The sequence below is a fragment of the Pelodiscus sinensis genome, chromosome 1 (assembly GCF_052426305.1).
Source record: "Pelodiscus sinensis isolate ZL-2025 chromosome 1, ASM5242630v1, whole genome shotgun sequence".
Classification (NCBI taxonomy): domain Eukaryota; kingdom Metazoa; phylum Chordata; order Testudines; family Trionychidae; genus Pelodiscus; species Pelodiscus sinensis.
The window spans coordinates 99,151,580-99,223,668 of NC_143052.1; the positions used below are offsets into that span (position 1 = coordinate 99,151,580).

Sequence of the window (72,089 nt, forward strand, 5' to 3'; positions counted from 1 at the left end):
TGAGAAGGACCCCAACAGTGGACTTCCCCACACCAAACTGGTAGCTCACCGACCGGCAGGGGATGGCAGGCTGCAGATGGATGTTGTTTCTCCAGAGGCCAGGGGCGAGCCAGGCAGACAGCTCCAAGAAGGTGGGGAAGTTGTGGAGCCACTGCTGGTTGCTCCATCACCAGCTGGTCCCTCCATTCGGAACTGGTGTCCAGCCTCCAGAATCGTCTCTTGACCGTGGGGTGTGGTTGCAAGGGCATTGCTCCCGCACCCAAGGAGAGGGACTCACAGATGAGCTCTGAGTCGAGCCAGAGCAGGATCGTCAAGATGATCTGCTGAAACTGCTGCATAACCTACAGCATGGCTGTGGGGGCCATCGCACGCCCAGGGGCAGCTCTGGCTCCATAGCAAAAAAAAAAAAAAAAAAAAAATCTGTGGCATCCAACAAAGCTGGGCAATGAGAGCATGCACTGCAAAAGCTTTGCTGTCCTTCAAAGAGGTAGAAAAACCCGCAGCAGAACCTGAGAAATGGCTGTCCAGGGGGGTTCCTTTAAGCACACGTCTCAGATAACCTTAGGCAACAGCACCTGGAAGCAAATGCTGACTTAATTCCCTGCCTGAAGTGGTTCCAGGTGGCCTTTTATGTGAGAGAGTGTCCAATCAGTGTGGATGCTTTCTTTCGAAAAAGCAGATCACTTTTTCGATGCGCTTGTGCTTTGTGGATGCTCTCTTTTGAAAGAAGCTTGTAGTCTAGACATATCCTGAGATTCCTGCAGAGGCTGCCTTGTTAATTATCTGCCTATACAAAGGAAAGTTTGTGTTAAGTATTCCCGATAGTGGCTTCTGCTATAGCAAACTTGCCACACACAGCCAACCAAATAGTCACATGTGACTAGTGACTAGTGTGTCAGACATCATGGCTCTATAGGTATCTCCTTTGATTTGTAATAGCCCAAATATGGGGAATAACAGAGCACATTGCAAAGCTCATCCATTTTCACCAGGAATTTGAAACGGGGGAATTGGAGAGAGAGCGCACACACGTTCTCCGCTCTATTCTAAAATCCACTTGAGAGACAAAGTCTCAAATAATATGTCTTTGCAAGAGCAAAAACAACCAGAATTGAGGCAATTATCCTCAAAGCTCTGGTTAGATGGACAGGTCACATTATTGGAACAGGCAGTAGTTTTCTGTGGTGAGCTCAAACTGGGAATATTTAGGAGGCATAGTCCACGTAAATGCTTCAAAGATTCTCCTTAAGCAGAATCTTGCCTTATGCAGCATAAATGTTGATCACTTTGAAGACCTAGCCAAGGACAGATTTTAATGGAGAGCAATTACCAATAAAAGGTGTAAGCTCTTTGAAGAAGACAGAAACAAAACACGGATCAAAAAGCATCATGCTAAGTCTTCAGTGGCAGCCAGAATATCCCTTTGTGATATGTTGGCAATTTTGCTCTGCACCCATTGAAATATACAGCTCTTTGAGAACACGTCTGATGCTATGACATCATTACTAGATTATGATGGACAGCCCTTCAAGGGAGGGATTTAAGCTGTTGAATTGTCTGGTTTACTGGTGGTGTTTTATTGCATCATGCTACTGTATTTTGGTTACTTTTGGGTATCCATGCTGTTGTATTTTTAAGATATGTCAGAGGGCCCTAGATCTCATGTTATTTGAGTAGTTTGTGTAAATCCAAAGAAAGCAATTCAAGAAAAATAACTAGTTTGGAATTAATCTAAAAGAATGATGATTCATATTAGCCATTGTGCTATACATACATATTCTTCAGACAGAAAAGGCCATTACAACTTAGCAAAGAGAGGTAAAGAGTCTGTTTAAGAAGGGATATTAAAAACATTTAGTCCTAAAATATATAAACAATAAACCAGGGATGGAGTTGGCACATGCAATCTGACATGAAACAAATGGAAAACACTTAGCTTGAAAATAGACGTTTAAATGTACATCTAGGGCTCGAATAGGTTTTAAGTTTAATTACATGTCTAAATACAATTTATAAGAGATTCACTTATTACTTACAGTATGTAGTTAATGGTGACTTTATAGAAAAATGTAAGCTGTTCTGGAGAGTCAGAAAACAACTCATTTATTATATGGCCACCATTGCATTAACAGTTCACTTGATGAAAAGCCTCTAATGATATTCATGTAGTCGTATGGTAACTGTTTTTGAACTTACTTGAGGTGACTGAATTTCCTTTACTGAACAGTAAAAAGTGATACATATTCCACATTTTGTGGTAGTACATTAACAATGGTTGAAAGGGTTTTTAGGTAGGTTGGCCCGTCAACCATATCTTCCTTCTGGACACAGACTTCAAATGTAGCAAATTAAAATAAATTATCAAATAAGATGTATCTCTATCATAGGTATGTCTATGGCCCTTATTACTATAGAACACTTCACAATCTTTTAGTGTATTTATCACCACAATACCCAAGGCAACAATGCTAATACCCTTATTTTCAGGTGGGAAGCTGAGGCAGAGGAAGGCAAATTGACTTGCCCAAGGTCACACAGGAAGGCTGTGTGCAGAGTAATGACTTGATCCCAGATCTCCCTAGGCTTAGGCTGGTTCTCCCACCACTGGGTCATCCTTCTTCCCCATTGGTTATCCACAGATATCAGAACTACCCCCATTGGAAAGAAATCTGCATTTACTTGCCAGGGAGGTATGTTCTAGAGATACAGCATTCAGCATAGCATTTGAAATCCTTTTTCTAATTTTAATCCTCTAACTGGAGACAGGACTAAATGAAAAAATACTTAGAGGCCTGTCCTGCCTGCCAGATCTCTCTGTGCAACTTGAACATGTGAAAAGATTGATGGGCTACATGGCTATGAAAACTGGAGCTCGTAACTCTTCGTTATTGTTGGATATTGATCTGAGGAATAGCTTAAGAATTGCTTGATATGTTCACCTTGATAAAAGCCTCAGTATAAATCTATAAATGCTGGCTTCTCTTTATCCAGCCTTTTGGTGTTCAGACTGTAGATAAGAAGGTTTTCTGTCTTGGTTCAGTTTTTTACAAAACTCTTGGTATTTGAAGTGTACAAAGTGTCCGATATCCTGATGGTATATTAGGATAATTAGTTTATTTCTCCTTTTTCTCTCAAAAGTCCAAGGTGATACTCTATTAGTGAAAGAAAACAAGCACGGAACCCTTCAAATTACCTTTCAGAGCTCAGAAATGTAGCCATATAGGGACAAATGAGAGGTTCTTAACATTTGTTGTATAAGCGGAGTATGTATTTAACATAATTAATGCAGAACTAGTCCAAAACCTACCATAATTGCAGAACCATAAGTAGAATTACTAAACAGGACATGTGGTTAAAAGCTCAAACATTTTGGCAGCCAGTTTGGTACCACAAAAAAATAAGCAGATAGCCTGTAGATCCTGCTCCTTCAATATTATTATGCTATTCAGCTGGCACAGCTCTGCACTCCAGTTCTAACCAATCGGATCAGATCCAAAATACTATAATTTTACTTAAAGTAAAACCTTGAGCAAAACAATATTGAATATTACAGGGCTCACTACTGAAACCCTTACACGGTCAACACACTCATTGACGTCAATGGGAATTTTGCCCAAATAATCCAATAAACCCAAAGGATTGGGCCCAGAAGGATTAGCTGTGCGCATATAAAAGGGTAATCATTAAGAAAATCCTAGACTACTTCTTGATGTGTGTAAAACTGCATAGATGGATGATGGGGGCTTGCTCTTATAAAGCACAACTAGAGATTTGAATGGGATTCTTACAGCATTTATGTAGATTTTCCACACATGCCGTCATTTGGGATTATTTTACAGCTACATATAAAATTACTCTTTTTAAGTGTAAGCACAGAACATCTGTGATATGGTTATGATGAGTAGATTAGTGAAGCTATCTCTAGGAGGTTGATTTTTTCACCTGTTTGGGTTTTTTTTTTTAGTAAGGAGTCAGCCACCACCATCACTTATGCTGATACAGGTTGAATGTCTCTAATCTGGCACTCTCGGGTGCTGAACCAGAGAATTTGCTGAACCACGGGAGGTCAATATTGTCTAGCAGCATTATCAATACTTCCACTGCTTACTGGGCTCTCAGAAGACATTTAGGGGTAAACTAGAGCAAAAATAACAGAACACTGAGAGTCAGAACTGGTTCCTGTAAACACACTTTATGGGACTGCGGGAAACTGGGACACACCCATAATGAGTGGACATCCGGCTAACTAAAATCATGCCGGATCACAGATGTTGCTGTGCCAGACTAGAGAGGATCAACTTGTTACATTAAAGAGCAGAAATAAGTATTTTGAGTGGAAAGGGGTAGGCCCAGTTTAAACAACTTAACTCAAAGGCTAACCAGAATCTTGGTGTTCCTTCAGTTTTACAGTGTTCACAGGAGTATAGAAATTGTCCTACTGGACCAGACCCAGGGTCCTGCTATTCTTAAATCCTAAACACGCCCTTCTACCTGCAGGTTTCCAAACTAACTAATTTCATGGATTGATATTGGGAAATCTTACTGCTTCTAGCTGGCATTTGTTCTGCCTTCCCATATGATCCCTAGGCTGCTCAACAGCCAAATTGGGGCCATGATGGGGTTTCAAATCTCTCCAATCTCTGTCTAGTGGCAACAGATGCTCCATCTCCATCAGCCATTCTAGAAGAAGTGGTGGAGGAGTAAATCCAACATCACGCCCTTCTCTCTGCTCCACAGCACATGCTCAATTGTTTTGTTGGATGATGGACAGGGAGCTCAGCACATTGCAGAATTGAGCTCCAAGGGCACGAATAGAAAATGATCATTGAATTTCTTAAGCTGGTTGGCTTCCTAAATTCTTCAACCTGGATTGATAGTGTTTCCAGCTTGCTTCCTCACTAGTTCTAATAAACACACATACGACTCACCCCTCTGTCTCCTGCCAGTAATTTATCCTATAACTTCTACTTTGGCATCTAGAGGGAAAACACAAGAGAGAATCTAGATAAATGAATGTATTTCATATGGGCTGTGCTACTAAGTCCATTAATAAGTCTTCTGCTGCCATTACTGGCCTGCGCTGTGTCATTGACACCCTTTCTTCTAATGATTGGTTTTGCATATGCGGTGGTATAGTTTACAGAATACACTTGAGCTCTAGCATGCAGCCCGGGCCCATTTTGAAACACAAAAAGTGTGATCCTGTGGTGTGCCAAGTGTCTTTGTGTCACACCAAAGCTCGTGGGGATGGAGAGAGCACAGCATGGAGCAGCTCAGACCTTAATTAAATAATACACATTGCTTGATGAAGTGATGAGGTCACTTATGGCCCAATCCCACTTTAATGGGAGTTGGACTAGGCCCATGAAGAGCACCTTGATATTTAAAAGCTATTATTGGCAAATAGTATTTAAGTCATTTCCTGTCTTACGGGCTTTCTATAATCCATTTTTCGGCAGAGACTTGTTGATTGAAATTTGTGGACTGGTGGACTATGAGCTGGCCTAGGACACAAAAAACCTGGCTTCTATTCCTGGCTTGGCTAGTGACCTGAGCAAGACACTTCATCGTTCTATGCCTCTGTCACCGAGGTGTGGGGAGCCACCGGCCCCTGCACCCCCATCTGCAGCCAGGTGTGACTCAGCTAGCAGGTAGAACAGCAGGTTGATTAGTTCACAGGGATACAGTGTAAAATAGACTTGTTAGCACAGGGACCAGAAGTAGCCAGTCCAATCCACATTGTGGAGGGAGAGAGCCTGGGCCCCCTCCCTGGCTATGTCTATACTGGTGGCTTCTTGCTGATTATTTTCAGGAATAACGGCATTGCGCAAGAGGGTTTTTCTTGCGCAAGAAGGGGCAGTGTAGACAGCTCCTTCTGGTGCAAGTGCCTCTTCTGCAAAAATGGCGGCTCATTAGGTATGCAAATGAGTCTCGGCACTATTCCACGCTTAGCCTCATTTGCATATTTCTGGCTCAAGGAGCCACCAGTGTAGACATAGCCCCTGTGTCCTAATGTAACCCACACACCTACGCTATGTCTACACTGGCGCGATCTTGAGCCAGAGCTATACAAATGAGGCTAAGCATGGAATATCGCTGAGCCTCATTTGCATATCTAATGAGCCACCATTTTTGCAGAAGAGGCTCTTGAGCCAGAAGGAGCTGTCTACACTGCCCCTTCTTGCACAAGAAAAACCCTCTTGCGCAATGCCGTTATTCCTGAAAATAATCAGAGCCTCTTCTGCAAAAATGGTGGCTCATTAGATATGCAAATGAGGCTCGGCGATATTCCACGCTTCGCCTCATTTGCATAGCTCTGGCGCAAGATCACGCCAGTGTAGAAGTGTGGTTACTGAGCAATGCAAGTGGTACCTAGACCACAGTGACAGTTAAGCCCAAAAGACCTCTACAGCATGGGCTGGGAGGCAGCTGGCTTTTAGCTCAGAGGGTAGAGGCTCCTATAGTCTGCTTCAGAGTCTGCTTCAGAGGTCCCAGGTTCAAATCTGCCTGGGAGAAGTTACACTAAGACAGTTGTGATGAACTCACACATTCAGCAACTGGCCCTAGCCCTGCAGGCAGCCCAGTTTCCTCCTTTATCCAGCTTCCTGGGCAAAAGTTGTCACCTGTTTACACCCCCTTTTCCCAGGCTTATGTTACAGTGAGCCTGGGCCATTGCAAACATGCTGGGCTGAGGTAGCCTGGGGCATCCTCCCCTCTGTGAGAGTCACATCCAAAATTCCCAGCCCCATCCGGGCACCAGTGCAGTGCCTAGGGAAACTGAGGCGCATGTACATCCAAAGTTACTACAGTACAGGACAGTAGAAATCACATGCAACATAAGACACGAACAGAGCAAATACAATCCCCAGTTCATCACAGCCTCAGTTTACTCATCTGTAAAATGAGGCTCATGGTGCTTATCTGTCTGTAAAGAACTTTGATTCGAAAGCGCCACAGAGGTGCCTTTAATGAAAAGTTTTTCATTAAAACAAAACTACAAATCAGAATAACATCTGTTCACTGGCAAAACATTTTTTTTAGACAATTTGCTCCTTTATAAGGAGGCATTTCATTTTAAAAGGCTGAAAGTAAGCCTGACCTTGCTTATGTCCCAGTCAGTCAACATTTGAACTTCATTTGTTGTGTCATGAAAAAAAAAAACCCACCCCAAAACATTCTCAATGTCAAGCAAACATTTATTCAAAGGATTGGCTTGATTGTTTAAAACTTCTGTAAATCAATCACTGTCAGTTAACTTTTCCCCCGCCCCCTCCCCCACTTTATGAAAACACTGTAGCCATCAGAGCTCAGAGCAACACAGCTTTTCAGCACTGCACTGTCAGGAGAAATACTTAGCACAGATTTGGCAACGCAAATACTTTTCCACCCAATGCTCTGTGGAGCTCAAGGAGCTTGTGTGTTGCTGCGTTGCATCGTAAGTACATAAAAGATATAATTTCAGCTATAATCCATCTGGAAAAATACTGGGAATGTGAGACTATGGGTAGTTTAGAAGACATTTGTGTTCCCTGGCACATGGATATCAGCATACAGTTCAATTACACAGTTACAAGAATGCTTTCCTTTTAAATGACTCCGTGGAACAGATCTCTACATGTCATGCACAAGGTGTTTATGTTACAAACGGGGATTTGTGCTATGGTTCACCTAAAGGAGAAGAGAATCAAGTAGATATGGGAAAACATTTGCCAGGAATTCAAGCCGCGGCAAACAATGGCTGCTCTCCGCCCTGGAAGAGCAAATATTTTCATACCTGCAAAGTGCCGATTAACTTGGGTAAGCAGAAATGTTACCCAGCTTAATTGCACATTAAAAGGGAAATGTGAGACGAGCAAGAGCCTTGCCCACTGCAAGGCAGTGTTCTTTGTCTAACTCATTTTATGTTCTAGGGGATCTGGATGGACATTTCACTTCATCTGCACATCCAAGCAAAAGCATGGCCTAGAGTGAGGCAAGGGAAAACACTTGGGCAGATGCACAAGGGAAAAGCCTTTACAATGTAAAAATATGTCAAGGCTATTTTTGGCAGGTGAGTAGATGACACTCAGGGCTGTCCTTACGATTTATGGGGCCTATGCAGAATTATTAAACTGGTGCCTCCAGATGGCAGCCCCAGGGGCCTGGAGGGATGACAATGTTTTAGAGATGTGATTTTATGATCTTCAGTAAAGAAATATTTTAACCAAGGTCCTATAGACTAACACAGTTAATTCAGAAACTGATAGCATGTACCTGGGGTTGGTGCATGACTATTAAATGACTTCATTGCCACTGGAATGGTTCTTTCTCAGGTTAAATATTCTGATAATAGACCTGGGAAACTTTTTACTTTTAAGTTAACTAAATCTTCCCCAGAGAAGGAGAGGAGAGGTCCAGGTTGGATATTAGGAAAAACTATTTCACTAGGGCTACATCTACACTGGCCACAATTTCCGGAAAAGGGATGCAAATCAGGTAAGTCAGGATAGGGAAATCCGCAGGGGATTTAAATATCCCCCGCGGATTTAAATAAACATGTCCGCCGCTTTTTTTCCGGCTTGGGGAAAAGCCGGAAAAAAAGCATCTAGACTGGCGCGATCCTCCGGAATAAAGCCCTTTTCCGGAGGATCTCTTATTCCCATCTACTCACCTGCCAAAAATAGCCTTGACATATTCCTGAGGTAGGAATAAGAGATCAGCTGCACACTCATCCCACCATTCCCCATCTGCCACCCGGCTCCCGCGCACCGATCCACCTCCGCCCTGACGTTGGGTGGCGGTATTCGGCTCACCGCCGCTCGCGCCGGGCTCGCGCCCCTTACATCCACGCCCCACTCCCCTTGGTGGGGATAGTGGCAGGGTTGCCTCACCTTGCCACGGTCTCCCTCTATAAAATCTTAGCACTCTTCTTGTGGAGAAGACAGACAAACAATAATTGCAAAGCCTGTGCAGAGTATGTCTAGGCTCCTTTTCCCCACTGTCAGTTCTCCCAGGCTGCCCCTTCTCCTTAGAATTATCTCCCACTGTCAAACGTCCTCCCCATCCTCCCTCCTGTGATACGTTTCAACAATGGTGCTGTAAAAAAGGGCCTCAATATTTAAGGCTTGTACTATCATAGGATATGCTGCCTGTGTCTCCATTGAATATGTTTGTGTGGCAGAGATACAATGAGGAAGCATAGGAGCTCAGGCATAAGTCATCTAGGGACTTGGATCTTGATTCCCTACTGGCTTCAGAGATGCTAACTCCCAATATGCACTTGTGTGAGAGAAAAATCAATGTGGATTACTAAGGAAAATATGCCAGCTCTTGAAAACTTTACATCAAGACTGGTTGCCTTTCTGGAAGACTGGTTACTGGTTTCAGGATAGGGGTAACTAAGTGACATGCCAAAGCTTTTGTCCTACAGGAGAGCAGACTAGATGATCTAATGGCTCCTTCTGGCCTTAAAAACTATGAATGCTCCTTTGAAACACTGATCAGACACTAAAAGATGAGCCTTCCTTTAGTGTGTTATTTACAGTCTTTACAAAAGATGACCTGCAGTATTTCTGTGCACCTGTCTCTTTTTCCCACCATTGCCCACAATTCTTCATATCAGGTCGATTCATATGGGAACAATGTCTGAAATATTGCTTTCATTTAAGGAGATCCATTGAACTGTACCAGGTACAGTTAGAACACAAGAACAACCATACTGGGTCAGACCAATGGTCCAGCTAGCCCAGTATCCTGTCTTTGCCAGGTGCTCCAGGGGGAGTGAACAGAACAGGTCATCAGTGAGTGATCCATGCTCTGGCATCCACTCTCAGCTTCTGGCAAACATCAACTAGGCTCACTTCAGCACATGGGGTTGCATCCCTGCCCATCCTGGCTAATGGCTCCATGAATGTATTTAGTGCTTTTTAAACATTTGCTGCAGTTTTATAGTTAATTATGATTAAGTCTAAACATGGGAGGTCGTGTAGAGCCTGGGAACATCTCCTTCCTGATCTAGATGGACACGCAGAATTGCTGTGTCATTTGAGATGAGCACAGAATACGTGACACAGATTGTATCAGGTCAGGTCATTTTGCTGGGAGCTTAAGACATGTTTGTAGATTAAGCTACAGTCCCTCTAACTTTAAATTACCACCACGTTTGGATTGCTGAGTTACTGACCTCAGTATATCCCAGTCTCAGCTCCACCATGGGATGCAGTGAGCCTTCCTGAGACCCATGCCTGCAAGCCATTGCAGGTGATTATTAGTAGGACTCAAATGGTATCACAGCTGCCTTTAAACCAGTCAGAAAGACGTGGCTTCAAGTCCAAATGTCAAATTGTTTCAGGCTGTGTCTGGAAAAAACATCTATAAATGTGTGAGGACCCCTCTGTCTTGGATGATACAAAACAGATCCCCTAAGAATGTTCACTTGTAGAATTATTGGAGGACAGCATTAGGAGAGGCATGCCTGCAGGAATCATGAATTGGAAATATGAAGGTATTACTCTCCACATCAGCACTACTGTAAAAATCAGTGATTAGTTTAAAAAAAAAAAAAAGGCAGATACAGCTTCCAGTAGAGGTAGTGCAAAAATATTGCCCTGCAGTTACAACAACAATAATCATTTTTATTTATGATCTGAAACTCCTAAATTGCTTTACAAAAGTATTATCTCCATTTCTCAGATGGTGATTTCTTCACAAGGTGAAGGCAAGGCCACACAGTTAGGGTGTGTCTAGACTACAGGGTTTTGTCGACAAAAGTGGCCTTTTGTCGACAAAACTATACCTGCGTCTACACTGCCGCTGAGTTCTGTCGACATAACGTCGACAGAACTCAGCAGCTTTGTTGACGGCTATAAACCTCATTCTATGAGGAATAACGCCTTTTGTCAACAGTTCTGTCGACAGAAGGCATTATTGAATCTACACTGTCCTTTTTGTCTACACTGTCATGTTGACAAAGTGGCTTGCTTTGTCGACAGAACTGGATGTAGTCTAGATGCTCTTTGTTGACAGAAGCTTTGTCGACAGTATCTGTCGACAGAACTTCTGTCGACAAAAGCCTGTAGTCTAGACATACCCTTAGATGCTGGCAGAGCTACAACTAGAACCCAGTAATTTGACTTTCAGCTCTATGAAGACTAATAACAAGGCTCTCAGTAGGCAGCCATCAGAGGACCAAGTGACATTAGGACCAGAGATGTTTCAATAGTTTCCCTTTGGAATTTCTTTCCCACCAACCCTCCTGCTTCCTTTTCCCCAGAGGGAAATTAGGTTCAAAATTTGGCACTAAAATTTGGCATTGTCATTTTTTGGCTGGAAAATTTTTGACCAGTCCTAACCAGGATGCTTGGTAGACGTGGGCTGCATTTTGTGTCTTGAGTTTCCCGCTTGTGTTAGTCCAGGGATAATGCCTATCACTCTCTGGTAATCCACTCTAATGTGATCCATACATTCAGCCATTCTCAATCATCCCAGAAATCCTCTTGTGCCACATCCTTCCCACAGAACCTCTTTCTTCCCTAAAATTCATTCTGGAATGAACACCACCCATTCTAGAATGGGCAGCTGGGGTGAATGCTGACTCTCACAGCAGCTGCCTTTGCTGTTCATGCCTGTTTATCCTCCCTGTCATTTACATTATTTTCTGGTTCCAAACATCTATCAATCCAGAAAGCCATGCTGATGTTTAACAATCACTGTAGTTGTGTCACTCTACTTAAGGAGCTAGCATTCCTGGAGGTAAACCACTAACTGAAATAGATCATATTCAAAAGTATTGGTCAAGGCTCCACCCTACATAACCTTTGCTTGGCCTCTGGAAAGGCACTGGCCAATTTATGCAAGCTAACACACCCAAAGAAGAGGGATTTTGCTGTGTCAATGACTAGTGATGGAAGCCTTTAACTAGGGATTCCCTGGTTGCACTCTGCTATGTTAAGTCTTGCTTCCTGGCACTACCAGAGACCTGATGTGCTCTGCAAGCCTTCAGTGAGGAGAAATGTGCCATGTGCCCGGCTTTCTCTTTGGCAACAGAGACTGCAAGAAAGGATTTGGCCTTGAAGACATAGATTTCCTTTCGATCAACGAACATAATTTAGGTTAGTGCATTTGAAACTCCATAAGGGGAAACTGTATGAAAATGTTTCTTTTCTTCACCAGCTTGTAAAATCCCCATTTACACTCAGAACAACAGATAGTGTCCCCCATTGTCTTCTCAGTGCATCCACCCACTTGCAGGCAGCTAACCAGGATCTGCAGAAAAGGAGATAGTTCAGCATGAAAACACATCTGTTTGGAAGAAGTGACCAAGGAAACGGAGAGCACAGTAACCAAAATGCCAGCGCTTTGTGCTTGCAATTAGCAATAAAACATATGGAGAGTAGGAGGCCCTCCCTGCCTGCTCTGAGTGAAGCATTAATTATACAGGAGAAATACAGGTTTTCCAAACTGTAGGCACACTAAATGCCATGCATATTGTATGCACCATTGTGCAGCACGTTTGCAGGCACCATTTCTGTGGCTGCACAGAACCCATGCATACACATGGCTAATGAAGGGCAATCATCGTTACGAGACATTTTCATCATTTGCCCCTGGCAAGAAGGTTCTTTAAGATGCAAACCTTAATTTGTCTGCAGTCTCTCTCTAGGGATTTACCTAAGAACACAGGAATGACCATCCTGGGTCAGATCAAAGATTCATCTAGCTCTTCTCTAATTATTTTTTGAATCCTGTTAAAGTCCTGGTCTTCATGACATCCTCTGGCAAGGATTTCAAAGAATCATAGAATCCCAGGGTGGAAAAAACCTCAGGAGATCAAGTCCAGCTCCCTACCTAAAGCAGGGACTGCTTTGGTGCAGCTGCCCATCACTCTGGCATCAGAGCATCTGTAGAAGCGAAAAGCACATTAACTGCAGAAATTTATGCTCACGGAACCTTGCCTATTGCTTTTTTCAGCACCTCAGCTTTTATATGCTCTGAGACAGTGTTGCAGTAAGTAGCTCAGATGTAAAATGTCTGTGCCATTGTCCTACTGAGTCATGAGTTCTGGGCAGTTCATTTAAAATATTTTCCAGCTGTGAAATGACAAGGAAGAAATCTTAAATTACACAGTGGAGAGCAGACCTTTGAAACACTTTAGTCATGAAGAACCTGACCTGCTACTGTGTACCAAATGCCAAAACTTGGCAGTGTACCTTAAAGCACAGCAAACAGGCAGCCTTTTTTTTTTAATTGTGTGGCAAAAGGCCATCCCAGGTCTTAGAAACCAAATAATGTATCCTGCTGTCTGGAATAACTAGAGACAGGTGAAATCTAAAACGTTTCAGGAGATAAGAGCCCAGCATATGCTATTCTGTCACAGACAAGGAGGAGCAGTAATTGTCAGCCACCCCTTGCATCTTTCAAGGCAGCTAGCAGTTTGGCATGGTTGCTGTTACAAAGATCCAACGAGGCCTGGTTTCCCAGGGTGTAGAGCAGTTGAATAAAGTGTGCTACTAGCGAGCAATGCTCCTCGACCTAGGGATATATTGCCTTGCCACAAAGAGAGGCAATACAAAAGTCAGCATCTTGAACCCAGTATGCCTGTAACCAGCCCATAGTGGGCAGACGGATTAGCTGCCCTTCCAGGGGCTTTCTGTTGCTGCAGCTGTTCAGATCTGGGGCCTGTGATATTGTCACAGCTAAATAAACATACAGAGGGGCATGCACTCACACCCTCCTACAACTTGCCATGGCACTAGCTGCAGGAAATGGTAAATATTAATGTATCGTGAGCTCCTGGTGATCCCTGGACAGCACAAAGCGCTGCAAAATAGCACAAGGCAAAGTAGAAGCTGTCTGGATCTGAAATTATTAGGCTTTAATATTAAAGATTGGAAATGGGCCTAAACTGAAACTTCAGATCCAATTTCCACATCCTGATCCATCTGTACATTTCCACAGTGGTCAGCCCCAAAACAGTGCTTCCAAACTTTTAGACTTGGACAAAAGGAATCCAAAGGCAAGCTTTCCCAGAGTTCAGGGTGGTCAGATTCAATGTCCAAGTTTGGGCCCTTAGAGATGGAGATTTGAGCTGAAACTCAGATCCTGAATCCAGATTCAGGGTTTTGGTTCAGAACCAACTCTAAGTAAGGCTGATTCCTCCCTAAGCGTCCTCTCCCATTTTCAGTAACTAGCAGTCAGAGAGGTCGCTGCTGACGGCTCACTCATCAGGTTGAAGGAGGGGAAATTTAAAAAACATGAATATGTCAGCTGTTGATGCTTGCAACTAACAGAGCATATGGAGAGTAGGATCCAGTAGGAGTCATATCTTTTTTAAGTTAGGGCCACATGTCTATATGCAAGATGTGTGGGCAAAAGCATTTCAAATCTGCTCCCATAATTTAACTGATCAACAGTATAGAAAATATTGGATTATTGCATGCACAAATGTCTAATAAGGGACTCGTTGCATGAAGTTACTTGATTAGCACATGTAAGTGGTTCTTCTCTGAGAAGTAGCTGCTGTGGCAGGTAGAGGAGGATAGCTTCCAGGAACCTTTATGATAGTATCCACCCTCTGTCTCAGCATTGCCCTGAGTTAAGAGGGAGCGGAAGGAACTCAGCACCCTGCAGAATTGGGCCCAAGCAGGTAATTATGCTGAAGTGAAAATCTCCATTTTAATTCAAGATAATAAACTCAGCCACAGAACTGAACAATTAAATGATTCTGGGGAGACTTAGAAGTGGGGCAGTGACACAAAATTAAGGGATGTTGAGTCCAGCAGTGAATGGGCATAAATATCCCCATCTTATTTTCTCCACAGGCCCAATGGATTAACTGGAACTTGGTGAGATGCAGTGGGGTAGTTCTGAATGGGCCTCTATTTGAATGCCTCTGCCAATGTGACCTCAAATGCATTGTCACCATATAGAGGACTCCATTTTCAGAGCAAAATGGCATCTTCCATGCAGCAAAAGTGCCATTCCACTGTGATCTGGCCCTACGATAGCATGGGTCAGAGGGGCCAGCACTATTAGGGTATGTCTACGCTGTGGAGCTATTTCAGGATACCGGAAGTACCCCAAAATAGCTATTCCATGTTTATTGAAGCAGCCCATTATTTCAAAATAGATTTCGAAATAATGGGTGGCTTATTTCAAAGTCCCAGTAACCCTTGTTCCACGAGGGTTAAGGGGCATTTCAGATGAATGAGTTATTTTGAAATTTGGCGCTGCGTAGACAGTGCCAAATTACAAAATAAGCTAGTTCGAAATAGCTCAAAATAAGCTACGTAATTTGTGCTACTTTGCGTAGCTTATTTTGAGTGTAAGGGTGCTGTGTAGATGCACCATTACAGAATTCAAAAATATTGCCATTGGTTTCCAATTCCCCAATGCTTTGCTGTGTCCAGTTCTGAGCAATAAAGCATTCCTTTTGTTTCTCAGACCCTTCGTGATTTAGCAAATGAGTCTCAGGCCAGGCAAGGTCCAAATGTTAATGAGGATTTTACAAACATGTACAATTTAATGCAGTTTTACAGAAATTTGAGCTACAATTTTATTTAGAAATTTGAAGACCTGTAAACTATTGATGGAACAGCCTTACTAACGGAGTTCGCATGGATTTATAACACAGTACAGTATATGCTTTATCTGTTATTTTCCCTCAAGACTGAGAGCTTTGTGTAAAAGTATTATTTTTGCATTAGAACAGTATAATTTATTTATCATTGTATTTTAGAGGCACATTGAAGCTGCATTTGAGATTGAAGCCCCAGTGTGTGAGGCACTGTAAAAACACGTACTGACAGATGCAGCAGGCAGTAGATTGATTGCTTGCAGAACTGGGAAGCTTCCCATACATAGCACTGTAGAATTGGCTACACTCACCTGTATTATTATATCTATGTAGAAATGCCTGGAGGCCTTAGTCAGGTTTGGGCCCCATTGTGCTAGGCACCCTAAAAATAAAATTGCCAGAGTATTTGGAACTAGTCTGATCTCGTATAGTGATGCCTATGGTCATGTAGAAAAATTTAGTTCAGAAAATACTTTTTTTCCTGTTTGAAGAATCTTATAAACAGGATTTCATTGTGCTCAATGCACAGCACATCCAAGACAGAAATCGCTTGTCATTTCGTCATGTAAAATCTATTCCTTCAGCAATGAGAACTGAATCCCACGTACAACTGAGACCCAACCTGCAGCCTGAAACAGGCTCCAGGTTGCCGGTGGCAGCACAACAGCTGCCTTTTTCTTATGAAATTCCCACACATGTGAGATGCTTGAGCTCACCTACGCTTCACTACCCTGTCCTTCAGCACTTCATTTCCCCAGAATGAGTGAAAGTTTAAATAGGGCTCGGCTTCCAATAGCAATGGCAAATGCCATTTTGAATTACAAAGAGTGGAATAAAGGGCTCTCGCTGGGTAACTTGACACATGTTACAAACCCTTTTCTTTTAGGCATTGTCTCAGGTCTTCCTCTAGGGACGAAGAAACTGAAAGGTTGAAAATGCAAGAGCAACACAAAGAGCCCAGCTTAGAGAAAACTGAAGCAGGAGTGTGTTGAATTCTTCTAGTGCTGTGACACCTGTCATGTCAGCAGAGCGTTGGTAAGATTACTCAATATAAACTGGTCTGTTCTTTAGACAGACAGCAAGAAGAAAGGTGAGAAGAAACTCAGGCTAACCATACAGTTTTCAAATTCCATGCTACTAGGGGAAGCAGGAGGAACTAGGCCAGGAGTTGTCCCTTTGGGTGCATCTAGACTACAGGTTTTTTTCAGAAAAAAGGCTGACATTTTCTGACAATGGTAAGCCTCATTCTACGAGGAAGAAGCCTTTTCCAAAAGAGTTCTTTCGCAAAAAGGAGTGTGTGGATGGAAGAAGAGGGAGTTCTTTTGGAAGAAGAGGAAAGAGGAAAAAGCACAAGTGCCCTGGTGGCCACTCGGTCCGTAGTAATCACAGCTTACATGTGAAATAGCATCCATTCAGTGTGGACACTCTTTCAAAAAAGCAGATGGCTTTTTCAATGCGCTTTGGCAGTGTGGACGCTCTCTTTCGAAAGAAGTTTATTCAGAAGATCTCTTCCAGAAAAACTTCTTTCGAAAGAAGCTTGCAGTCTAGACATACCCTTTCTTGCCTGCTCTGAATAGAAGGGGAGATTGTGTAAGCTTGTAAGTTGTTTCTACCTAGTTTGGTCTCACTGCTGGAAGTGGAGCTAGGGCTGCCTGATGGCTTGCTGAGCTTGCCTGGGAATGCCTGGTCCCAAGCAGCTGCTTATTTTGCTTGTATTCCAAGCCAGCCCTGGAAAGAGTAGAGAAACACCTGGGTATTAGCATCGTCTGTCCACAGGAATGAAGATGTTATCATCAGCATAATCCTAGCATTGTTGGAGTGTGTGGGCATATGTAGGAGGGAGAGGGTTCGTATTCTGATATAAGGTCTTTTAGAAATAAAAACCACCCCCCCAAAATACAAAACAAACAAAAGAGAGAGAGAGAGAGAGAGAGAGAGAGAGAGAGAATTCTGTGACCCGGTAATTGTTAAAGCTGATCACTATAGGCCAAATAATACAGAATTAAAAGGAAATTTGAACTATCCTGTCCAACAAGCAGGAATATAAGCCCGGCCAGTAGTACAAAAATAGCATCTTTTTATAAAATGAAAAATCTATGCTAAACCACAATGCTCCAAAGTAGCATCTGGTTCTTCTGCTAAAGTATAATTCTTCCCTGCCAGATATCCCAGTGATATCCTCCGTTGTTCTTACTACTGTCCTTCCAAATGGAAAAAGAAGGTGTGCAACTTCTTCCTCCCACCATCCAACACGATAAAATAAAATTATTACACAGCTCTGTAGTAATTACTGATCAGGATTTGGAGAGGAATTTTCAGAGGGAACTTTCATGATGTTTGTGCCAAAATAATGATCTCTCTGTGTCTTGACATTTATTACACGTGAGAAGGGTTATCTTCAGAAGAGATTTGCTTTTCTAGTTCCAACCAAAGAGGGCTGTATGTGAGAGATGGGATAAATTGCTAAAGCTTTGAAGATACAGGTTAGTTTGGATAAGCAAACTGAAGTTCTGATGTTTAGCTGACCCTCTTAGGTTTGCAAAACTGGACCAGAAATACCATAATCCTTCTGAGTCCTCATGAAGCCACATGCAGTGAAGCTCATCAAAACTAGCCAGTTTTGTTTAGACTGTTAGATTTTCACCATACTGGGTTGGAACAAATCTATCACTTAAACCAACATTCAATAGATGAGAATTCTCACAAACCAAACCCCATGGAAAGAGTAGCTGAAACCCACATAAACCAAAACCAGGCAGTCTTGCACTGAACTACCTGGAAATCCTTTAAGCAGTCCCAAAACCATTCTCATTGTCAGGTCCTCATTATTTCGGACACAATGATGCTGCAGCATTCTTTTGGTTCTTTAAATCCAAAACAAGGAGTTGACTTTGAGACCATGCCTTCTGAAAGAAGGAGAGATTCAGGTAGAGCTGTGTGTAGAAGCTAATATTCATGTTGAGATTTTTGGTTCAAAATACAAAGAAAACCTTTCAGTTATTTCTCTTCTCTACGCCTGTCAGTTTTCTGACAAAAGGTTATTTATTAAAACAGACTCAAGAGCATAAAGAAATAGACAAGCACTTGAAATCATTGTTTCCTCCTATCCAGCCCATCATTTTGACACAGCTAGTAAATGAAACTGGGTCCAGCTCTGATCCTCAGTATTATCAATTCAGCGACTACTTCCTACTCAATTGTTCTTATTCTTCTGTAGTTTCCCCTTCCACACACCTTTATGACATCAATTCTAAGCCCATTGAAAGTGGACAACTGATGCTTTGTTTGCCTATAGACCTTTTGCTGTACACAATAAGCTTTGTCAGAGTTCTGTGCAGGATTGTTTTAAAAGTTTTTAAATGTCACTACTTTATTCCTGTTGGCTCTCAGGTTGTGCAATATAAGCACCCAACCTCTTAGCTCTCTGGATTTATGGCTTTATGAAAACACATGGCAAATTAATGATTGGACAACAGCATACCTAAGATAATATATTTATTCCTTGTGACCTTTGTGCTAGAGTCTAATATAAGCATTTTTTGTAAATTCATGCAATAATTCAAATATACCAAAATGAGACTCTGCCGTCTGGAGAGAGGTGTTCAGGCTTCTTAGTTGGTAAAAGCAGGGAGAACATTCTTTTCACAGTCCTAAAGTTACTGTAATCTTTTAACACACATTTCTTTCTTTTCAGCTCTGCTTCTGTGTCTTTGTATGAGAGAGAGAGAGAGAGAAAACAAAAGGGAAAGCGAGAGGGGGAGAGATCCATATTAATATAACATGCAATTTCCAGATGTTTGCTAATGAAAAAACCATGAAGGATCACATTAAGAAGGGAACTTACATAAAAATAATCTGAAACTAAGTCTAAATTCACCTAAAGATTTGCTGCAGTTTGGAAACCCTTTGCATGAACCTGGACTGATTTATGACTTCACACCAAAACCACACAAGCTTGCGGATTTTGCACGGTAAGGATGTGAGACCAGATGAATCTCTGTGCTTTTGAATCGGTTTCCCATTGAGTTTTGGGGTTTCCTCAAATCCCAGAACACAAAAATAAACCTTAAAGGGTGTGAACCTTCATGAACTGAAATCAAGAGGGAGACCTGCAGCCTCCTGAAGAGCACAACAGCCAAATTTTGTACAGCTTGTCTTGAGAAATTGGACTTCCACATGTTCTCTTTACACCTTGGAACCCTTTGAAACTGCACCCTCCTGCCACTGTGAGTTTAAGATCCTAAAGTTACACACACAGCCTTCTCAGCTCAACAGTACTCATACAGCTTGGTATGAGATCCTCAACTAGTGTAAATCTGCAAGGCCCCATTAAAACAATCTTTGGTTGACTATCTTTGACAATATTTCATCTCTTCATACCTTTCCTTTTGAAATTTCATCCTGCCTAGCAATTGATCTGCAATGGTTATACTGACTTTATTTGCACTGCTGAAATACCCATAAGCCTTGAATTTGTTCTAATCTAACTTGATCGTTGATTTCCACTTCACTGAGGATGCTTGCCCGCCTCTCACAAAGTAATATTTCTCTACTTAACTATGTAGGATTTACTCTCTTCTTATTGATTTACCTTTTAGACTGTAGGTTCACCTGTGGTATAGGTTCAGCTTTACTTCTGTGTGTGCCACAGAGCAGAGTTATTCAGGATAGTCTCTTAAATATCCCACCTAAATTGTTGTCATTTCCCCTTGAGGCTGCTGCTAACCATTTTCTTCCTTGAGGAATCGTCCTTTACAACATCAAACCTGACATGGCTGTGATAATAGTGACCCAGCTGCCATCCCTACACCTTCTCTCATCTACTGTCTCCTGAATGATTCATAAAGTGATGGCAAGGTAGGTGAAGGGGTAGGTAAAGGCAACCAGAAGTATTCTGCTAGCAGATTCTGCAATTTCCTTGATCATTTTTAACATATTAAGGCCCTTATCTTTCTTCTGAAATGGACATTCATATTATCTAGGGCCAGATTTTCAAATGTATTTAGACACCTGATGCCTAATAGGATTTTAAAAAATGTCTAATCAGGTTAGATGCCTAACCCCCACTGATTTCCAAGTTAAGCCCGTACCTACTTGCAATGGGAGTTAGACACCTAATTACTTAGGCACCTTTAGAAATCTCTTTAGTAGCCCTATTTCCTTTGAAAATCTGGTCTCCAGTCTGCAGACACATTAATATTTCTGTTACTTGGGATTTATAACCAAATAGAGCCTCTCCATCCTGGAGAGGCTGCCAATATGTGTAATGCAACGGCACTGTCATCTGTAATGCACCTATTTTTCCTGCATAGTTTCAAAAGACAGATCACTGATATTTAGAGATTATCTCCAGTAAAATGACATGATCCATTATCTGAATTAGGTTGCATGGTTTTTATGTTCCAATGTTTACTCAGCAGTAAAAAGCAAGGCAGTCTATCAACCCACAAAACAAAGGTTTAGTGTAAGTCACTAGGGCTACGTCTAGACTGGCCCCTAATTCCGGAAAAGTCATGCAAAGCAGGTAAGTCAGAATAGGGAAATCCGCGGGGGATTTAAATATCCCCCGCGGGATTTAAATAAACGTGTCCGCCGCTTTTTTCCCGGCTTGGGGAAAAGCCGGAAAAAAACGTCTAGACTGGCGCGATCCTCCGGAATAAAGCCCTTTTCCGGAGGATCTCTTATTCCTACTTTCAAGTAGGAATAAGAGATCCTCCGGAAAAGGGCTTTATTCCGGAGGATCGCGCCAGTCTAGACGCTTTTTTCCGGCTTTTCCCCAAGCCGGAAAAAAAGCGGCGGACACGTTTATTTAAATCCCGCGGGGGATATTTAAATCCCCCGCGGATTTCCCTATTCTGACTTACCTGCTTTGCATGACTTTTCCGGAATTAGGGGCCAGTCTAGACGTAGCCTAGGGGTATGGCTACACTAGCCCCCTAGTTCGAACTAGGGAGGCTAATGTAGGCATTCGAAGTTGCAAATGAAGCCCAGGATTTAAATATCCCGGGCTTCATTTGCAACTTCGAATGCCTACATTAGCCTCCCTAGTTCAAACTAGGGGGCTAGTACAGACATTCCCTAGGATACCTCTCAAACCAGCTTCTGAAAACCTACTCTAGATCCTCGTCACCACCAGACTCTACAGTTGTTGTTTCTTCCCTTTCTTAAACACTTTGCCAAAGGGTTGGCTTTAGCAATCATTCACCATTTGGTCAGTTCCCGTGTGGTCACAAGGACTTGATGGGTCAGAAGTCCAACATTGGAACAGTGTTGATACACCCATGTAACAGAGGGTCTGCCTCTGGGCCACCTCCATCCTTGGTTGGTGGAATTTTTATCGTGGATATTCTGAGTCACCCGGAGAACTATGTTCAGCAGAACATCCTTCAGGATTCTGGCAATATGTCCAAAAAGTGTAAGACTCCAGCTGCGGACAATGGCCCAAGTTGTCTGTGACCACAGAGACCATCACCTTCTGCACGACAAAGGCAGTCATTTCACTTTATGTCCAATATACAACATTGGCTTTGTAGATGGAACTCCTCCAACTTTGCCCAGTCTGGGCAGCATAGACTTCATGTTTTGCAACCAGACAGCAGCATGGAGAGGATACAGCTTGAACGGATCCCTGAGCTTGGCTGTCATGCTGAGATGATGTTGATTCCATATTTGTCATGAACGACCCATAGCAAACACTGCCAATCCAGTGAAGAACCTTTGTATGAGAGTTACAGAAACTGGTGTGCAGAGAGTCCAAATTGTTGAGACTTCTATATTACACTGAGAGACAGTTCCTCAGTGGGTATAAATCAGCTTAACTCCATTGAAGTAAATGGAGCTGTGCTGCTTTTCTTCAGCCAAGGAGCTGGCCGCTGGGGGCTTCATTTGCATTATAAAGTACATTAAACAGCAGAGCCTCTCAGCAACTCTATTTTTAACTTTTCTGCAAGTGGTATTAGTTTATGTAAGTCTTGTTTACATGTCATCTATTTATTTACTGGCTGGGATATAAAAGAGGCTTACATACTACAGTTATTCTAGTGCAGCTGTCCAGCAAAAATGTGCATCACTGTGATTCCGATTTATTTTTCTCCTGTGCTAGTGTTTTGAATGAACAAATAAAGTGCCCTGGATTGTGTTGACTTGTGCCATCAAAGAACAGACTGACCACAGCAGTTTTAAACACAGGCAAGAGTTCCGTGCTAAGTCGGAGGCAAGGATCTTTTCTAAAAAACTAACTGAAGAAACAATGACAGAGACCAGCATTGGGCTAATCAGTTCAGCTCGATCTGACTCTTTGGAAGGCTTTTGCCTTACGTTAGGCCTCTGCAATCCCAGCAGTTCATGCTGCAGGGACTCCTCACACAATAGCAATAAATCACTCTTCATTCATGTAGGGCTGTGTTAAACGTTTCACATTAAGATGAACTCCAAAGTGCAAAAGTTGGATGAGATTTTGGCAAACTAGAGAGGTACTGAAAAGGTTGGAGAAAGGAAAAGACACATACCTGTTCTGTGATCCAGTTTTTCTAATCACTAACTATTAAGCAACTGTTGGGTTTGAGTCTATTAACAAACTTCTTCCTTGGGAAATATAAGTTGTCTTCAAAAGCATAAATCCCTTATATGGGTTTCTCCTAAACTGCCTGGAGAAGCAAAAAAGTAGCATATGAAGGGACAAAAGTGCAGAAATGTAGCTGAATTGTCACTTCCCTGACAATAACCATGTGTTAGATAAATTGGCACACTACTGATCTGAAACGGTTTACTCCACAGGATTGTTAGTAAAACTGTTGCTTGTTTTCTCACTTGAAACTACTGTGCTGACATAATCCACCCCCTTCTTTTCCAGGACTGCAGAATTCCTTTCTTGGATCTGAAAAAGGGACATTTCCCCCACAGGAAACTCTAAATTCTTTGATTATAAAATTTGGCAGGTGCAATTGAATTTTAAGGTTGAAATTGAAATAAAAACCACCCAACCCCATTGTGTTCTTATCCAATTTCTATGTTTGCACAACGTCTGTCTAATTTATAATCATGTTATCTATTGGAGGGCGGATAATTTATGGGCTGATGCATGGTTCCAAATCAAAACAATTGTTCAGCATTTTTTTCTTTTTTGGAGATAAAATTTAAACAAGTTCAGCAAATCTGGAGTTTGAGAGACGCTAAGGAAATGACTTACTCAGTGCAATAGCTAATTCACTCTACCAGATCTACTGCTTAGAAAGTTTTTTTTCTGTCTCTTCATTGGTAGCACCTTAAAAGGAGGATGATTTGGAGATTTAAAGGCTTATTCAGAGCTTTTGTACTTATGCACCTGCTGTATCCAAAAATGTTCATTAGTTCTATGAGAATTGTCTGAGTAGGCCTCCACTTGTATGACTGTTCATGTGCCCTCAGTGCTGGGCTGAAACCCTCTGGGATGTGTTGACCATTGGAGCCAAACGTATCACCCCTAGTGGAACCAAATTTTTAGATCCAGAATTATATAAGGAATCATGAGCCTGTCTTCACCCTGGTTCCTTTTGGATGACCGAAGCAGCACACATCCTCTTGCTCTTCCTTTCAGTCACTTTGCATGTATTATATGCTATCAGAGTTATTTGTAGTTCCAAACAACCTTCTTCTTGCTCCCATTCGAGTTTGTAATTTTGTACATTGACAAATGCCTCTGTCGTATTTCACCACCCCCTGTGCACAGTATTGATTTCAATGGGAATTTTGCCCACCTCAGCACTGAAAGATTAAGTAGGTACATTTCTGTTTTTCCCTTCATAGTCTAACTATCCTGGCATCTTGCTTTGACTACTGAACTTACTATATGCTTTCTGGGAGGTCCATGATTTCATTACAGCCTCTGTAGATGTACCTACAGCACATTTACCATTAATTTTTCTTCTTTCATTTCAGGAATTCATAAAACTTCAAACCACTTTCCATTTCTGGCTACATTATTCCTCAGGGCAATTAAGGTGAAACACTATAGTGAAAGAAGTAGCGAGGGTTTTGAATTAGTAACAACATTTGGTGCAGTTTTCCTCTCCCTCCTCCTTCTTTGGAAATGTTAGTCTCCTCATCTTTCCGGTGAAGCTGTATAATAGATTTGATTCCCATAGAGCTGCCGTGAAGAGCTCCACACACAGTTTTCTCAGTGGCGTTGAAATAAAATATTTGCAAGGGCAAGCTGATTTTCAAAACTGCCTGAGCCATTACCCTTGTTTGTGGAGCTCTCTCAATCAGTGCCTCTTTGTTACATTGCAAATTTAAAAAACTTTTTTAATAATCCCCATGAAATCAGCAACAGATTGTGTTTCCGTAAAGCATTAATAAACTCTTGCATTTGGCAATGGAACTCTTTATTCTCATGACTTGGCTGCTGCTTTGTATGATTGGGGAGTTTGGTCAGTATCACTTCTGAATTAGGGATGATTTTCGAAATTATATCATGAAATTACAGTGTCATGGAAAGCCTGTATGCATGTGGCTCCACCATGAGCTTAGCAGGGTTGTGTTACATCTCTGCCAGGCCAGAGACAGCAGCGTGTGATCAACCGTCAGTGATCATGTATTCAGAGTGAAACACCTTGGGGTTTGCTGTAGCTGGGGGAAGAAACGTCCTCTTGTTGTCTGAAGGGAGCAGAGCTTGAGAGTAAGGAAACCTTACTGAGAGAAGAACAAAAGAGATCAGGTGACCAAGAAAAAACTACTAAGGAACACATAAGAACAAGGGGTCAGCAAGAGGAAGTGTGAGGCAGAAGACAGCTAGGTCACAGAAGCTTTGGAAAGCAATTCCACGAGGGAGAGAGACTAGTTAGCATGTGACAGTCAGCATGAGGAGGAAACACGGAGGGGTGCCTAACGCGGAATGCATGTCTTTGGGCTGTTATGAGTACCTCAAGCCATGGGGTGCTGCCGCAGCCTCAGCACAGCTAGTTCCAGCATCCCTGGGAACATCTTGCCTGCCAACTTTCCAATGGTTCCCCCAGGACTCACAAGGGAAGGATAAATAGGAAGTCAGAGACATGGCTGTTTCAAAGGCTAATTGGCTTGTATGATTATAGTTGTTAAGGAAAGTGTGTGTTAACTGCTTCACAACTACTGTGCGACCGTGAGAGTTAAACTGTAACTAGAAGCTTGACACCTGTGGGGTGGGGCACTGGGTGGGTTGTGTGTTTAAGAACTGGAGAGCATGCCTGCTAACAGGAGGAAAGGGGATAGTTGCCCTGGAGCCCACTGCGCTCTGGGGGAGTCGCAGCACACTCCCCGCAGTGCTGAGGCCTGCTTGCCCCCAGCCCTGTCCTTTCTAGAAGTGTGGAGCCAGCCAGGGGCCTGGCAAGTCTATTGGCTCCACTCGGGAGGCTGAAGAGTCAGCTCTGAACCCAGAATGTCCAGATGACTGGATAGTGAGTTCCAAGACTACAGTGGAGCATGTGCCACATGGAAGGTCTGAGCCCTGGGAATGTACCAAGAAACACAAAGATTGGGGCTGGCAGTGGCTAGATGCCATTTAGGCACCAGGAGCTTGAAACAGTCAAAGGATCCATAGCACAGAGGCACTGAGTCCCCTCACAGTGGGTGGCCAGAACGGGGTGCTCACTAGGATCGGTGACACTGTGTAACTAGTGAATTGGCTTCTAGCAGCCTGAATTCCTGGAATTCTTCTAAGGTGAACTGAAACAAACCCGTCAGTGACAGGATTATAGCATGGGAGGAAACTCCAGTCTTATTCCCAGTAAGTGCTACTTGTTTCTCATTCCTCTTAGTACACCCCCAGCAATAAGTGTCCTTGAGGTGTGCTGGTGGCTTTGCAGCTGTTTTTCTACTAGATCTAAAGCCTATAAAATCTCTCTCTCTGTGATGTGAACCCCATAGCTCAAAGTGCTATTAGACCACCTGCTGCAGCTCTTGGGTATTTATCCATTATAATTTACACAGCTATAAACTATCCTTTTCTTTGATAGATTTTATATAAGAGTTAGTCCAATTCATTCCTTCTGATGGGCTCTAGGCCACTCAAGTTTATCACTGACTTTCTCAGTCCCTGGCACTACATTATGCCTCAACAACATGACAGGTGGTTTTTACTTAATTATCATGTCTGGACAGTGTAATGCAGGGTTCTTTTGTATTTTCCCACTGCCTTTATCCTTTTACAGTGACTTCAAAATAAATTACGTTTCAACTTCGTATTGGTCAGCCATAGATGCCAACTTTAGAGGTATGATGAGTATATGTAAGGCGAGGTAGAAAAACTTTTTGCTTTAATTTGTATTGACCCAGGAGGTACAGAATGAGGCAGTAAGATGGTGGAGCAGACTAGACAGCAACAAAATCTGGACAACCAGACTTTGGAAGCTGTATATTGATTCTTGCAAAACCTCTGTTGTGTCCTATTTGTCTGACAAAAGGTTTTTTGATTCATAGCCAAAGCACTGGAAGATCACAGACCTTAGGCAGGTCTCATAAAGGTCTTTAGTGAATTGGTCTTAGAAGGAGAGGATTAAATATAACAGAAGAGATGGCTGCAGGAGGAGAAATGGAAGTGAATGACACCTAGTATGGCTCTCTGAAGCGGATGTGCTATAATCTATTTTATATACACAAGTGTGAACTCCAACCCCTCAGAGAGATTGAGCCCAAATGGCAAATATTCAATTTTAGCAAAATCCAGCATTCCTGGGACCTTCATAACATGTACCATGGCTCATGCTACTAGTTGCTACACTCAAGAATGATTTACAAATAAAACTGCTGCCACCATGGTTCATTAACAATAAGTGAAGTTCAGAGTTGTATGAAATATGATGAGAGACAAATAAATGTGTTGAGAGACCAACGGTACATGCCAGGTTCAACCTTTTGTCTAGCAACCTAACTTTTAATCCAGAGTCCCTGGTCCCTCACTGGTCCAGGTCCCTCTTGAAACCTGACCAACATTTCTTTAGTTTCACTTATTCCACTATAGGCATTTCTAAGGCCAGCACCGTTTTGAGATTTAAGCAATAAGTTCTGTAGTCAAACACTCTGCTATTATCATCAGACGACAGAAATTATCTAACTCACATCTCCTCCACATGATACCCTTTGTTGTCTACAGAAACAACATGCCTTGATCTGACCCGTACCTTGGCTCAAGAGTTGTAGAAAAAAAAAACGGATTACTGTAAATCCAGTTTCATAATCATTGCAACCATTGCCCCATGCAAAGCAGAACACCCAGGATAAAATGGAAAAAGACTATACCAAATAAAACTGAGTCTCTTGGAAAAAAAATATAGCATTTGTCATGAGCACTAAGGCAAAGGCCGTTGTGAAAGAAACCAGGCCGAACAGATGTGTGGTTGATTTATTCTATGTCAATTAATCTCCATGTCACAAATATTTTTGCTCCTAGTAAACACTGAATACAGATGGAATAACAGCTACAGGAGGGAGAAATAATTGTGTGTAGCTGTGCAGCCTCTGTCTCAGTGGCAACAGCTTGCAGACTCACTGCTTTGAGACAGATAAGGCAGTTCATGTATGTACTTAGGGAATCTCAAATGCTACCATAAGCAAATTGCAGACCCACAATTTTCAGACAGAAGCTTGCCCCAGAGGAACAGTGTCTATATTTGACTCTTGTGTTTGTGTGTGTGAGTGAGAGAGAATTTATGGGGATTACCCTTTGCCTCCGTGTACACAAAATACAGCTCTCCATTGCAAATGGTGATGAGAGTTTGATTTTGAGGTGTTAAGGGTGTAAATCTAGGGTCTTATGCCACAACATTACTAAGAACTGCAGCTCTTCTTTCAGGAAGCTACTAAACTGGAAAGAAAAAGAATTCTAAGGCTAGACCTAAAACAACTCCAAAAGGAGACTTTTTGTTATTTTGAAATATTATTCCAGTGGAAGCTGGAATCCTTTGGCCAGCCTCGGTGGTGGGCCAAGAGCTGAAATCACTAGGTTTGGCCCAGAGACAGACCCATCATGGAAGCAGCAGCTGGCAGGAGCAGGGCAGCTGGCAGGAACAAGCGGCCAGCAGGGCATCTGGCAGGAGCGGCCAGCCAGTAGGAATAGTGGCAGATATCCAGCAGGACAGCTGGCAGGAGCAGGTGTCCAGCAGGGTGGCTGGTGGGAGTGGCCAGCAGGAGGCTGGTAGGAACAGCGGCAGGCAGCCATCAGGGTGGCTGGCAGGAGCAGGCGGCCCACCAGCTGGCTAGCGGGAGTGGCCAGCAGGCAGCCGGTAAGAGCAGCGGCTGGCAGGAGCATGTGGCCAGCAGGGCGGCTGGCAGGAGCGGCTGGCAGGAGCAGTGGTGAATAGCCAATGGAGTGGAATGAGATGCTTCCTATCCACACCCCCTACGGGTGGGAGGTGAACTCTGAAAATCACTCCTGAGATCTGATCTGCCCTGACCAAGGGCAGCAACTGTGAGTGGGGTACGGAGAAAGTTTGGGCATGTGAATGGGACACTTACATTGCTAGACCTGTGAGCCTGAGAGGCAAAGGACATTGCTCAATCCATTTGAGCTGGAACGTTTACACGTGGTTTGGTTATGAACTCAGTTTGTGGTATTTTCCCAATCTAATGCCATGTTGCTTCTCTCCCTCTTTCATTAGAAGTTTCTTTTCTATGCTCAGACTCTGTGCTTGTGAGTGGGGAAGCATTGCCTCTCAGAGGCACCCCGGGGTGTGTGAATTTCCCAGGCTACTAGGTGAGGACTTGAGCCAGTTCTGTGTGGGATGGATGAAAAGGAACTCCTAGATATTGAACCCAGTCCTGGCTGCTCCCGGCACTACCTGGAAAAAGGGTTATATAGATAAGGGAGAAGCGGTGGACATGTTATACATAGACTTTAGTAAAGCATTTAAAACAGTCTTGCATGACCGTCTAATCAATAAACTAGTGAAATACAACCTAGATGGGACTACCACAAGGTGGGTGCAAAACTGGCTGGATAACCAGTCTCAGAGAATAGTTATTATTGGTTCACAATCATGTTGGAAGGGCATAACAAGTGGGGGTTCCACAGGAGTCTGTTTTGGGACCCATTCTGTTCAATATCTTCATCAACGATTTAGATGATGGCATAGAGAGTACATTATTAAGTTTGCAGATGATACCAAGCTCGGAGGGGTTGCAAGTGCTTTGGAAGATAGAGTTATAATTCAAAATGATCTGGAAAAACTAGAGAAATAGTCTGAGGTAAATAGGATGATGTTTAATAAGGACACATGCAAAGTACTCCACTTAGGAAGGAATGGTCAGTTTCACACATACAGAATGGGAAGTGATTGTCTATGAAAGAGTACTACAGAAAGGGATCTAGGGGTTATAGTGGACCACAAGCTAAATATGAGTCAAGAGTGTGATACTGTAGCAAAAAAAGCAAACATGATTCTGGGATGCATTAACAGGAGTGTTGTGAGCAAGACATGAGAAGTCATTCTTCTGCTCTATTCTGCATTGATTAGGCCTCAGCTGGAGTATTGTGTACAGTCCTGGACACCATATTTCAAGAAAGATGTGGAAAAATTGGAGGTGGTCCACAGAAGAGCAACAAAAATGATTAAAGGTCTAGAAAACATGGCCTGTGAGGGAAGACTGAAAGAATTGGGCTTGTTTAGTTTAGAAAAGAGAAGACTGAGAGGGGACATGGTAGCAGTTTTTCAAGTATCTAAAAGGATGTTACAAAGGAGGAGGGAGAAACATTGTTCTTGATTTCTGATTATAGGACAAGAAGCAAGGGGCTTAAATTGCAGCAAGGGAGGTTTAGGTTGGACATTAGGAAAAACTTCCTAACTGTTAGGGTGGTTAAACACTGGAATAAATTGCCTAGGGAGGTTGTGGAATCTCCATCACTGGAGATATTTAAAAGCAGGTTGGATAGACATCTATCAGGGATGATCTAGACAGTGCTTGGTCCTGCCATGGGGGCAGGAAACTGGACTTGATGATCTTTCTGAGATCCAATCTAGTTTTAGTATTCTATGACTGCTGGAAACAACTAATACTGAAGAGGGAGAAGGAACTAGATCCAGGCTGGAAGGGTATCTGGCCCATGAAAAAGATTATTAGAACTACATTTAGGGTGAGATATTACTTGCAACTAGTTTCTTTAGTGTATTAAGCTTAGCTTGTGTGTTTGTTTATTTTGCTTAGTTACCTACTTTGTTCTGTCTGCTGCCTCTCATGACCACTTACACCCTGTCTTTTTATACTTTATTACTGAACACAAGTGATTTTTTTAAACCCAGTGAAAGTAATTAGTACCTGGGGGAAGCAAAGAGCATGTGCATCTCTCTCTTTACATTGAGAAAGAGGGAGAGTTTCCTCACCTTACACTTTATAGACCTCTGTACCGAGAGAGATGGATTTACCTAAGGTTCAGTTCCCACAGGGTCTGTGTACTTGAGTGCTGGAAAAAGGTCTTACGCTATACTACTTTCAGTCTGTCTGCAGCCTTGAGGTTATACTGACAAGAGAACCACTTGCAGACTAGGGAGGAGAATGGGAAATGATGCCTATTTGCTCTATGTAGCTTTTGAGACAGGATGGAGAACACCCTACCTGTGTGTGTTAGAAATCTCTGTCTTCAATGGACATGCTGTATTGCATGGCTTCTTAGTGGCAATGGGTAAAGATCTTTTTCAAGTTGGTTCCCACTCCCAACTAATTCTTCTCCCTCCCACAATCTTTAGATTAAAATGCTAAGGCTCTCTCTCTTCCCCCACATCAGTTATTTATGCTACTGGCACTCTGCAACTAGCCTCAGCTACATATACCGCAGCTTTTCACAGACCTGCAATGCCACACCCAGTGTTTGAGATTTTTGGGCCCCTAAGTAAAGGCCACTCATCATATTTCCTGCAAGTCTCAATTTGAAATCTGCCCTCTGGGCTTGAATTTCAGCCAGATTTGAAATTAGTAAGGCAGATCCCAGATCTAGGCCACTGGTTAAAAGCTCTTCAAAAACTCAAGAGAAAAGATCAGCTAGCATGAGCTAATTTGAGTCCATTACTTAAAAGAAACTTCTTCAGGAAGGAAGTTTTCACCCAAGGCCTTAGTCTCCAGTTTGCAACAGCACCCCAACAAAAGATTTTTAAGTAAGTACCTAGCTGTCCCTACATCCCTGAACACTAACTACTAGCTATATCCTCAGACATGATCTCTTTTTTGATTACAAGGGAGCTATTTTTATAGGGCAACTAATTTAATGCTCAGCACCTGAATTAACCTAACAAATCAGTCAACAGCTCTGTGTAATTACTGACCCCACCACTGAAGGAAAACTGAGGGCAGGGAGTTAATTTGGCTGGTGCTCAAGTGAGTCCTCCCTTGGGGTCAGAGTCTCATTTGGTGTGAATTGGCATTGCTCTGTTAAAGTTAATGGGCCCCCAATTTATCACAGAAGAATCTGGCCCACAGCTGGACCTGGGATGAAAGTGTGCTTAGTATCAAAAACATGTAAATACTTTCTCTTTTGGAAATGCAGACTAGCCCAGAGTTACATCTGCCATGAGCAAAATAAAAAAGTTAGAGGCAGCCTGAGAATGATTAAAGTGGGCCCAAACTATCTAAAATACACATTTCCCCAAAGTCACCATCAAGAGGGGAAGATTCTAGCCAACATTTTGATGCATGCTGCAGAAATAATTTTGACTGAGAAATGTAACCCTGGAATCAATTTTATCCATAGGGCAACAATATAAATCATGAGCCAAATTCTATCCTTGGCTGCATACACAGGACTTCCACTGATTTCAGTCCTAGCCACACGCATGTATCTGAGGGAAGAATTTGGAACCCCATGTCTTTAATCCTCTACCTCTGCAGAGCTCAGTTATTACACATACTAAAAATGAGGAGCATGTGGGTTGCACGGTTGTAACTGAGAAGAGAATTTGGCCCATTTTCTCCAAGTGCTGTGTCTGAAGTGGGTTTTCTCCTACTAAAGAAAACCAATTTTGTAGGGTTATGGAAAGTCATAAATAGCATATCGTTAAAAACTTCCAGTCTACAATATAAAATACACCCTGGAAAACTACTTAAATGAACAGAATACATCTTCCAGAGTCAGGGCACGATTCACCAGAGAAACGGAATCAGGAAAGACTGTTTCAGCTCCTGTGATTATACGCTAACCTGATTGCTCTTCTGGCAGACTAACTTTCAAGTCCTTTAATGCTACATCATTTAACCTCTATCAAACATCAGCCCTGCAAAATGTGACCTTTTCCTTGAAACATAGCATGACTGCATCTCTTTGTCTTGCTGAGCAACTCTGGGGATTCAATCAATGAAGCTGATTGAGTTGGCACAGTTTGTTAAATCAAATGTATGTATTGCCAAAAAAGCATACAACATCAATCATTGGGAAGGAAAGGTAATTTGAATACTCTCATTGATTTGCTAATACACATTAACTGCATGTGCTGTACTTAAAATGATTACCTGAAATTTCAAGCTTAGGTGAATCATGTGCTCTGTATATTTTGGCCTTGTACAGCTGACCTCCTGTAAGTGTTCTGTAGAGTTTTACAGAGAATGTTAACCCATCGACAGAATGTTTAAACCCTCTTATGGAAATGAATAGAGAATTCTATCCCCACTATGGAATTCCATGGGGTGGTATGAAAATCCTACACAATGGAAATGGCTATTTGTAAAGGATGTGGGTTACAACATAGTCAAAGGGAGTCAGGTACTCTTGGAAGTTCAGTACCTAACTCCCCTGAGACTTTTTTTTTTTTAATCCTCATCTTATTTCTATACAGGCAGTCCCCGGGTTACATGGATCCGACTTACATCGGATCCCTACTTACAAACGGGGTGAGGCAACTCCGCACTAGCTGCTTTTCCCCCTATCAGACCAGGGAGACACAAAGCTAGCGCCCCGCCCAGCAGACCAGGAAGACGCGGAGCGGCTTTTCTCAGCAGACACCTCAGCTTGAGAATAAAGGACTGAGGGAAGTGAGGTGTGGGAGAATAAAACTAAGCTCTGGAGAAATGTTTGGCTAGAGTTTCCCCTACAATATGTACCAGTTCCAACTTACATACAAATTCAACTTAAGAACAAACCTACAGTCCCTATCTTGTACGTAACCCGGGGACTGCCTGTATTTCAAAGAGCAGGCACCTGAGCCCCACTGGAAGTCAAGGAAGCTTTCTAACCCCCTTATGTTGCTTTGAGAATCTCCTCCTTGGGGATTTAGCCACATAACTCTAATTCATTTCAATGGGAACTGTGCAGAGGCTAAAAGCCTTATCTGGGTTTAAAATCTCAACCATAGGTTTTTTATTAATTTCTATAGAACCCAATTTCATTTCTATAGAACACTAGTATTTTCTACTTTATTGCACTCCACAGGCCTTCTCTATAAGGGTGTGCAAGTAGAAACTTTTACAAGGTCTGACCCTAGGCAGCTCAATCATGGCATACGGAAAACTTAAAAAGATTATAGCTATTGTTATTTCTTACATTTCTGGGACATGATGTGATTTTTCCTTGCATTTTAATTTTTTATGCATGTGACAACTAAATAGATTAATATGACTTGGAGTCTGTGAATGAAAGTGCAGGCCTTCGGTTAACTGCACCATAGGAAAAAGTTTTCTGCCTGATTTATATGGGACATATGTTGGGGAGTGATTTTAATGGGTTTCTGTAACACCTTTCACAATGGCTTTGACACAACAAGATGGAGGACTGTATGGGCCTCCATCCAAATTTAAGAGTTTGGGTTTAATCCAAAACTAGCATATATGGATTTATTCTGAACCAAGCTTCCCTGTGAGGTAGCTAGGGTTGGCTATAGTCTTTGTAGCGCTGAAGCATTCAAGAACATGAGTGATGATTCATAATCTTATAAATACTTGAGATGGGCCTCAGACAAAGCCCTGGGTTCTGGACACCCTTCAACTTCCAAAACGTTCTGATTCAAAACTGAATCTGGACACAAATGTTGTAGCCTGTCCCAAGTACAACACGGCTCTAGACAAGGATCCCACTAGATTTGTGTGAAACTTCTTATTTCTATAAACTTATAATTGAATGTACAAGGTGCATAACCTGCTATTCTGAACACCTTTGGAATCATTTATAAACAACAGCATCACAAAATCAACACCGACCCCCAACCCCACCCCCCCCAAAAAAAACCTCCAGCAGCTCACTCCTCACACTTTCAGACTTTCTCCGCCAAAACATCTCCCATAATCAGTCGCCTCCCCCAACCCCAACCCATCTTCCAGACTTAAGCAAAAAATGAGCACACACTGAAGGTCAACTATAGAGGCACCCTATTTGATCCAAGGTGGAGGTCTGTTGCAAAAGCCAAGAGCTCCTCACACAAAACACTCTCCTCTTTTCTAGTACCTCAAGGGTGTGACAGGGTCCCCAGGCTGCAGGGATTGAGAGATTGATGTGCCCTCTCATTTCTCCAGCCTGGCCTGTCTCTCACAATACTTTGCTAGAGGCAAGCAGCAAACTCCATCAGGCACTGCTATCACTCAGCACAACCAGGTGTATAGCCCCACACCCTCCTAGATGGTATGAATGCTCCTAGAACTACTCATAAATCTCTCAGGCTGTGTCCAGGCTCAGGGTTTTTTTCGGAAAAAGTAGCCTTTTTCCGAAAAAACTTCACCTGCGTCTAGACTGCAGCCACGTTCTTTCGAAATTAAATCGAAAGAACGCGGCTTTTCTTTCGACGGCAGTAAACCTCATTTTACGAGGAAGAATGCCTTTTTTCGAAAGTGCTCTTTCGAAAAAAGGCGTTCTTGAATGCAAACAGGGGTTTTTCAAAAGAGAGCATCCAGACTGCCTTTCGAAAAAGCGGCTTGCTTTTTTGAAAGTTCCGCTTGCAGTCTAGACGCTCTTTTTCGAAAGAGGCTTGCAGTCTAGACATAGCCTCAGAGAAAAGCACCAGTCAAACCACACACATACCCCTCTCTCAGCCTTGCACCTCAGGAATATAACATTTTGCACTGCTCAAGCTGAGCTGTGCAAATGTATTAATTAGTTCATCACTTCATCAATGGAAATTGGATATATACCAGCATTTGATACTAGACATTTCAGGCAAACTCACCGGTGTGACTACAAAAGATAGATTTTAAGTGACTATAAGTGATAAGCAAAAGGTTACATGTTTCTAAGGGTAAGAGGCCATCTTTACCACAATCAAGTAAAATATCAGCCAGGGCTTGTAAAAAATAAAATAAAATTCTCATTTTCTTGATGAGAAAACTGCAGCCTGCTGATAGAGGTCCTGGTCCTGCACACACTCTTGGTGTCATTGACTTCAGTAGAACCATTATTAGGATCAATGCCTAGTTCTCCAAAAATAGTTCTCCTGATCCAAAGCCTCTTGAAGTCAATGCAAAACTCCCATTGACTTCTGTAGGCTTGGGGTCAGACCCACAGAGGATAATTATATCAGTACCATTTTGTTACTGTATGTTTGCCTAGGACCTAACAGAATTGGGCTGAGGCTCTCACAGATCTCATGCCCATGGAGAAATCTGCCAGGATTAGACAGGATATAATGGGGTGAAATTCACTTTTATGAAAGCCCCTTATAGGCCTAAGGGGGACTTAGATGGTACGTGAGCTTTGTGCAGACTCTGCACAATGGAACCAATTTATTAAACACATGCAAAACACAGCGTGTGTATGTCAGTCATTTAATCCTCTGACCTTTTCACCTTGTACTTGTAATTACCGTTACTCCCTGTTTTCTTTGGTTTCACCTTTCCAAATAATTTTTAATAGGCATATTGTAGAATAACACTTTTTATGGCATGTTTTCTGACACATTATCAACCTGGGCTTCAGTTGGTCTAAATCAGAGTCACTCTGGTGGTTTTAATAGACCTATGCTGATTTACACCAGCTGAAAATCAGGCCCTTTGTAATACTAAAACTATTTTCCCTATATTGTCCCTGTACCTGCTTTAATACAAATACAACCACTACAGCTGGGACCTCTCTGGTGTGGCTCCTTCAGTACCTGAGTGGTCCTGAACCACAGAGTTTGCTAGACCAGGGAATGACAGGGCTCCCCTCCCCTCTGGACACTGGACTCTGCTCCCAGCCTGGCTGGGCCGGACTCTCCACCACGGCTGTGCTCCCTGCCACACTGGGACCGCTTTCTCCAGCCCCAGATGGGGCTGTGTTCCTGTACCTCCACTCACTCTGTGCTCCTGGCCACTGTGCTATCCTCCCCACTGGTGGTCTTGGCCCCGCTGAACCTCCTGAACCTGATCAGCCAGGGCTCTCAGAACATATGTTGCCAATCCAGAGAATCACAGATTTTAGAGGTTCAGCCTGTAGCTCAACCATAATTTGATATAGCTTGACTTGTATAATACAGATTAATGATTTGCTCCACTGAAGGAATTAACAGTGAAATTCTATGGCCTGTGTAATGCACAAGGTAAAACTCGATAAGCACAGTGGTTCTTTCTGGCTTTAGCACCCGAGACTGTAAGAACGATCAAACACCTAAGTGTGCTACACATTTGGCCTGACCTATCCACTCAAAGGCACCAGATACTAATGAGCCCACCTGGCGTAGACTGGACATGTCCCAAGAAACATGGAGTGAAGGTTCTTCTTTTGTTAACAGACTGTTCATTGTTTGGTCCTGTTTGTGCCACTGAATCTTTACAAAATGTTTACAAGAGACCACTTGCTTTGCTGAAATCCTGTGCAAATGCTGCTCATAAATTTATCTCCGGCTGGCTTGAATAATGGAAGATCCAAGTGCCTTGGCCAGGCTTTTGAAACCTTTGGCTGTCACCAGCTGATACCACAATACCATGTGGAGACACAATCATCGCAAAGGAAGCAAAGAACTAAAATAAACATCAGAATATCTGATGAAAGCTGGTCCTCTCTTACCAGAACCATTAAAATTCCAATCCTGAGGGGGTGGAAAGGACTTGTTTTGTGGGGAGTGGCAAGAGGTGACTCCCTTGGAATACCCAATCATTCAGAACTGTATTCAGTAGAAGGTAAATCATTAAATACCATCCCAGTTTCATCGTAATTTGCATATAACTGCTGGTTTGTTTTGATTTATGCAACACAACTGCTTGTTGGTAAGAAGGCTTGTGAGTTCTGGGTCAGCATAGTAAGGATGGAAGAGTCTCATTTGTATTTCCTAGAAGAATGATTTTGGTTAGAAAATTTAAACTTGCCTTGTTTAAGATACCTGAATGATCTTGTAAAAAGACTTAAAATAGAGGCCTTGGCCTGGCCCTTTGCACAGGGAGTAAATACCATTCTTAGAAAACAAAGATAAATTGCAAAAAAGCTGCAGGAGAGTAATTAAAGTGTCTGGTGTAAGTCTACAGAAGCCAATAATTTCACAATTTAGACTGTAATCATTCAGCTGTGTTCAAATCTTGCCACACAGATGAGAGATAAAATTCCCCAATCTTTCCATTTTAGCCATATGGGGTGAAATTCAGTCATTATACATCTCCATGGACTCTGATGGAATTTTCCCCACCTACATACTAAGATAGAATTTGCCTCAGTGATGGGAATTAAGCAGGAAACATGGTTCTTAACTTTGGGTTTTGTAGGATTACACATGCTGTTTTCATACACTTTTGGTTTATTATACCTTTTAAAATTGTGAATACAGATGACTACAGTTGCATAGGTCCTTCGATTCCCCAGACTCTTAAAGATACTGTATTGGTATTTAGCTTGGTAAGCCGCCAAGAAAAGTGTTCATTACCTCCTAACTTCCTCTTTGTCAGGAAACAAGATTTATTTAAAATTGTTTAAAGTTGATTAGGGAAATGCTGCATGCTCAAAAATGAGCCACATGGGTCTTCACACAGAGCTATATTGCCCCACCCAATCATTATCCCTACTTCCCCTATGCTATTCCCCTATTCCCCCTCCCCGCCTCACACATAAGACTGAATATCTTCCCCAATTAGTCTTAAAGTAACTTCTTTAATGAAGTCACCTTTAATATCTTCACAATTTTTCTATTGCCAATCATTTATTCCTCTATTTATTATATGAAGCGTAGGGTAAAATTGGGGGTTAAGTGGTGCCTTCTTGAATTTCACCCATTGACAATAGTGCTGTAACAATTACTTGCCAACTGTTATTGTGAAAATTTAAGTAGTGACCATAGTTACAGCACTGTAATAATTTGAGCTGAACCACAAGCATCAAAAAACCTGCTCTTTCTAATGACATCAGTATCAATTTTAGCTTCAGTAAAAAGGGGAACCATGAAGCTGGAGTTTCCCTTAACATTCAACCTTTTCAGAAGTCAAATTTTCAAATTTGAACATTGTTTCTGCCAAGTGTAAACATGTTCTACAAATTCATTTGTTGTTATTACATTTGACATCACTATGATCAAGTCTGCAACTTCTATTTACTCTTTGGTGTAATGAGGGAATAAATATTTTGGAAAAGGCTTTCTTTGGATCTTACTGAGATAAGTGGCATTCAACTGGCAAAAGCATGCCAAGGATTTAAGAAAGGAAACAACAACAAATCCATTTCAGAAAGGCTGCAGATTTTGGAACTCTTTCTCTCTTACCTACAGATTTTGAAGGGGTAGGCTGAAATCCGTTCAGATTTTGCCAACATTTTTTGCAGATTTCCACTATCTTTGCAACATACATTGTCTTTTAGCTAAAACAAGTTGATTTTATCTACCCTTTAAAATGAGTAGAAAATTCTTTTGTATACAAGTTACACCAATCTTTTATTTTGTCTCACTGTTCAATAATTCTCCAGCCTTAACATCAAGGACAGCATTAGGGTGCACTGACATTCAACTTTCATATGGTTTCTGTTTACTAGAGAGCCAGAAGAAACATTGCATAATAGGTCACAGATGTTGAAAAAGGAGATGTCCATAGACATAACAGATATAAAGAATGGTCTCTGTAAATTTTATTGGGTTAAATGGTAAATCCATTTTGGTGTGAGTGTGCACAAGGGCTGAATTATTTGTGAATGGTAATTAAAATCCCAAATGACATTTTTGCTGCAAACATCGTTATTTACAGTATAAAGAGAAGAGGGTTTTTTGCATGTACGATATACTTTGTACGGCAATTTCGGTTTTGTCTTGAGGACAGTATGCTCCACAGTCCTGGGTGATCTCACCATTATTAAATCTGATTTAAATAGTTCTAGGTATATGATGGCCAGAATCCTCAAGAGCTAGCAACTAATTCAGATCAGTGGAATGTGCTCTCAGAGACAGGCAAGAGAATTCTATTCATAGGTGTCAGAACTACAGGTGCAAGGCAGCACCCCCTGGTTTACAGTTTGGTTCATTGACTCTCACCTCCCTCATTGTACAAATTGTTCCAGCACCACTCCCTATAGGGATTCTTGCATTGCACAACAAAGCCTATGAGCAGCAGGATAATACCTGTTGAAAAATAAACATTGTCTAAATGCAGTAGCAGATTGTACAAAGCTCTCTGAATCTCAGTGACTGCTGTTTCATTTTCCTTCTCAGCTGCAGCTGGAGACACAGAAAAATAGGAGTGAAGTGACTGCTGGTTGCAATCAGATGAGGCCAGAAAGATGGAACCTTCAATAGCACAGCAATATGCTATCACTCCTGTGGTACTGCTTGGGGAATTACTTGAGGAATTACTCAGGAGAAAATGCGCCACCTACTGGACCCAGGATGCATCTTCTATAACAGTGTTTTTCAACCACTGGTCCCTGGAGATCTCAGCTGGCCCCTGAGATCTCCCCGACATAGTATAGGAAGGCAGCAAGCCAGTCCCTGGTATTAAAATGGTCGAGAGACATTGTTCTATAAAACTACTCTCCCGGCCTATGCATGTGAGATATGATGTCTCGTAACCCATGGCAGTGTGGTTGCAGGTGGCGTTATGCCATTTATATACATTGTTTACTATATTACTACCCTGTCCAACCTAATACATGAGAGCTCAGAATGGTCGAACAAGAATTCTGTGCTAGGTATTTTAGTAGTTTATTTTGGTTAGGTTTTAAAATTGGTTTTATTTTTAGGGACTAATATTGGTTCAGAGGGTATTTGCCATCCTCTAAAAAGAGTCTGTAGGGTTTTCATTGCCTAAATTTGTCTTAGGCTTAGTTTTATTATTCAACGTACACAGATTAGGTTACCATTTTAGTGTTCATATGAAATCTTTCTATACTCTGTTGCCATTGCATTGGGTGGCTACTACTGTACATGCTCCTCCAGTGCCTATATAATACTACCGAGCTTACTTATGCTGATCTCAAGAGGAAACAGAAGGGTTCCACTATCAGGGTGCCTTATGAGTTCTGAGCACTATGGGCCTGATACTGCAAGATGCTGAACTCTTCCTACAAGGCCCCGTCCTGAACTCCCTCAGGTCTATGAAAGTTAATGGGAAATGAGAATCTATGCCCTCTTGCAGGATCATGCACTTTTGCCAGGCTGTTCATAGGACACCCCTGAGCTGTCTTGCCATAGTGCAACTGTGACTTTTCACCAGGGTGTCTGGGCAACATTGCTGAGTCATGTCAACATTTCACTGAGACACTCCACTTAAGGTCTTTTAATGTGGTGGCACAATAGTAGCACTGAGTTTTCTTTTTAAAGCCTGTTATTATAGTCATAGAACATATACTTCGACCAAAGCAGCACATTAATGGCACGACAGTCCACTCCCAAGGACAGCAGAAGCTGGTTTAAGCTGATACCTTTGGTTTGGGATTTTATTAAGGAATTCCAGGGTTGAGTCCTGACTCCGAGGGAATGATAAACTTAGAGAGACTGTGAGGAGATGGCCTTGAGACAAGCTACTGTAGGAAGAAGCCCATGAAGATAACAGGGACAGGTCTGAATAGAGAGACCTTGCCTGTTCACTACTGGGGACCCTAGGTTGGAAGCCAGAGAAGTGGAAGGGCCCGGGTTCCCCTACAATCCACTGAAGGTGGCATGAACTCAGTCACCCCCCATATGAGGGAATAAGGACAGTCAAAGCCCTGAGCCAAAATAGCTCAAGGATCTCAGGGCCCATAGGTGAGACCAAAAATCTATTGTAAGGGCATTAGACTGTTTTATTTGTTGGACAGTGTTACCCTGGAAGGGGTGGTTTTAAATGGAACTTGACCAGAAGGCCCAGTAATGGAAAGAGAGATTATTGTAGGGCTAGCTTGTCTGTTGGCAAGGGGCACCAGATGGGGAAAGAGGCTGCTATGTCAGACCTGACCTTGAGGAGACACACTAGTAATGAGTCCGCTCTTTCACACCAATGTGGAAAGCAAGTGCAGAATGGAAATAAAACTCTGTCTTTCTCATGTGACACCCAATTTAAATTCCCTTTGCACAGGCCATAAGAAATGAGGCTGCTGGTTTCCCTAGAAGCATAAAGATGCAGGGCAGATCAAACAAAGTCACCCCTAGTGATATAGCCAAACCGGTGACAGCAGGGACATCCTTAGGCTGTATGGGGCCCTACACAGTACTATAATGCTGGTGGCCCTATGCCCCATGGCATGTGGTGTGATTTTATAATCTTCAGCAACACACTAATGAAATAGTTTTAAAGCAGATTTTAAACTAAGGTCGTGTTGACTAACACAGTAAATTCAGAAACTGATGTTATATACCTGCTGTTGGCAAATGCCTGTTCAGTGGCTCTTTCACAGGTTTGGTGTTCTGCTAATAGGTGTTGCAGGTTTTTTCACTTTTAAGTTCACTAGATCCTTTCCAGAGAGAGCAGAGCCACAGACCAGAGATAGGAAGAGGTGGGTGGGTGGACATAAAGACCCAATTTTCAGGTGCCCGATGCAACTGCATATTGATAAGGATGGCCCTGAGTGGCAGAATACTCATGTGCCATAGTAGGTGACCCAGGCTTGAGGGACACCTTGGATGTTTGCTCCTCAGACTTATGTTGACTTCCCACATCATGGCAGCAGAAGCAAGCAAAATATTCTTCCACTACTCCCTCCTGGCCAGCCAAGGCAACCAAATACCAAAAGTACCATTAGGACAGTATCTGGGCTAGATGGACCATTGGTCTGAACCACTATGGCTATTCTTGTATTCTGTCAGTTAACTGAACTCACAAAGCTTTAAAAAGCACAATACTGTATTAAAATAGTGAGAGATGTACAGCAAAGCAAACCAAGTAAAGCTCTCTATTGTACAAATCCTTTAGCTGTAACTTTTGCTCAGCCAGAGAATTTGTAGAATCCATGAGAATCCATATACTCACATGTTCGGGCAAGATCTTTTCTGAGCCTCGTAAGAGAATTTGTAGAGTCATTTACATTCCAGAGCTGTTGCATGTTAAAGTACAACAGCATTCAGACACCATTGCTATGGGACATCTGAACGGGGCCAGAGCCACCATGTTAAGACCTAGATCCCAATGTTATACTTGCCAAAAGCATGAGAGTGTTTGGATTCAGAGATATGGGTCACTCCATAACAAAGGTGCTGGAGATTGCAACAGGACACACTAAAGTTTGTGGCATTAGCCCAGGTCAGGTGACTTCACTCTCCTGTCAGTTGATAGCACTCCAATGGTAGCTATTCCCTGGTTACTTTTTACAGGGGCTTCTTGTTAAGATCAAGGTTGCTCCTGGGTTTAGGATGCTTGGATCAATGTTAGATGGTCAGGCCTTTACCATAGTGAATGGCCTGGTTTAAACCTCAGGCACAGCTTGTTACACCAAATTCTAAGCAGCACAAGTCTAGGGGTATGTCTACACAGCAGAGTTATTTTGGAGTAACCTCCGTTATTGCAAAATAATGTTATGCGCTGTCCACACAAGAAGCCAGTTATTTTTAAATACATTTGAAATAACGGGCTTCTTACTCCAAATTCCTATAAACCTTGTTGTCTGAGGATTAAGGAGCTCAGTGGAATAACGATTTATTTCAAAATAAGTGCTGTGCAGACAGTGCCAATTTTCAAAATAAGATATTTTGAAATAAGCTGCGCAATTTGAGTAGCTCAAATTGCATAGTTTATTTCAATGTATTCTCTACTGTGTAGACATACTAGGAGAGGTTGTGTTTTTTTATGAAATCTCTGAACGTTTTGTATGTTAAGAGCCTGGAACCTGTAGCTGAGAGGAAGGAAAAGGGTGATGATTTTTATTTTAACATTATTGTACCTATCAATCATGACTGGTAATAAAGCCTCCAGTTAGGTACAACGCTTTACTTTTATTATTCTGTTGACATGGGTTAGACAGCAGTAAGATACAGAGAGGCTTTCTAGTTCATTAATCACACCTCAAAAAGCATGCAGAAAAGGAATCTATCCTACGGAGAGTGAGAGCAAAGAGGCAAGAGATGATTTCATTGCAATATTATTATTAAATCATAGCTCAAAGTAAAGAATGGGGGTGTGACTGCAGCTGGGAGGGAAAGGAAAATTTTGTTTAACATACAGTCACTTTCAAACATAACCAATTCCCTGCTTGACACAATAACAGAGTGAGAGGGTAGCAAAGCCCAAAAGAAACAAGAAATAGAACGTTCTAAGTTTAATACAGCTCTCCTATCTGTTCTGGAAGGCTCAGGGGATTGGACAGAGAGTAAAGAACCTTGGCCTTATAGGATCAACAGTTCAAATCCAGCTGTGTTTGGTAGAGGCTCAAAATCACCACCATCTAATAGATGTTTGGTCCACTGGCAGTGGACAGGTGCTCACATCAACAAAAAAATGTCAGAATTAATTCCTGTTGTTCCTCTTTTCAGGCTATTGTAGCAGACAGTTAAGACAATAATAGCCTTTCAAACTGATTTCCCTTATTACTCCTGTAGGTGATCCCTTGAGATTAGGGTAGAAACATAATGGCAAGGGGCCTGTGGGGCATCTGTGGAGAATCTCTAGGGTTATCAGTCTGGTAGTTTGCATTTTTGTGTGTGAGAGAGGGGGATCTTTTTGCCATGTAGTGATTTTTACAGTTCTAGTGACAGGAATAAAGCATAGATACTGCTGGGATAAAATGTCCTTGGAAAAATAGATCTTTCTAAGGGTATGTCTACACAGCAGTGTTATTAGTCTGTGTCTACACTACAAACAGTTATTTCTACGTAATCTCAAAATAGTGTTGAGCTGTAGGACTTCTTACTCTGACTCCTGTAACGAGGAGTAAGGGAAGTCGGAGGAAGAGTGCTCTACCTTGGTCTTCCTGCTGTGTAGACAGCACTAAAAGCTGACATAAGCTATTTCGATGTAAGCTACACAACTGACGTAGCTCAAGTTGTGTCGCTTATTTCAGCTTCAGCCCTGCTGTGTAGACGTGCCCTAACTGTACACAGTTATTTATTACAGCTACACATAGGAAATGAGAGCTGTTCACTTTAATCTCCATAGAAACATCTAAGCCTATTTCCTTCCTAACATACCTGATTGTACAACAGATCACCATGGGCTAACAGGTTTTATTGGATGTTTCATTATTTTTGATTAGCACAATGCAGGTCCAAGATATGCAGTGATCAATTACATATGAGAAGATTCCAATAAGATGCCTGCTATTCTATTTATAGGAGCAATTAGCAAAAAGGATGGACTAATCATGCTTCCTTTCCTGCTCATAGGGTATAACAGGAAATCTGAGATGCTGTTTGCACTGTTTCTTTTTTAACTGGCAACCCATAGATTTTGTTCATGCATTTCTTTAAATTCTGGGCTACACTATGGAATAACAAGCTACAACTGTGAAAACAGTATTTACAGCCAGTGTTTGGTTTTTTGTTGGTGAGCTGTGCTATGGACTGGAATTTTGCCTCTGGGACTGCGGTTTGAAACTAAGTTGGGGTCTTAAATGAATTCCAAGGACTCACCAAGAACTATGGCCAGAAATCTAATAATGACTATATAAAGCAACCCTCAGACTTTCCCCACACAACAAAAGGGAGTCTGATATTTGGACAGATAAGGATGCCAAACACTGTCTTTTGGAAACATTTTGATTGCTGTTCCTTGCCTATTTGCTGCTCATAACATTTTCATGTATGGGAATAGTCACAGAAATATTAAGATAGTCTTCAAATTAAACATAGTATGGCTGTGTCTACACTGGCATCCCTTCCGGAAAAGGGAGGCTAATGTAGCACTTTGGAATAGGCAAATCCGCGGGGGATTTAAATATCCCCCGCGGTATTTGCATTAACATGGCTGCCGCTTTTTTCCAGCTTGGAGATAAGCCGGAGAAAAGCGCCAGTCTAGACGTGATTCTCCGGAAAATAAAGCCTTTTCCGGAGGATCTCTTATTCCTACTTGAAAGTTCTCTTTGCTTTTATTATAAACCCGTTCAGTGCTGTGTTGGATGGGAAGGGAGTAGTTAAATTAATAAACTGAGATTACTTGACTCTAACAGAGAAGCAAATTCAGTACCTTTTGTTACTGCACAGTGGCAGGGGCTGTGAGTTTCAGAGAAACATCTCTGAGGAGCTGAGGGGCTGGAATTCACTGATTGCTACCTGCTAAGCCACATCTGGGTGGGGAGAGCCTTGACGAGCCTGCTGGTGATGAAGACAGGCTGGTATGGCAAGGACCTGTCTCACAGTCTAATCTCTTGCAAACCTTGCTCTTGTTGAGGCAAAAGAGGTAACACGATGGCTCGTAGCACTGGGTACCCCAATAGTATGTTACAATGAAGTGCTGTATTGCCACCCTGTCTTTCTGACACCTGTCTCCTGTCCTGACCGGAGTGCTGCCCCTCTGTCGACTAGTGACAGCTATCCAGGCCCTTGCAGGTTGCCTTCCAGCTGAAGTATAAATTAGGGATGTAATAGTATAGTTGATTGTCCGATTAACTGATAAGCAAAAGCTTATAGGTTAATGCTATAGATTACACTCCTTCCCCCCCCAACTCCTTGCCAGTAAATTTTTTAGCAGGCTGGCCAGCAGCCTGGCTCAGTCCTTGCTCATGCTAAGTCTGGGACCTAGTCCCACTGCGGTTCTGCATTTAAAGTGTATTAGGAGCCAGGCAGGCAGGCAGGCAGCCCAGCTCAGTTCCATCTCAAACTGGCACTGTATCAGAGGTAGCAGCATGGGACCAGTGCAGTTGATCCATGAGGGAAGCATGTTTTTAAACTGGCTCCCCTTGCAGACCAGCTTCCACCTGGCACCCCACGCTGCTGCCTCTGATGAAGTGAGGTGCACTGGCTGCCGGCCCTGCCCCTAGGGACTATAGAATAGTCGAGTAACCAATAAGAACTCATGAGGTTACTCAACTATTTAATTAACCGATATTTAACATCCCTAGAATAAATCAGTGATGTGGAGTCTGGCTATCCTCTTCAGGCAAGTCTACTCTGCAATCAGAGGTGCAACTGCAGCATGTGTAGACACAATGAAGCTGTTTTTATGTCACTAGTTCAAATAACTGCAGCTGCAGCAGCCCAGATTGTGTAAATGTGCCTGGGGTTCTGTATAAGTATTTGAGTGGCTAGTCCATGCTGCCGCAGCTCCACGGCTGTTGCTGTGTGAACTAGCCCTTTGAGGCCACGTCTACACTATGAGGCTTTTTCGGCAAAAAATATGCTAACGAGGGACTCATTTGCATGTGTTGTGATCTCATTTGCATATTTTCTGCCGATCCGTTTTTGCGCTGGGGTTTTTGTGCAAAAACAAGCAGTGTGGACTTTTTGGTTTTGCGCAAAAACCCCTTTATCTGCCAGATCGGTAAACCTCCGATTTTTTGGGGGCATAAAAATATTGTGGAAAAAGGGGGTTTTGCACAAAAAGAAAACATCCACACTGCTTGGTTTTGTGCAAAACCCCCTAGCACAAAAACGGATTGGCAGAAAATATGCAAATGAGATTGTGACTCATGCAAATGAGTCCCTCATTAGCGTATCTTTTGCAGAGAAAACTCGTAGTGTAGACGTAGCCTGAGGTAGCTTTCATTTGGGTATGCCAACACATGCTGCAGACACCCTCTGACTGCAGTTTATATGTACCCAGAGTGTAGCTTGTTTTCACTCATAGATGTTTCATTCCAGTTCCAGCATTTGTAAGCCCTGGTTCAACCCGCAGTGTCAACTAAGATGGAAGCAGTCATATAAAAAGTCTTAGCACAATGAGTCCCTAATCTCAGTTGCAAACACTAGATGCTACCATGATAATTCATTTTATGGCCCCCAAGTCCTATTTTTTCTCTCCCTCTGTTCACATTAGTGGAGAAGACCTTGGGCCTCTATTTACTTTGTCATCTTCAACCATTTCTCCTCTTCCTAACAGTAGGAACACAACAGCCAGGAGACATTTTACAGAAGAGAAAAATAAACAAATACGTCTCCCCATCCCTGCAAGAAACATTTTTATAATGAGCATGGACTGACCTTTCCTCTTTGCCTGAGTAGCATTTCAAATTTGTCTTTATAACAAAGCAACAGAAAGATATTTGCAGTGAATAGAAACAAAATGTCAAACCCCACACTAATGCTTTGAACGAGGCCCACAAATTCCATGTTTCATGGCTCTGCCTATCATAAATATTTCTGAATCCACAAATGCTTTTCATGCTGCATCTGTCTCACTTTGGTGGTCGGAGAGAGAGGGTTCTCTTTGCAGCATCTGAAAGTAGTTTTAATTGTAAACCTTCTTCATAAAGAACTTGATTGGAGTCAATGTCTGCAACAGTGATAGTGGAGTTAGTTGTGCATGGATTTATAAAGGCAGAAGTCTAATGAAATAAGTCCCCCCCCACCCCAACCATGATAGTGATAGATTTGGCCAATTAACATAAACACTGATCTATACATGGTATAGATTAGAAATTCAAAACTGATTAAACAAAGTCTTTGAGTTAAGTGCATTTAAGGTAATGCAGATTTGGCTGTATTTGTGGAGAGCTTAACTTCAAGCTACAACACGAAAGACTAAGGGCCAGATCCTCCAGTGCTGTAAACTGACAAAACACTGCTGAAATCAGTGAAGCTATGACAGTTTATGCTAGCTGAGTATCTGGCCCTAACAGCCAAATCACCATTTAAACTACACCCACATTGAATCCAGCATGCTTAAATTTACATCAGTGGAGCTCGTCCAGTTACACGCTAGTAAAACAGAAAGGAACATCTGGTCCTCACTGAGTATAGATTTAAGATGTACATACTTAGGTCCTGATTCAGCAAAATATGTAAACATATTCTTAAGACCAGTGGCTTTAATGGAACTTAAACATGTGCTCCAAAAACAATGAGGAGTCCTGTGGCACCTTAAAGACTAACAGATTTATTTGGGCATAAGTTTTTGTTAGTAAACCCCACTTCATCAGATGAACTGGAGTGGAAATTACAGAGGCGCGCGTGCGCGCGCGCGCGCGCACACACACACACACACACACACACACTCACACACACATTCTAGTATTCTAGTATAACAAAAGGAGGGAGTTACTTATCAAGTATAGGAGCCAATTAAAGGAGGGAGTTACTTATCAAGTATTGGAGCCAATTAAAGGAGGGAGTTACTTATCCAGTGTAGGAGCCAATTCAGTCAGGATAGATGTGGCTCACTCACAGTAGATGTGGCTCACTCATAGTAGCTGATGTGTAGATGAGGTATGAATACTAAGGGAGGGAAAATTGCCTTTGTAGTAAGATAGCCAAACTAAATCCTTATTCGCTCCTAATTTGATTATGTTAAATTTACTGTCTCTCTGTGTAGTCTGGTTTTGTAGAAGGATGGCTACTTTCAAATCCATTACTCAGTGTCCAGGGGGATTAAAATGTAAAAGCGTTACTTTTCTTGATGTGTGATTTGATATAGATTCAAAGAAAAGTAAAAGCCTGGCTGTGTGAGGTGAGATAGGAACTTATAGCCACACCTTTGGTGCCTTGGTGTTCCTGAAGCCCTCAAGGTGCGAGATATACAAGTTCAACACAAAAGTTTAAAAAACAAAAAACCAGATGTTTTCATGTACCACGGAGGTCAGATTAGATGATCATAGTTGTCTGTTTTGACTTTAAAATTCACAGATAAATCTGGTGAGGCTAGGAAGAAACATACCAAGAAAGGTAGTAGAAACATAAAAGGAGGTGTTCCTGTTTCCTTGAAGGTACCATGGAAAGTGGGTTGAAGGCTCCTTGGCAGTAAACTACCGTTTTTCCTCTTTTAACAAACCATTTCTAAAATACAAGACCAACTTTAAACCTGTGGCCACAGGTTTGCTATGTTTTGGTACTCCATTTTTGTAAGGTGAACCCTCGTCTTTCCTTCTTGCGCCACATACTGCAGCTACTGCATTTTTCATACTGCTTGACTGTGCTACAGGGAGATTAGAAGGGCCTGGAAGACTGCATGAATGCACAAGAACAGAATAGGCACATTGGCAAAAATACCTGGAACCCTTCCTTTGATCAGACAGATATATCCGGTTACAAAGAGACTAGAAATCTGAGGATTGTTCTGAAGAAGAATTCGGGAAGGGACAATGATTAAAGCAAGAAAGAAACTAAGAGGATACAACTCCTTTGTGTATATGAACAAACTATTTCATTTAAGGCATCAGAATTATACACATATTCTGTTTCAACCTAGGCAAAGCCTGTTGAAATCAATGGGAGTTTGTCAGAGAAAGGACTTCAGGACATGATCCATTGAAAAAAATAGGAGTGAACAATCTCTTTCCCCACCCCCACCCCCACCCCCACCCCCACCCCCACCTCCCTGGCACCTTTTTGTTATAGTGGATGCAGATCCTCACCTGTCAGACTTCATGCATGAAGAGAAAAACAAAAAGAATTTGTAACATATGGGTCAAACTTGGGCAACGTTTTTCCTGGAGGTAGAAGTGGCCTGGGGACAAATGATGCATTCTGCTCCCCATTGCTTCACAAAGGGAAGTAGGGTAAAACTTTCTGAAAAATGATATTCATCCTTAGCAATTGTAAAATATGAGTAATTGGATGGGTTTGTGCTTCTCTCACACCTTGCTTTCTCCTTTTCCTTCCCATTAACTCTTTTTTATTCCACACAGCTTTTTTTCTTGCCTCCTCCTCTTGCTCCCTTTTCTTACACCATTTCATCCTTGCTTTTGCTTTCCTCTCCAATTTCCATGTGTTTTTGCAGAAGGTTGTAGTAGATTATCAGAATGATCTTTCTGACATAAAATTCCTATTTAACCTTCTTTTCTCCTGCCTTTCCTCTCATATTTGCCCCATATTCTCAATCTATTTTCTCAGCCCACCCGCTGTTCTGGGTTTACCAGCCATTTTATCATCTCATGCCTCATCTCTTTCCTCTTGTTTTAAATAATGAAAGGTGACACAAACTCCTCTTCAGCTAAGTAGACTAATCTTCATATCTCAGTTCTGGTTTTTTGTTTAGCTGCGGGTGGTTGGACTCCCTCTGTGGCCTCCAGAAATGATTACAGAATCTTAGAATTTAAGGCCAAAAGAGATGACCAAAGCATCTAGTCTGTTCTCCTGCACATCATGGACCACTAAACCCACCCCACTCCCAGTTATTTCTTCATTGAGCACTATAGTCTGGATTAGACTGAAGTATCACAGCCTTCCGGAAATTAACCTACTGTGTGCCAAAGGCAGAGAATGGGTGGGGCTAAGGGGCACCAATACCAGAGGTCTCTGAAATAGTAGGAAATTGGTTTGGTGAGATAAATCTAACAAGAAACTTGTGACCTGTGCTGTAGAAGAAGGCAACACCTCCCTTCAAAAAACAAATGGCAATTTGAGCCCACTTATATCAGCCAGACCCATCAACCAAATATCCAAGAAAGAGAACACTCCATATCACCTCCCCCTCCAATGGTCCATGTCTAGTCATGTCCATCTCTGATGATTCAGAGGAAGGAGATCAGAACAAAACAACTGAGTGTATGGGGGGGAAGATGGGGAATTCCTTCCTAATTTCTTCAGGAGAATCCTCCCTCTTATATTGTAAAACTGTTTTATTATTAAAATTCATATGATGGACCAGATTGTGCTGTCAGTTTTAATGAAATGATACCTTGGACACTAAAGAAAAAAAAGCCAAGAGGGTTCCAGTGACTTTATAGAGCTACACCAGGGATGAATTTGGCTACTAGGATTGCGCCAGCTGAAAGCCAAATGTGAGCTGATTCCTCTCTTAGTTTTGGATCTCAGTTCTCCAATGGCAATTTCAAAATAACTGTACTGTAGCTAGTCGAATTAATTTAACATTCCCACGACCGAGAACAAAATGTAGCCCCAGAGACTTCTGTGTTTCAAAGGTCAACACTGATGGAAAGTCAACACTGATGATTTTGTGCCATTGATTTGAAAAACTAATCTGCAAAGGAATTCTAATTTAAAGGGGATATTGCTGTCCTGGTTTGAATATCCAGGTAAAGACACCCCAATTCTACCCTCATTTACCCTCGTGTGATCCCACTGATGTTGCATGGAGGTAACCGAAGGAAGGATTTTGGTTCATTCATTCTAAATGTGCCCTTTTCCAAATACCTACTATCTATTTCTATCAAGTGTGAAGGGAGCATTCCTTCGTATGGACATAGGGATATCTGTAATGGAGTAGATCACTGACTCCTCTAGTTAAATACCCTGAAAGTGGTCAGTACTTGATGCTTCAGCTCAAGAGGAAGAACTCTCCTAGTAGACAATTATGGAATAACTTACCCATAGGAGAAGATTCTTCCTAAGCCTTGTCAGTCAGAGGTTATTTTATGCCCTGAGGTTAAAAGGTTTTTGGCCATTTTAAGGTATTTTTTTTAAATAATGTATATCGGCTGTATTACAACCAAACCATAGACTCCTTTTGGTGGGGAGGAAGGTTGCACATTGAATCTTGTAGCTGTAGGTCTAACCACAGCATGGTTAGCAGGGAATTCCACATTTTCTTGAGACAGCCCTGAGAAGCAGACAGTAAACAATCTAGGGCTTTATCTCTATTGTAAAGAGACTATTTGTTGGTGAGAGATTTCCATAATAGGGATTATAAAAGTACTATATAAATTCATGGAGATTAGGTCATGGTCTGTTAGCCAGGATTAGCAGAGATGGTGTCCCTAGCCTCTGTTTGCCAGAAGCTGAGAATGAGCAACAGGAAACGGATCACTTGTTGTTGACCTGTTCTGTTCATTCCCTCTGGGGAACCTGGCATTGGCCACTGTTGGAAGACAGGACACTGGGCTAGATGAACCATTGATCTGACCCAGTATGGCCGTTCTTACGTGCCTATCTTTCACTTTGTCTCGGCTCCAATCCTACCAGCACACAAAGAATCCATGTTTAAACCTGGTGCAAGGGCTAAACAGCAGAAGGTAGGGAGAGGAGTGCAGTACAGACTGAGGGCTTGTTCAAATGGGATTTTAAAGAGCACTTCTGCCCTATGGCAATTTCAAATGCATTGGGTCCTAATCAATATTCCATCCTTCTGTAAAAAACAAGCTCTAGTAACCATGAAAGCTATTGCTGGGTTCAGATTGGCTATGCTTTTGTCTACACGCCCTTGCATTACTATTAGCTAAGAACCAAATTCTGGGGACCTTAAGTAAAATTCCCATCGGCTTCAATGGACCACAAGATTTGGCACTAACTCTTTATTGCTAAGTACTTTGGGACACTTCAGATATGAATGGCACTATTCTAAAATCCAGTCCTATGTAAAGAACCAGCTGTCATGAATTAGCACTACATTACTGCTCTCTAGTAGGGAGTGAATGGAGAACTCAACTCATTTCAACTTTAAACCAGAATAAAAAGTTTGTGCCTTTCCCAGAAAAGAAAACCCCAGGGATTTTAAATCTATAAACCACATATAAAGTATCACCCAAACAATTTTTGAGGTTTGAAAACCCTTGCTGCTAACTACCAGTTATAGATGACGTGAAAGAAATGCAGTTTTAATGCTGGGTTTAATTAAAATGCCTTTAATAGCAGTCATGGATCTTGCAATGTAAATGCTAGATGGCCATATCCTACTTATGTAGCCCTATGGAGCTAACAGAACAAGACAAGTGAGTAACATGCGTGGGGGTTGGCCCAAAGTTTGTAAAATGGATTTTGCTTCTAAGCTGACTGTAGTCCCTATTCAAAATAAGAACATGACTTGGAAAGCAATGGATTTACTGTCTGAATTCTATCATTTCCTCTTCTACAAAACAATAGGAGTGAAAAGGAAACTTTCCAATTCCCACCCGCCCCCTTTAATTAAGAAGACATTCTTTCATGTGTGACAGGAAAAATGTGATGAATGTGCTTGATAGGTTATGATTAATCATGGTCTAGGGAGGTTTTAGAGACATGAGACGCCCCATAAACACAGAATTAATACCAAAGTGAACATTTTTATAATGTCCATTTTGGCACTGTCACTGGCCTATGAGGTTAGTAGCTTTACATGTCATTTAATTAACTCTTTTTTTTAAAAAAGCAAAACACAAACAGCTCTTTGCAAACCATAACAATTCAATGCATGACTTATGTGGGTTTGAACTGGCACAGTTAGCAAAAACATTCCTAATGCCACTTTATTTCCACTAACCATTTATATTGTAAACTTTAGCAGAAAACTCCATGCCAGCTTTGTAGAGTTCAGATAGAGGGCACTTCAAAGAGGAGGTGTGGGGAGGGTCAGACAATGCCTGCTCATCAGAATGATTTAACAATATAATTAGCACTAATTAGGGGAAAAGAAGCAAACTGCACCAACATTTTGGATTTTTGATCTGTATAATGCAAAGTCTAAAGTTAGGTGTATTCTGGTCTGGGGCATAAATTGCTCAAGTCAGATTTGAAAATAGCATCTCTGATTCTTCTCTCACACAGATGTAAATCAGCAGTCACTCCAGTGAAGTTAATCTAAAATAGAACCAGCTGGAGAGGAGAATCAGGCCCATTAGTCATGTCTGTGGTACTATAAAATGAAGAGGCAAGTATATGAAAAAGGGCCATGTGAACCACAAGACCCAGATCTAGGTAACTCAGATTTGGATGCTGTTTTGTAGGTCCTACTAGGAGTGGAAATCAGGGGCATAGGCACAGGAACTAGGTGTGCAGGGAGTGCTGTAGCATTTAGGGCTCCCAGCCTTGTGTCCAGGATCCCAGCTGCTGCCTTGCATTCTGGGAGTTCTGCTACAGGCCCTGCACATGGGGTCCTGGCTGCTGCCCCACACGCCTGGAACTCTGCCACTGGCCCTGTGCACCAGGGGTTCTGCTGCTGGTTCCGGGCCTGGGATCCAGCTGCTGTCAGGGCTTTGATCCTGGCCTCAGCTGGGGGAGGCCGGACAAGATAAAGAGGATGTCAGCACCCCCACTCTTGTAATGTTCCTGCGCCACTGGTAAAACACCTCCCTACTTCTACTCCAGATTCCCATGTATGTAGACTCTGACAGGGCTGTTCCTCTTGGCCATGGTGTCACACGGGGCGCTCATGTTCAGCTGATTATCCACCACAACTGCCAAATGTTTTTCAGAGTCATTGCTTCCCAAGATGGAGTCCCTCACTGTGTAAGTAGGCCCTGCATCCTTTGATTCTTCAGATACACTTATGTTGAGCCATCTTAAAATGCTCATTGTTTGCTTATGCATAGTTTACTAAGCAGTCCAGACCACTCTGAATCAGTGATCTGCCCTCTTCATTATTTACCCAGCCCCTGATTTCTGTGTCAGTTACAATCGTCAGTGATGAAGTTTGCATGTGTTTTTCCAGGTCGTTGACAAAAATGTCAAGTAGCAGAGGGCCAAGAACTGATTTCTGCTGGACCCCCTGGAAACACACCCGCCTGATGACGATTCTCTGTTTACAATTACATTTTGAGACTCGCCAGCCAATTTTTAATCTGTTTAATGTGTGCCATGTTAATTTTATACTGCTCTACTTTTTTAAATCAAAATGTACCCAGTCATACGGAAGTCTAAGCGTATTATCTCAATACAGTTGCCTTTATCAGCTAAACTTGTAATCTCATCAAAGAAGATATCAAATTATTTTGGCAGGAACTGTTTTCAACAAGCCCAATGTTGATTTACATTAAGGGTATCACCCCCCCCCCCCTTTAATTTTTTAGGGAAGGAGTCCAATATCAACCATTCTGTGATCTTGTCCAGAGCCATGGGTAGCACATTACCCCTGTCTCACCCCCTTCAGCATGCTAGACCCCAGCTCTGCCCTGCTGGAGCCCCAAATATCCCACTGTGACCAGAGACCCAGCCAAGTCACCCTGAATCCAGGCCATGCCCCAAGCTGTTGTCCACCCTAAGTTGCCCTGAGCCTCAGGCCATCCCAAATCCCAGGCCACCAACCAGTCTGAGCCCTAACCCACCTGCTCCAGCCAGCCCAAGTCCCAAGCTGCCAGCTGGTCCACCTGCCCTAGCCCTTCTGGCTTCAGGGTAGAGACAAGATAGGCAGGAAGAGGAACAGCATGGCTGCGTCTACACTGGCCACGAGTTCTTGTGCAAGAACACTGACGTTCTAATGTAAGAAATCAGTGCTTCTTGCACAAGCACTATGACGCTCCTGCTCAGGGATAAGCCCTCTTGTGCAAGTGGCCAGTGTAGACAGGCAACATGAATTTCTTGCACAAGAAAGCCTGATGGCTAAAATGGCCATTGGAGCTTTCTTGCGCAAGAGAGCATCTACACTGGCATGGATGCTTTTGCGCAAAAGCACATCTCTTGCACAAAAGCACGTGCCCGTGTAGACGCTCTCTTGCACAAATACTTTAACGCAAAACCTCTTGCGTTAAAAGTATTTGCGCAAAATCTTGCCAATGTAGATGTAGTCCATAAGAAAAGCAGGATGTAGGAGCAGGGCCTTCAGAGCAGGGTAGGGTCACAGCCTGGTAGTTTGGAACAGCTTAGCCTCCCTTCACCTATCATACTCACATCTCCTGCCCAGAATCTATGTCAGGCTGACATGCCTATAATTACCTTTTTCATAATTGGTAGAGCATTAGCTTTCTTCCAGTCTTCTGGAACTTCTCCCATGCTCCAAGACTTATTGAAAATCAATATTAAGGGTCTTGCAAGCACTTCAGGCACCTCTATCAAAACTCTTGAATGTAAGTTATCTGGACCTACTGATTTAAAAATGGAGGTCCCATTCTCATTCATTTTAATGTGCGTTGAAAATTCAGCTTTGACAGAAAGATACATGATCCCTTAGCTTGCTTTTTTTTTTGGCAAGTATTTCTCTTTGTTACATTTTAAAAATTAACCAAACCCCCAAACCTTGAAGCTTAAAAAAAGGGGAGGGAAAACTGTTACAAGATGGCAAGTTAGGGTAATACCTTAGTGAGCTCCACCCTTTCAAATTTCCTGTGCTTGATACATCATCAGGATGATGTCAAAGTGAGTTAACCAGCCATGACACTTCATTCCAGTGATGTGGCCAAACCGAGGAAGTTTGAAAGGATGTGGCTGATGGATACTGAAAAAAATCATGTGCAGAAATGAGGACTGCTGTTTTTCAATTTTAATGAATTTTAAACCCTTCTTCCTCTCTGACATTCCCCCTCTTTATGCCACTGGGAATGCTGGCATGACCCAATTTGCAAAGATAGCAAAAATGGTTTTGAAATGTGGTAAGTGCTTGTGATTCAGGCATAGTTCCTACAGAGTATTACGCCAACTGCTGTATGTATATTTATACCACAATATAAATAGTTAACAGTATCAGCAAGTGCCTCTGCCTTCCTGGAGAACTTGAATTAACTAGCAAGCCTTAAATAACCTGAACACTGGTAACGACGATGGTACTAGTAGCCACTTTCCTGGCTCTCTCTAGTAGCTCTCTTTCCTGGTTAGTGTTCTAAGACAGGCAACTACCTTGTATCTGATCTAAATGCTATGGAATTCAGTGCAAGGCTTTCCAGTGGGTTCCACAGGGTTTTGATCAGCCCCACAGAGACTGATGCTGAAGGACTGAAATAGGAAGATTTTACAAGCAAAGGATAAACAAGAAGAATGTGCATTACAGAGACACCACAGTGCCTCCATAGCTGAGATTGATGTGAGGTTTACACCCAAGGCAGGACTTAAATCTGTTGGCATGTAAGAATCCTCCCTCCGGTTAATACTTGCAGAATTATTTAATTTATTTAAGCATGGAGTTAATTTGCAGAGAATTTTTATGTTAGTCTGTTAATTAAATTTATGAGTTATAATAATTTTATATAGACTCTTTAATCTTTTTTGGTGAGTTTAAATTATTTGTACATTCTCTCTAGCCAATACATTTAACTTTTGAGTTAAGAAAAAAATTGATCCATTCAAGCACTGTAGTCAAATCTAATGCACATGCTACTATAAATTTATCAGTGTGCTCCTTTCCCCCCATTTATTAATACTATTAGAACCATTTTCATCCACATCACATCAAAACTTAAGTAAATAAGCATAGCCATACTGGATCAGAGCAAAGGTTGGTCTAGCCCAGCATCCTGTCTTTGTGACCATGGCCAGTGCCAGGTGCCCCAGGGGGGATGAATAGAACAGGCAATGATCTCTGCCATCATCCACTCTCAGCTGGGATCCCCAGACCCCGAGCAGCTCCTTGTAGGGGGAAACAAGGCTGGGGCTGAGGGCTGGTGTGGGGAAGGGCCTGGCCTGAGGCTTTGGAACATGGGGGGACCACTTATCCTGGGGAGCCTGGGCCCCAGCTGGCCACTCTTTCTGGAATGACCGTCCCCCCCCCCCCCATGGTCACTCTGCAGTATGCTCGTTCCCCCCCCCCCCCGCCCCTGGTTATTGCAGAGCATAACTATCCCTCCTATCAGACCTCTCCCTTTCGATTTTATGGGAAACAACTGATTCCAGGTACATCCCATTGTCAAGGCACAACTAAACTGTGACCTTGCTTTAAGTTAGGATAAGAGGAAGCTTCATATTAAATTTGGCTGTCTTAGCTCTTATTGTTTAGGTGGAGTTCTTGAACAAGCAGCCTCACAGACAGATGGATGAACTCACAGACAGACAGGCATAAACTCTCTAAAAGATAGATAGATTAGATAGATACGTTGTCCTAAAGAATTTTAGGAAATTTAAAATATTTTCCCACCTTCTTTTGCACAAGAAAGACCATTATATTTGGCTCTGTATGTGGACCTTTTATATAAGGTATCCGGAGTTCTTTTTGAATAAGAGAGCTAGGAAAATATAAGACAGAAGCATTGTCTGATGAGAAGCACTTGACAGGCTATTTACTTTTGTTTCATTCACACCAATATGTACAAGTGTTTCCTTATTGTGAAGTTATTAGTTGAATTTTCAAAAACACCAAATGGACTTTGGAGCCTACATCCCATTTTGAAAAGTGCTTAAGTCATTTAGATGCCAGCAGCTTTTGTAAATGAGATAATATATGGCAATACACCAATCTCATTGAGCTGGAAAGGACCTTGAGAGGTCATTGAGTCCAGTCCCCTGCTCTCACAGCAGAACCAAGCACCATCCCTGACAGATTTGCCTCAGATCCATAAATGGCCCCCTCAAGGATTGAGCTCACAATCTTGGGTTTAGCCGGCCAATGCTCAAACCACTGAGCTATCCCTCACCCTATAGCTTTAGGGCTCCTAAGTTACTGAGGTCCTTTTAGAAACTTTACTCATCATACTCTGTGTGAAATTAGAAGTACATTCTTCAGAGCAGTGAGCGTGTGAAATGTACTGGCATTCTGCAACATCTACTATGCTTTGGGGTGCTATAAAATAACCAATCAGTCTTGAGACTGTGGTAACTACTATAGCCAAATAGTCATGAAAAAGCATATTACAGGGGTCCTGAATATTTGCAAAGCAAACTAATAGGAATTATTCTCCAAAATATTCATGAATAAATTTTTTTCTATTATTGTCAGGACTATTCTGACACAGTCTGCCCTGAAAAGAGGTCAGACAACCACTGGCGTATGTTAGGGATAGCTGAAAACAAAATATTTATTTTTAAGAGTGGGGGGAAAGAATATGTGACTTACTAAAAAGAGATACAGTACATAGCAACACTAGTTGCTAAAGGGCCCAATAGATAAACACAACTTCAACCCTTACAAACCCTCTGGTTAAAAGGGAATAAATAGCTTATTTAAGGAAAGTGACTTTTTTTCTTTGTTTCTGTTACTGCTTCTATTTAAGGCGCAAGTTTAGTGCCTCAACTTCTGTTGCTGTTACATGTATAAGAGGCATTATCATAATAGTACGTAAAGCTTTTTGGTAAATCTTAAATCCTCAGAATTCATCTTATCTCTTTGATGACAAGGATATGTTTGTTATGAACCAATAGGACTTGTTGGAGTACGTACCATTAGATTAAAAGCTAGCCTGTCTGATCCATGGGGCTTCTTACGAGAGTTTGAGAAATGGAGAAGTACTTGATCATTAATTAGCTTTGTCAAGAGTATCTATTCTGGCTGGAGTTAAACAATAATTACGCCAACAGACTCAAAGCGTAGTTAATTTACACAGATGATAAAAGACTGTGGAATCCAAGGTGACTAGACACACTGTCATATGTGCTTTGTGGTGTTTTCATGAAGAAATGATTTGGTTTGGCAAGCTAAGGTATTTTGGGTCAGGCTGTTGTTTCTGTCATAGAATTCTTTCCTCAGAGGATGATTGGGAGGGACAGAGAGAAGAAACACATGCCAGCCTAGTACTAAGAAGAAAATAACTCCCATGTCATAACCTTTAACACTGGCATTAAGCTCCCCATATCAACCCACCTTCCTTCTTACTTAAAACTGACATAGTGTCACAGCCCTATGGACAGAGGGGGAAAGCTGGCAATATACATCACAAAAAGATGTATCTTTAGGTTCAAGCTAACAAAGTCATCAAAAGAATGATAATAGTGTCATATTTTTTCTCACAGAACAGCCTTCTCCTTTGAGGAGAGATGTCTCCTCTAAAGGGCAACGTCATCCCAAGTTGGGCTGTGAGAGGGGCCCAGGTTTCAGCTAGAAGAGGCATTCCAGTCAAAATCCATTCTGGACAATCACAAAATAACCTGCCCACAGGTAAAGTTTCTTCTAATTTCTGTCAATCAGTGCCTGGCCCTGAAGTCTGAGGGGCAGCTGGTTGCTGAGACAGTCAGTTGTGTGTCACAGGGGATGTATCAGAGGTGGGTAAGGGCAGGGGCATAACACACTCTTGCAATCCTCACCAACAAGATGGCACCAGAGGCAATTTGACAAATCAGAAGTTAGAGCAGTCCTTGGAGCTGTTCCAATTTGCACTGGGAGCAGTATGCTCCCTATGCTAGAATCAGGGAAGGTAGAAAGGTGGTTTAGGGACACCTTCCTTTCCTCTCCCCCTGCCCCTCAGCTTCAGTGGACTATGTTTATACTAGGGATGGTTAGATATAAGGTAATTGAATAGTTGTGTAACCACACAAAATATTGTCAGTTACACGACTATTCGATAGTCCCTGGGGGAGGGGTGGCAGCCAGTTCATTCCTGGCCCCACTCCTAGGGAGCTCCCTGCCACTCCATGCTGCTACCTCTGTATCAGAGGCAGCAGTGTGGAGTGGCAGGCAGGAAGTGGTCTGTGAGGGGAGCCAGTTTAAAAAACAGCACCCCGTGTGGCAGCCTGTTGCCCTGCACTACTGCCTCTGATACAGAGGAAGCAGCGCTGGGTGCCAGCAACCCTTATCTATGGGAGGATCTGAGCTCCCCACAGAGGCTGCTCCATGGGATGCAAAGCAGCCTCTGTGTGTGGGGAGCTCAGACCCCCTGCAGACAGAGGCTGCTGTCACGAAGCAGCATATGTCCACAGTGGGCCCAGGATCACTGTGGACAAAGGATGTTCTGTGGGATATGGAGCAGCCTCTCTCCACATGGAGCTCACCTCCCCCCACCCATGGTTAGAGGCTGCTTCATGGCAACCTCCCCTGCCCCACCCCATGCTGCTTCCTCTGATAGAGCAGCAGCATCGGGAGGGGGCAGATGGCACCACAGAGCTGGTGTTGGTGGGAACTGCCTTAATAGTCAGAGGCAGCAGTGCGGGGGGTGGAGGGAGGAGGCGGATCTGGTGCTCGTGGGGAGCCGGCTTCTAAGCTGGCACCTCACGGGCACTGGCTCCCCCTGCCCCTTGCTGTCTGATACAAAGGCATCAAGGTTGGGGAAATGCAGGTAGTCGATAAGATTAACTGATACATCTAGGCTAATCGGTTAATCGTATAGCCAACTACACATTGACATCCCTAGGTTAGATCAAAGTCTAAAAAATGGAGCATGCCTCTATAGCAAGGTATTACAGAGATCTGCACGGAGCAGGAAGCCTATTATTCTACGTGTGCTGCAGGATCTAGGCAAAAAAAGGCAGAATAGGGATTAAGTTTCAACATTCTCTTTCAGGTGATTTTAGTACAGTCTGTATGGTTGGAATTACACTGTAAAGTGATGGCTTTTCTGTGTGATTAGCCATCATCCAGGATAAACATTATGTAACAATGTAGGATCTTTTATATGACATTCGGAGCAGACAGAAAAGGTTAACTATTTACAGTAATTACAAATTACTTTCTGGTGGAGTAATAAGCTCTTTTTCTTTAGTTGTAAAGGAATAGGATTTTGTAGTAGTAATAATATTTTGCCCAATGTTTGTTTCAAACACATTTTCTTTTATACAGACAACATATATTGTTCTGAGGCCTATACAGCAGCTGCCAAAAAGACGCAAGAGAACAAAGATCACTAGTTTTTCATGCATTCTCACTCCTGAACTCAGCCATAATTTTTGCCTCAGTAACAGAGAACTAGTGGAAACTATGAGAAATCCATGTTTTGATTAAATTCTCTACTGATTTCGCCTGATTTATACATCAGATCTCTGCCAGTGGGAGGGTTTTTTTTTCCACTACCAGTTCATGCTTTACACAAAGTTTTCAATATATCTGTCAAATTTTATTTTTTATTGTTTTTAGCCTTGTTGAAAGAAAAATGTTTTAAAAACCAGGCCTCTCTTCTTTGGTCTCACTTGACATGTTCCTGTGTGTATCCCTCTAGATCCCATTGTTCTTGAGCAAAGATTTACAGTATTTTTCTCTAGAATATTTCAAATCAGAAACTACAGTTTCAGTACCATCAAACAGCACACATTGTGATAGATGTAATTTGGGAGAGTGGGAACAATGGTGGGATAATCCCCACAGGAAAAGCTTTTTCCTTCAAGAAACAACCTTTTTTTTTTTTTAATGGAATGTGCAAGTAAATGAGATCTATGCAAAGAATTCCAAGTTGGTATCTCAAAGGGATCTGACCAGACAGGAACATGCAATTCTGAAATGCTGCCAAGCTGGAAGGGGAGACAATAGCAGCACATCTGTGGATGTTCTACAGAGCGGGGGTTCTGAGTGTCCATCTGCAATGTTCTAGCCATGCACTGTTTTGTTGTGTTGTTTTTTTTCAATCTGACACAGCCAAGGTCAAAAGACAGTATATATGTAGCTAGTAGAGCAGTTTGGTGTTACATGATTGAAGTCCTACATACAATTTAGCAGCTCTCACCAAAACAAAACAAAACAAAAGAAAAGAAAAGAAAACATGAAAACAAAAACAAACAAAAAACTCCAACCTGCAAACCTCCAAACCCTGTTTATTTTTTGAGAAAGGAAAATATTTTTTAAACAAACACCAAAACTGTTTAAAAAGTTAAAAAATGAAACATGAAGCCCTAACCTGCCATGTCCCACTCTTTCTGAGCCAATGCAACATCTTACCAGACTAAGGGGAACATTTGCAAAAGCATCTAAGTGACTTATGAACCTAAGTACCATTTTCAAAAGTGATTTGGGAATGGATTTTCAAAACTTTTTAGGCACCTAAAGATGCAGAAAGGTACCTACTGAGATTTTACACATTAGTCACCTATCTGCATCTTTAGTGCCTAAATACTATTGAAAATCTGGTTCCTATGTACTTGGGAGCCTAAATCCTTGGCTTAAAAATGAGATTTAGGCTCCTAAATCGCTTGAAAAATTACACTTATGTGCCTAACACACTTAGGCACACATCCTCAAAAGTATTTAGGTGCCTAACAACTTTTGAGGATCTTCACCTTAGAAGCTTTTGAAAAATGTTACTCTACATCTTCCACAGCCATTCAGTGGGGCTTTATAGAAAGCCATGGAACTGCTCCAAACACACCTTACAGAACTGTGAGGAACATCAGTCAATGTTTGTGCTAATATAAAAAATGTTACCTCTATACATTTCCATTTACGTGCTAAGGTGCCCTCCCTTCAGTGGGCTGTGGAGGGGTGGCCCTCTGTACCCAAGCTAGCTCACTGCAGAATCAAGGCCAATGCGGTTATTATTCAGCGGAGTTGTAAGATGCAGCCACAGGTGGGTTAAGTGGTCACATTTCTCATTGGGATTTCTCTCACTCCAGCTGCTCTCAAAATATTAACTATGAAAGAAGAGATTGCAGTTGGGTAGATGAGGTTAGGTCCATGGGGACATGTTCCAGAGCTGTGGAACGCTGGGTCTGAAGGGGCTGCTGATATGCATAGACATAATAGGAAGTTATCATGAATATCCAGACATAGTGTACACAGCAGACACAGTGGACACAGCAGGACGCTACCACAGATCCATTGACTTCAATGGGCTTTGTATTAGGGCCTCTGTCACCATTGCATGAAACAGCTCCCACTTGTGCAACTTTGTGTATAACAAACATCAAGTGTGGTTTTCTTTAAAAAAACCGAACTCCTGAAACATGCTAAATTCTATCTCTCTGCACACCGTGTGTTTGCCAAAGCCTGCTTCACTACTCTGCTATTCCTTTGGATTTTCATGAATTATTATACTAAACTGAGCTGTGTGACAAGCACTGTCTAAACGAGTTCCTTTTTGCATGTGCTGAGCAATTTCCTCAGGATACAGTTTTGTTCAGTGTCTCGCATGACTGGGATAGAACAAATGGAGAATTTTGTAAGCTACATTCTATTGGTATATACCCTAATCCAGGAAGATATTTCTATAATCTTTACACAAACAGACCTTTTCCTGTCTATTTGCTATTAAGTTAATGATGACAAGGATTCGTTTTTATAGGTTAAAGGCACTAGGTAATGTCTTAAGCAAACTATCTATTACAAAAAATCTGGCAAAGAAAAGTGGTACAGGTGGGCCCCAGCAACAGCACATTGGTGCTGTTGCTTCTGCATGTAATTACTATCTTATGAATTTTACATGCAGTGCAGGAGTACAGTTGTTTAATTCATTCAGTCATAGATATCTTCTTCCAATTAAGTCAAACCTATCTCCCTCTCAAATCAATAGGATACATAACCAGATGGAATGCATCAAGATAATTTCTCTACTGTATATGTCACCCATGACAGAAACAGCTCAACAAGGGCTATTTCAGTCTTTTAAAGTCAGATTGTTTTGACAGAGAGGGGGATATTCAACCTGATCATGAGGGAATTCAGTGCATAGCTGGAATGCTAAATTTATTTCTCTAAGCCTCTAGTTTTGCCTCTTTTCCCTCACCTTCTCTACAGAGACACCACAAAGATGGAAACTCTAGAAATGCCTTCGATAAATAGGCATAGGCATTATTGCTTCAGATGACACTAGGCACAAGAAAGACAATTTATTCTGGCCCAGAGGAAGGTGGCAGAGAGGCCTTGCTGGTAGTATTAGCCCCACCCCTCTAGTCCCATCAATCATGTATAATCGAGAGAAGAAGGAAACTGCAGCTAGCAAACCAAGTGGGAATAGGATGGCCATATTTCCCTATGCTGAATACAGGGCACCTGGTAAAATTACTTGTATTCAAGCGAGGTCAATGCCAATCCAGCAGAATGATGCAGTACAAACGTTCAAATTAACATCAAGTTAGAATCATAGAATCATAGAATAATAGGACTGGAAGGGACCTCGAGAGGTCATCGAGTCCAGCCCCCCGCCCTCAAGGCAGGACCAAGCTCCGTCCACACCATCCCTGACAGATGTCTATCTAACCTGTTCTTAAATATCTCCAGAGAGTTGACTGAGCCCCTGTGAAAAAGAAATACTGCATAGCCGGAGTCTTTCTATTTTCCTTCTTATCTTTAAGGCTTGCCCAGGGAGAGGTGACAGAGACACACTCCCATGCACCTCTCTCACATGGGGATGGGGGGTGACTAACCGACCTGACCCAGCCCTCCCTAAACAGTGCCCTCTACCCTCCATGCCTGGCTGAGCCCTCAAGACAGGTCTGCCTCTCCTTATACCTGGCACAGCATCAAGGCAACATGTGAGGGCATGCAGGGTCATCGGCCCTCCCTTCCCAGATGTCTGTTGGGGTTCACATCAGAACATGGCAAGCAGCAGACTTTTGGGAGCAGAAGCTGTGTGGGAGGGAAGAGATGGGAGCTTCCTCCAGATGAAGGCGCATGAGGGTGGGGGTGGGGATGACCTGACTTGTGTATTTCTAGAGGTTATCTCTTTCTTTCCCCTTCCCCCATCCCACGTCCTTCAGACTAGAAGCAGCTAGTCATTTCCTGCCTACGCAGTGCAGAAAGGCAGCGAAGCTCCAAGTTACTGCTGGCCACCAACATAACCCAGCTACCACCTGTCTACTGGCTACAGCATGGGCAGGAAAACTTTAAGCCCTAAGGCTACATTGAACACTAGGACCCAGGGAACCAGGCTGCAGGGTCTTCAAGGAAGCTGGCAAGAAAGATGGCTCAGCAGGGGAGGGTGCCTAGGAGACAAAGCAGCCCCACATTCCCTGGGAGCAAGACTTAGGGGTGCTAAGTGGCCTGGTGCAAACAGGCTGGAAAGAGCTTCCTCCCTGATACTGTAGAGCCTAGCTGATGGATGGAGAAGGTTCCCTATGCCAGTCACTGTCTGGGGCTTTGGAATATGCAGGGCTTGGCTCTTCCTGGCCAGTGCACTGGACTGTAGGGTTTTGAGCTTTCCCCAGGTGCCAGCCCTGCCAGAGGCAGTGGGGGAAGGAAGGAGCCTGCCAGCCACACTGTCGGTGAGCTAAATGATCCAACCAGTGGCTGGTTCTCTGCACAGCACCAGGAGCTGGACACAGCCTGCCAGGATGGGGGTGGGGATATGGAGGAGCAGTGATGCTGTGGAGGTGGGGAATGGACATAGCAGAAGTGACACTTAACCAGCCACCTCCCACCTGCACTCGCCGGCCACTGCAGCAAGCAGCCAGTGCTGGCTGGAAATGGGATGAAGGGCAGGGGCATGCTGCTGGCCAAGAGAAGGTACACAGCAGAGACAGCACTGGTGGACCAGTGGGGGAGTGACTGGCCCCCGCACTGCAGCTTTTCCAGATCACCAGTCACTGCCCCACCCACACACAGTCACTTCTGGTGGGTGGGCGGTTGGTGAGCAAGGGTCCAGCCGGCAGTAAGACCCACCAGTACTGCTGGAAGGGGAGAGTCAGAAAATACTGGACAATTTGCCCATTAAAAAAAAAAGTAGGGACACCTGCAGGAGGGCTTAAATATGGGACTATCCCTTTAGAAACAGGACATCTGGCCACCCCTAAGTGAGAGAAGTAGGACTGCTCTCGGCTGCAGGAGTTCTTGTAGCTGCAGAGGGAACTCCCAGCCAAGAGACCTTCACCTCACCCCTGAGGAATGTACAGTAGCCTCCAAAGGTAAGATGGACAAAAAAAAGCCTGACACACAGGCCAGCCAGAGCAATTTCCCAACATCCCCTCTGCTGGCTCTGGACGCACCGTAGGCTCATTAATTGCCCCCACCCCCTTTTGCTGAGGCACAGGGAAGGAGTGTCCTCAAAAGCACTGGATTTTGTGACTTTCATTTTGATCCTCTCTTCAGAGACTCTTAAGGCCCACTTCCTTGTTCGTGGTAAGGAAGTGGGACTTATACTGGAAACACCCAATGGACATAACTGGACATGGTCCAGTTCTTCCCCTTATCTGCCACAGGAACCATAGAGGACATTGTTACATACATGCACACAATCCAGGGCAGAATTTGGTGCCTCTGATCATAAAAATTCACTCTGAGAAAGGCCTACTCACGGAATCTGGACCATAAAAATCACACCCCCTTTTTAGTCTGCATTCATCCTGGTGCCACATTGGACGGGACAGTACAGTTCTGGGTGCAGCTTCTGAACATAGTGAAGCCCCAACTCTGCAATACATGCCAACTGCTGGACTGACGTACTACCCCACAGACGTCAGTGGTGTTATGCACCAGCATAAAAGTCTGCCCATGCACGGTTGGCATGCGGGTCTCCCTGTTCCATTTGCATCCTCCCTTCTCCTGCAGGTAGTGAGATGGCTGGGAATGGGCAAATGAGAAGGAGTCTTGGCCAGCTCCTGCCAGCTGCACACAAACCCCACAACAATGTAGACTTTTCTACAGAATGGAAGTAATTATCATGCTTATTCTCCTTCAGTCCTTGCTGGGACAGGACTCTTCTTGTAGACTTATGAAAAAGTCTTACCAGAGTAAGGGCTACAGGACATGACTCATAATCACTAAATGTTTTAAAGGGAAATTATGAACTATACTGAATTGCCTACAATAGTATCTTTGCAGGACAGTTGAAGTCATGTTGGTCTCAGGATATGAGGAACACATAAAGCTGTCTTTTATTGCAGCAACTATTACTGGTTAAATCAATCAGCTATGGAGCTCCTCTGAGCTGTTCTATCACTTCCACCTTGCATTTAGCTGTGACTCTCTGATAGTCTTGCTCAGCCCAGAGAAGAGTCCGTGTAAGCTTGAAAACTTGTCTCTTTTACAAACAGAAGTAGGTCCAAGAAAGGATATTACCTCACCCATTTTGTCTAGCTACAGTAGTATAGTCATTTATGACTAAATTGTTCTACTAACAATTAATTATGATTACAACATTTTTGTTTTACTTTTGGGATGAGGTGGAGCACAGAGGATTCTTGGATCCCTGACCCCAAACCACACCCATCTTTAATTTCCCATGAAATTAAAGATGAGTGTGGTTTGGGGTCAGGGAAGGTTGAGAATTTCTGGTCTAACACAATCACAGCAAGTTCATCATTGCTTAGGGTCTTTGAATTAAAACTGGTCTTTTTTTCTAAAAGAAACTGTACTTCACCCAGAAGCTACTGGGCCTGATAATAGAATGAGAAAGAACTATTCTCTCTGCTGTTGGAGTCACTGGGTAAAAGTCTATAGCTTGTATTATGCAGGAGGTCAGAGTAGTTGGTAATAATGATCTCATCTGCCCTTAATCTGTGAATCTGCTGCTGAAAGATTAGTGAAAAATATATTATTGCTTTATGCATTATAGAACCAGAAGAATGAGTTTTGGCTTGCTTTTATTTTAATAAAGCTTTCACTTTTACTTGATGCTCTATAAGCTAGAAATTCCCACATGGTTTCTTTGGGATAGCATGTGAAATATTCAATTAGTACAATACAATCTGACTCTGCTTCTGCTTTCAAGGAGCTTTAAAAATTAATTTCTGCATCTCCTCAGAACTACTTTTCTTTTTTTCCCCCAAGTACTTGAGAATCATCATTCTTGCAAATGAAAGATGTAGGCAGTCTCAGAATCAGACAGGCAGCATTATAAAAGCACTTTGTCATTTGAAATGCCATTATTAGCTAGAAGGGCCTTTCCCCCCTTCCCACACACCACTGCAAATAGCAATTAGTTCAAGTAGAAAAGATTACAGCCAGGTGCAGTGTTTGAATTGGCTTTTTGGGGAGGAGGGGGATTTCTCTTTTGTTAATTGTCTACAAAATATGAGTGCCGTGGTAACTCAACAGGCATTTGAGGAATTTGGGATAATACAACCTTTTGCACTTAGCCAACAAAATATAACCTCCGTGACATTTGTGAAATAGGTGGAGGATATTGGGTTTATTGATGGTTGCCAGTCCACTGAGGTGAAAGATGATATGATGGAAGACTTACCAATGGAGACAAAAGATAGGGCAAACATATATTCCTTTACTGTCTGCTATAGCACCATGTGTTAACATTAGGATGCAGTTAAAATGTTCACTTATACAGTAAGGAAGATAAATCCCTCCATGGCTGAAATTACTGAGTGAATATCTATGGCCTGCATCATTCAGGAGATCAAACTAGATGATTACAATGGTTTCTTCTGGCCTTAGAATCTGTGATTACAGGGAAATGTGTTCATACAGTATACGAATATAAGGTCCTCAAGAGAGTGGTGCTATCAAAATGTCAGCAATTCCATTAAAGATCGGGTTAACTCTTATCCTTTCAATCGTGAATAGGAGATCCAAAGACTAATGTGATTTTATTAATACATATAATCAAATCTTTATGTTAAGAAATGGCAACTGAACTAAGGGCTACCTTCCCTTACCAGTGACTGAAGTTTAAGATCTGGAATGACTAAATCTAACAGCCATAAGGGTATCAAACAAAGTAATGAGTTAATCAGCTGGAACATCAGCCTTTTTCTGAGGCAGCAATGTAAACCTGCTCTCTGCAGCCCCTAATCAGCCTTCTGCCTTTAGTGAAAGTCTCATGGTGGCTCCATCAGGTCTGAAGTTGTTTGGCACAGATGCTTTATCTATATCCAGGGAAGCTAACTTGGAGGAGTCTGGGAGTGCTCCAGATTTGAGTGGTTGACCAAGCTTGGTGGCTTCTTTTTACTACTCTTAGTGCCACATGCCAGGATCTGTTTTAAGCATAATCCTATGGCTTTAAAATGCAGTAGCAGGATATATATCCCAGGACATTGTTTTGGGGAAGATGTTATGACTAGGCAAACAACAGGAGGGGGCAAGAGGGGACAGTCGCACCAGGGCCTTGCACTTCAAAAGGAGTAGTGGCAGCCACAGCCCTGAGTCCTTCTGCCAGAGCATGATGCGACATGCTCCCAGCACCTCTGAGGGTTGCTTGGAGGAAGGCCAGAGCCATGTGCTCCAGGCTGCACAGAAGACTGGCTGCTCCCCACTCCTTCCAGGAGCACAGGGCCATCCCTCACCCTTACCCAGGGGACCAGCATGTCTGACAGCCCCTATGATTATGACCAATGCTTTCAAATTTAGGTATCTAGGCCCATATTTAGCTACCAAAATAAAAGCGGGCACCGCCTTCAGAGGTGCTGAGCATCTGTACATCCCAAACTTAAATGAATTTGGTGCAGAAGGTATACCTCTGAAAATGAAGTCATCACATTAATTGCCTAACTATGGGTTCAGGTGCTTAACTTTAGCCATTGGAGGTCAGAGTCTCCATTCAATTATGGATCTTTTATGTTGGAAACCTGATGATTCTATACATTCTATTCTGTGGCTGCACCCAAGGAATACACACAGCGTAAGGGAGTGGCCAGGGGGGAATAAGGGCGCAGACCAGGGAGATAGGTATATAGCCAGAACACACGGTTCTTTACCTATTCTCTGATTGGGAACTGCTCTAAGGGCTGCTCTTACTTATTCCAGAGCTTTGGCAGCTGTATGGAGGACTAAGGATAAGGTGCACAGCTGAGCTAGAAAGGAACAGCAGGCCCCTAACTTTGAAATTTGGCCATACTGCATGATGGTGCAGTATTTACATCATATGGTTGTGTTATTCCTCTAATGAGCAGTAGCAGTTTTTGAAGGAGTGTAGGTCAGCTTTAAAGAAGATATTAGTGTTGCCAAGTCTGGTTATATTCTCAGTGCAACTTACTTATTTTGCACCATATATACTAGCCCTTGGACATAGGTGATTACGAATGGCAGGAGGCCAGCCCAAACATCCATGCCTAGTTTCCAAGAAGTAATTGCATAAGCAAACTCTCTTGCTCTTTGCCACAGTTCCCCACATAAAAAAATCTACATCACATATCCAACGACAAATACAACATATGTTCAAAGAGTGCACACTACTTGTACTATAAGCAAAAGAACTTGTAAGTTCATGTGTAATTGCACCATCTGGTGATTGCTGCCATAAAAATACCGTTAAATAATTTACAGATAAAAGAGGTTTGCTTTCACAAGTCAATTCTGGGTGCAACATGATTAAAACATGATGGGTTAAATTTTGTGCTCAGTTAATGCTGTCTCAGAGTATTATTTTGCCTGGTACAACAGTGAAAAATTTGGCCCAATCACTTTTCTTTAGTGGCTGGGGAGAAATCCAAAACCAAGGGCAATAAACAATAGTTTTAGAAGAGATTAAAATCCACAGCTCTTACGCTGTAGCACTTTTCATCCTCAGATCTCAAGGCACTTAAAGAAAGTCTGTATCACAATGGCATAGTAACTGACAGTATATTACTACATAACTTAATTTCAGTGGAAAGATAAACATCAGTAATGGAAAGCTAAGCTAGCACGCAATCTGAGAAATAAATTCTAAGCGTCTAAGGTTGTTTTCTCCCACAGAAAATTAAGAGAAAGTATGCACAGAAAAAGACAAATGGGCAAAGCTGAATCCTGTTCTGTTGCTTTAGTCCACTTTTCAGAATTCTGAATGAAAATGCAATTTCAAAAAACACCACTGGGCTAATATCTAGGAATATAAAGCATTATCAGTGTCCTCCCTAGTGCAAGTCATTTAAATAACACCCTGAGTTTGATACACAAAATCCATAGTTTAGAATTTAGGACCCACAAGCCAAATCTCTCTGCTTAATACCAGGGCTTT

General features: G+C 42.5%; 1 long non-coding RNA gene across 1 annotated transcript; it reads left to right on the forward strand.

Moving 5' to 3' along the window:
* Positions 1 to 7,296: 7,296 nt before the first annotated feature.
* Positions 7,297 to 21,071, forward strand: LOC112543843 (uncharacterized). Its single transcript, XR_003087109.3, has 3 exons — positions 7,297 to 7,435; positions 16,440 to 16,588; positions 19,248 to 21,071. It is a non-coding gene; the product is annotated as an uncharacterized LOC112543843 (long non-coding RNA).
* The last annotated feature ends 51,018 nt before the right edge of the window (positions 21,072 to 72,089 follow it).